General features: G+C 31.5%; 3 protein-coding genes and 1 non-coding gene across 4 annotated transcripts; 1 reads left to right on the forward strand and 3 right to left on the reverse strand.

Annotated features, from left to right (window-relative positions):
* Positions 1-1,129: 1,129 nt before the first annotated feature.
* On the reverse strand, positions 1,130-14,541 carry LOC114751706 (uncharacterized). The gene is made up of 5 exons (XM_028940381.1): positions 14,071-14,541; positions 13,567-13,725; positions 12,917-13,000; positions 11,989-12,087; positions 1,130-1,309 (listed from the first exon to the last, which is right to left on the reverse strand). The coding sequence occupies exons 1-5, from the start codon at positions 14,410-14,412 to the stop codon at positions 1,130-1,132; spliced, it is 864 nt and encodes a 287-aa protein (XP_028796214.1). The 5' UTR covers positions 14,413-14,541.
* Positions 14,542-16,165: 1,624 nt separating this feature from the next.
* On the reverse strand, positions 16,166-49,584 carry LOC114751707 (uncharacterized). Its single transcript, XM_028940382.1, has 5 exons — positions 49,440-49,584; positions 26,981-27,048; positions 17,386-17,498; positions 16,335-16,637; positions 16,166-16,247 (listed from the first exon to the last, which is right to left on the reverse strand). The coding sequence occupies exons 1-5, from the start codon at positions 49,582-49,584 to the stop codon at positions 16,166-16,168; spliced, it is 711 nt and encodes a 236-aa protein (XP_028796215.1).
* A 2,546-nt stretch (positions 49,585-52,130) lies between these two features.
* LOC114751710 (uncharacterized) lies at positions 52,131-54,934 on the reverse strand. Its single transcript, XM_028940385.1, has 4 exons — positions 54,320-54,934; positions 53,698-53,902; positions 52,473-52,952; positions 52,131-52,385 (listed from the first exon to the last, which is right to left on the reverse strand). The coding sequence occupies exons 1-4, from the start codon at positions 54,882-54,884 to the stop codon at positions 52,301-52,303; spliced, it is 1,335 nt and encodes a 444-aa protein (XP_028796218.1). The 5' UTR covers positions 54,885-54,934; the 3' UTR covers positions 52,131-52,300.
* A 118-nt stretch (positions 54,935-55,052) lies between these two features.
* On the forward strand, positions 55,053-55,126 carry TRNAV-AAC (transfer RNA valine (anticodon AAC)). The gene has a single exon. It is a non-coding gene; the product is annotated as a tRNA-Val (tRNA).
* The last annotated feature ends 16,963 nt before the right edge of the window (positions 55,127-72,089 follow it).

Genomic DNA, 72,089 nt, shown 5'->3' on the forward strand with positions numbered 1-72,089 from the left:
ACAAAAAAGAAAAAAACAACAACAACATCAAGAAAACGAAGTATAATATCAAGCAAAGACTGCCCTTCACTAATTCAACTAAGCATAATATATAATAAGTAATGAATTAAATGTCATCAGAGTTGTTTTTTTTTACCCAGCATTAGAGTTTTTTCTCCGTGTATTATAAGAAATCTTATAAAATAATCACATTATTCACAACTTATGAAGAAATTATTATGAAATTTGTATATGAAATAATTTATTACAATTTTATTATAACTGTATTACTATATACGCTTTTGCATGTAAACAAATTGAATTATTTGCAATTATGCATTGGAAGAAAATGTGACTGTTTATGAACTTTACATGTATATTAACTTTTATAAATATAAAAAAAAAAAAAACAAGGAAAAGTATAAGCAAACTAGTCCTGTCAGGTTGGTATTTAACATGATTATATGCTAGTTTGGAATAGCTTATAAATAACTTTTCAATCGTGATTTACGAAATACGAGATAAATATATGATAGGAGTTTTGTTTTGACTTATGTGAAACGTGTTTATAAATAATTTCAATCACGATGACAAACATGGGCTATATTTTCGAGATCTGGACCCACACTATTAATTGAGAGGTTACAAACTCCTATTAATTAAACAAAGTGCTCAATGATGAGCTGGACAGTTACATATAATACGCGCACATTTTAGTATTGTACCCAATAGGATTTGTAATCAAATCTTAAATATATGAGTAATTTTTGATGAAGGTATATGAAAGCTAGGTTTAAGTTATTAATTTAGGTTTTTATAATTTATAAAATTATACACTTAAATTGTATACAGAGCACAACAACACCATTTAATAATTTATATATATTTAAATTTATCAATATTCAATTCTTATAAGCTCATAACTCATTTGCTCAAAAAAACAAAAGTTCACAACTCGGCTTTCATAATTTCAGATCTCATTACTTAAGTAAAAGCCCAACCCCACCCAAAGAAGCTAATCCATAAGCCCAAAGCCCAATTGACCAATTTTCATTTTCCCCTTTCAGATTTTGAAAAAGTACAATTTTCCCATAGGCCCCTCAATTTATTTAATTTTTTAAACTTAAATTTTTATTTTTGGCGCCAAAACTCATCCCATTTTCCAGTCTCTTTTCAGCGGCACACGCACAGACGGCACAGTCCATTTCCCACACTCTCTTCTCTTCTTCCCGCCCCACCCTCCACCTTGACCCCAAGCCCCGCCCATCGTTCCCACTCCTGCCTTCATCCCTACCCCTTTCTTGAGCTCCCTACTCTTTCCGTCGTCTTCCTGCCGTCAGCAACGATTGGGAGGTTTTGAGTCTCCATGCCGTCGCCTTCCACTTGAAGAAGATCAAATCCTAAGGTTTGCGAGGTTAGTGCAGTTTCTCAAATCCAAAACCCTAACAATTTTCTTATTGTCCATCGATCATTCTAGTAAGATTCCTTATGCTTTTCTGGTAATGATTTTTGGTGGTGAAAATGAACAGGTTTTGGATTTCTACTTTGGATCTCGGTATGTGGCAAAACAGGATAGACAAGCAAAATATTATTAGGTGAGAATCAGATCTTGAAACCTATCATTCCTTTGTTAATTATTTTTTTTCTCGTTGGGGTTTAGTTGTGGAATGCATTTGTTTTTGTTGCAACCTAACAGGAAAAATCCCCTATTGAATTCAGTCTCAGGTATCACCGTTGGTCTCACATCTCTCACCATTGTCAATCGCGAGGTTCTTCTTCAATGTTGCGATGCTGCCACTGAGAAAATGCAAACATGTTGCTCATTTTTTCCCTTTCCTCTTCTGTCCCATTTTTACGTTTATATTGTTTATAACGCTTGATGTATTTTGCAGAGATATTTGCAACTGAAATAGTTATTGGCACTCAATTTGCTCTAGATGCTGTTCTGTGTTGTTGGACTTTACTAGACATTCCTAATCATTAGTTGTTGTTTTTGTTAATAAGTTTGGCTTTCTCTTGATCTGAGAAGGCTCACAAAAAGGTAATCCGTCTGCATCCTTTTTTCATTGAATCCTTGGTGCACTGTGCAAAGATGTGGACATCACCTTCAAACAAATCGGTATTTCATGGTTAATAGTGAGAGGAGTTTATGCTGCAGCCACAAAGGCAACAAATTGGTTTTTTCTGGCTGCCTGTTGATACATTCATCTTATCATCATCTTATTTTAATGTGTCACAGTCTGTTAATTCATGTTTATAATTATAAAAAATAGATAGTGATCATTATAAATGCATTTAAATGTTCATAGACGAATATTTATACCTTGTTGGAGAAGCTTCCCTTGCAACTCACACAGGGAGGCACCATCTTGTTACTCTTACATTAGTTATTTTCTTTTCTCTAAAACTAAGCCTGCATCTCCAAGCAGCTTGAGAAGAAAAGTTTCTGCCTCCTTTGCTTAGCATCATAGGCCTATCAAACCAAATCGTTGTGTCACGCAGCCTGTACCCTTGAATAATCACAGTAACTTAGCTGAGTTAAAGCTTGCTTTGTTGCCCAATTTGAATCTTCGGGAATTCTATGTTCCTTTGTGCTGCTTTGTATGTGTGGGTGTATGTATAGTACATTAACTTAAAACATGATGGGGTTGGATGATGGGCTTCCACGTAAAGACACATTCAACAATATCTCTTTGTTTCACGGGAGACAAATGAACCACTATTGATTGTTTTTTGTTGAAATTGAATTGACTCTCATCATTGACCCATCATTTCTAATGCATATTTTTAACAAATTTGTATATAGGAGAGTTTAAGTGTAATTTTACCTTAAGCGAATAATCGATTAGGAGTTGAGATTGCAGACTGCTATCTCTCTCTTTTGCATCTCCAAGAGAAATTCTTAGTTCATGGAATGCTAGAGGCTCATCGGCAACTTCCACGAATCCACATGTTTTCTAGATAACAAAGTTGTTTTTAAGGCTAGCTAAATGTTTTCCACATAGATGTTTAGTTGTCAAAATAATCCAATTTTTCACCATGTCAGCACCCTCTCAGAATTAAAAATGTTACATCTCGCTTTGAATTAAAAAAATGTTTGAGGATGTAAAATTATAAAATATTTAAAATATTTAAATATTTAAAATAACTGTCATTAAAATATTTGTTATTATTTAATTTTTTAAAATATTTCAACGTATATGTAATAAAAAAATTAATATATTCAATTTTGGTTTCTCCCATATATTATGGATATTTTATTTTAATGATTTAGCATTATCATTGAAAATATTGAAAATATTAATATAGTATAATTTTTTCATTATAATATTTAATTTAATTTTAACCATAATACATTTTGATACAAGTGTAATATTCCTCCGGTCCTAAATATAAGACCCTTATACTAGTGTGTATAAGGGTATTATATTTAGGACCGGAGGAGTAGCATTTTAGTCATTCATATAGTTGCTTATTTCCTTTCCTTTTTGTTTTCTTTTATTCATCTAGACACTAAAGATGATAATATTCTCTCTTCAGTTTTATCTTTTCTCTATTTTCTCTTCTCCAATTTTCTTTCCTCCCAATTTTTCTTTAGTAGAGACCCATTTAAAAGAAATTCTTACATATTGTTTTTTATTTTTAGAAAATCGATTAAAAAGTTTTCTACTAGAAAATTAATTGTATATAGTGTCTAGGATTCAGTTTTTTGGGTGGATGTAATTCTTTTTTAATTGTGTACAAATTATTTTTTGAATATGTGAAAATGTCTATAATTAAAGATAAGTTTACTCTTAAATTTGAATTTTATAGATAAAAAATTATGTTAAAATATTTTTCCTCAGGTGGGCACCCAAATTAGTTTAAACTTAAATTTAAAGTAGCTCTTTTTTTTTTCTAAATTAAATAAACGGCAAACATAGCATTCTGTAGCTTATTAGTATCATTATTGAGCGGCTTTTGTTTTCTAACTAATAACTGTTGTGAAAAAGACTCACATGAAACAACAGATTGAAGAGAGAATGACGTTTCAGCATTCTTTTTTAAAACTTTAATTACATCAAAACATGGTAAATTCTTTAAAAAAAGGGGGGGGGGGGGTTTAGGTCCTTAGCAGGAAATAAATTGTTCGAGTGTACAAAATTGCCTCTCTACACTAGTATCAACACTTTCAAAATCGTCATCCCTAGCGTCAGCCCTCATTAATTTTTTGGTCAAATTGTTAGTTTTCATAGAATTTTTAATTTTAGTGTCTGTGATTTAAAATCATATTTTTTTAGTCACTATAACTTTATAAGGATATGGTCTGAGTTTACGCAGCTAAATATAAAGATCACAACATAAATTTATTAAAAATATAAGAACCAAAATCAAAACTTATTAAAAGTATAGGAATCATATGAATTTTGATTTTATTTCCTTTAAGTACATAGTTTGAGATTTGATTCCTATACTTTATGATATTAACTCAAACCAAGTATTTATGAAACTATGGGAATGAAAAACCATGACTTAAAACTATAGAAAATAAAGTCAAAATTCAATCAAATAGCAAGGACCAACAATAATATTAACTTTTAATTTTTCTAGTATTTATTTATTTTTATAATACTTCACTTTGATTTTAGTGTCAATCATATAGTTCATTTCTTCAAAACTCATTCTTAATTTTTTTAATACTCACCTTTAATTGTCTTAATATTTATTTTTATGCACTCCAATGAAAATAGATTTTGTTATGTCGATCATAAAAATATTGGTTGTCACCATTAACATAAAGCATCATACGAGGGCGAAGTAATATAGAATATATGGAAGTTTGGGTTTTGTTGATGACGATGACTTTAATTTCTAAAGCTTATATTACCTCCAATCCTTAATATAAGAGCTTATTGAACTTTTAATTTAGTCTTAAATATAAGACGTCAATCCACTTTGTCTCGCTCATATTTATCCTTTTTTCCCCCCAAAATAGTCATTATAGTAGTTGTACATGTTAAATACGGCATCAAATGATAGTTTTAGCTAATATACATGATTAGGAAGAGTATTTTAAAAAAGACAACACATATTTAATACAAATAACTAATTTAACAAACTTCTTTAATCTAATCAAATTAGTCAACTAGCTCTTATATTAAGGATCAGGATAGTATATAATAATTTATCTATTATTATTATCATTATAGGAGGAATGAGCATATATGAAGTAATTATATTGACAAAATCAGCAAGCTAAATCTGCAATTAACATGTCCCTCCACGTAGCCATGAGAAAATGACATCTGAGGGGGACCTACTGGAGCTATTTGTAAGAATGCAAGCTGTCAATATGCATGACCACACAATGCTAATGCCATGGTTTCTACAAACAGGTCAGGTTAGACGGACCCGTCAGACCCGAAAAATATTTTCCCCATAACTCCACTGTCCAATGTCCAAATTTCACGTACTTTATATTATTTTCTTTGTTTTTTCATCCTCTACACAATGGGATAGGTTTTGGGCCTAAAAACTTGATTTGAAGGAACCCAAAAACTATCTTTAAACATATTGAGTTCATGGAGGCAGAGAATAACCCATCATGTCTAATCACAAATATCAGACACAGAGAACAATCATATTGAAAGTAAAAGAGAGGATTTGCATAATATATTGTGAAGCAAATCTCAAAACCGTTACTTAGCAATAGAAGAATGAACACAAGAGCAGTAAAAAAAATGTAGGCCACAGATAAATAATGCTCTGATACCAATATAGGATTTCGGGCATATATGCTAAATCACCCAATGCAGTCATAGGAGAGTAAAGAAAAGCAATTCTTCTCCACAGTGATAGCAAATCAACAAAGAAGTGCCTACACGATGAAGAACGCTACTTGAGCTAGTATGTATAATTATCAGGATTTTCATTCTTTTTTTCAAATTCTAGCTTCTATTTGTTCAAGTTGCTTTCCTTGTGCAGAATTTCACTAACATTGTGTGTACAACCATAAATATAGGATTTCTGGCATACCTGGAGAGTGGATCAAATTCAAATAGCCACATAGAAGTCCAGTTACTTTGGTGAACTCAGACCTGTTGTCTCACAGCAAATGCACACTAGGAGGAAGAACAGAGAGGAGAGGAAAGAGTAGTTCTCAGGCAGTTTGTTATTGTGTCTTTAAAAAATGAGAAAACCACTTCCATATACCTATCCACTTTACAATAACCGTTCCCTTCCCTTTTCAATTTAAATAAAAAAAAAATGAAATTCACAATTGAAGACCTAAATGTCCTATTATTAGTATCAGAGTCCCAATATTAATGGGGTTGGGTCCAATCTACCAAGGGTGGACAGAGCCATTTTCCTACAATAAACCTATAACAACACTTATGTGGAAGATTTGTTTTTTGTCAGAATCACCTTTGTTAGCAAGCCTTTGGATTTGGTACTCTCTAGCCCGATGCTTTCCACATTAACGTCAGAGTAGCCAAGCAGAATTACCCTATCCATTTGAGGTGTCATACATATATAAGCAAATCAATAAGAAAATACATGACAATCTAGGTTTCTTGGTGGAAATTTCCGTTTTGAAGGAGGGAGACAGAGAAGGAGATAAAAGTAAAGCCAGAGAAGGAAGCTAGCTTTCTTACCTGTTGTCCATCCTGAGTGTCAATGAAGCTAGGGAAAAAGAATGGGGCAAGAAATGAACACGGATTGTGGAGTAAAAGACGATTGGCAAACCCTCTCCCAACCTCGTGCTACGTTTGCGTTCCTGTTTTCTTCGAAGTCTTTCTTCTTTCTTTTTTTCTCAAAACGATGTATTGATGTCTTGGTGAGGAAGAAAGATAAAGAATAAAAATAATTTTACTTTAAAAAAAAAAGAACAGAGAAGAAATGGGATCTTTGTAGTGTTCCTTGTGATTCTTTTAGGGTGAGAATTTGATTTTTTGGTTCGATTATCGGTGATAACCGAATTAACCGAATAGAACAAATTTTAAACACTGAATCGAAACCGATTAATCGAACTAATCGAAACTAAATTAACTGAAATATTTTGGTTTGGTTAACTGATTAACCGAAATATATAAATATGAAAGTGATTTTAAATTATTAATAATAATAAAACACAATTACAACCATTAATTAATAAATATTACATCATTCAATGTAATTTATTATAATAATATTTATTATAATGATATTTATTGAATATAAATATATTTAAAGTGTTTACATAAACCCACATATATATTTATTATAATAATATTTATTAAATATAAATATATAATATATTTATTTTGGCTTTTCGGTTATAACCGAAATTTTTTTCTACTAATCAAACCGAACACCAAAACCGAATTATTAGAAAAATAAAAACCGAATATGTAACAAAAAACCGAAATAACCGAACTCAAAAGCCGAAATTGAATTCGTTTCGATTAGGTTTTTAGTTATGATTCACCCACCCCTACTTTTAGTAACAGTGTCAATGGGGGCTGTCTTTTGAAGAGGGGTTTTACAACCAAATGACACAGATCTCACCAAAGTTGAAGTTAAATCATATTAAAAAATTTAATTACTTTAAATGAGCAAAGTTTCAATGGCACGCGATTTATTATTATTTCATATAATTAATACTCTGTTTTAATAAAGTATATTTTAAGAAGCTTCGAATAACATTATTGAATTTTTGGCCAAAAAAAAAAGAAATAACATTATTGAATGAATTATAGAAAAATTTTGGTGGTGCCTTCCACTTTATGTATATTAAAGAAGTGTCAGTTTTTGGGATCTATTTTCAATATTAGATATTTAAGGGTTAAGGTCTAATTTCGCGCGGGAAATTTTCAGATAGGAGTCGCAAGTATTTGAAATTTTTTTGGTATCGATATTATTCAGAAAGTGTTCAAAAAGGAGCCGTGTCCAAGTATAGAAAAAGGAGTAATGTCGCCCTTGACCGTTAAAAAATGCTAAGGGTTAATATTTATTTTTCTAACCACTAATATTAGTTTTTTAAACAGCCAGACGAGTGAAAGTAAGCATCCGCTGTTGACCTTCACAGTAATTTTATTTATTTTGAGTTTATATGTTGAGTTCTATAATTGAAACTTGTTATATATATATATATATATATATATATATATAAAGACATACACAAGGATCCAAACAGAAGAAAAGGGGCTAAGCTTAGTTAGCACAATCCTGTAACTGAAAATTTACCAAACATGGGGGAGAATTGTATATTGAAGGACTAAATTTATAAATCATTATTTTAAAAAGTCCTCAAAGTCACTACTCACATAAAAATCATTACCTAAATAATTAATGGGAATGAATCTAAAATCATATTAATTGGAAAATTACATGTGTACTTTTTTTTGTGGATACAAAAATTACATGCAAACTAGTACTGTGACTATAGATAACATTTAAATGTTGGCAAAATTGACAAATACTACCTCTAGTCCTTAATATAAAAGCTCATTTCACTTTTATTTTGGTCCTAAATATAAGACTCTAATCTACTTTATCTCTTATATTTATTCTTTTTTTTAAAAGATAGTCCTTGTAATAATGCTAGTTCTAACCAATATACTTGATTAGTAAGAATATTTTAAAAAACACCACTCCTATTTATTGCAAATAACTAATTTAGCTAATTTTTTTTATCTACTCAAATTAATCAATTAGCTCTTATAAGGATAGCAAGTAGTACATATACATGAGTAAAAGGGCCAATGACAATCAAATAATTAGCTAACTGCTTCTTTGCAATACCATATTTATGCCACTCCAGTAAAACAAGAAAATTTTAAATTAAACAAAGAAGAAGGTAAAGAAGGTAAACATTTATCATTCTCTCCACTTAAGCGTGGATATGCATATGGAGGGAATTTTCAATTCATCAATTGCAAAAGTTAAAGAAAAGGCCACACGACTACTTTGAAAAAGGCGAATCATTTATTAGAGGGATGAGGGCGTCAGGGAAAGGTACGTGCGCCAATTCTGATAACTTTTTTTTGGGGGGGGGGGGGGTGGTGCTTGGCCAATGGAAACGATGAAACACTATCGACTTGGTGCACTCCGGGGCTTGTGACCTTATTGGAGAGGTGTTTGTTTTATACCTAGGACAGGAAAGAATCTGGAGAAGGTCTATCTTCAGGCTCGTCGGGTATGGTTAATTCTTTTGGCAGAAGATATTAAAATCATCATATGACCATGGAAAACCTAAACCTTATCATGCCGCAAAATTGAAATATATTAATCTTGTCTGTACATTAACATGTCTTCACATTTTCTTTTTTTGGACTGAAACATGTCTTCATATATGATGCAACCCATTCAGCACCGGGGTAATCAAATAGACTTCGCGGATGAGATGAAGGCGTTTTGCCCACATTGATCCCATCGGTTTGGCACCTCTCCTCTTTCTTTCTCTTTCTTTTTCAAGCGTTAGATTAATATTTTAACGGTTCAAATTTAAATCTTTTTAAAATTATTATTAAAATATTAAATTATAAAAATAAATAAATTATAAACCATAAACTATATTAAATTTTAATTTTAATGATTTGTAAGTGTACTACATATTTTTAAATTTTTTTTATAAATAGTTCATAAAAAATTAAAATCTAAACCATTGAAATATGTTAATCTAATGGTTAAAAAAAGAGAGGAAAGAAGATGAAAAAAAGAAAAAAGAGGAGAGATTCTGAACTGATTTAATTAAGAAGACAAAGTTGTGATAGAGTACCATTCGTCAGTAAGAAGATATCTCCGAGGTCAACAATTCTTGTCCCAGGCAAAGGCATCATCCTGCGTGTATTCAACAAAACAAACCCCTATGGAGAGGGTTACTCACCTTAAACAAAAAATATCTGACCTGAACCACATTGACCGTTTGACGTCTTTTGTAGTGAAGCCTGCATGTGTTGTCATTTTCCCTGCTAAGATTTGTCCTATCCTCACATGATGACAAAATACGAGGTACCTTTAACCAGATTGCGTTATGAGTTCCCAGCGGATTGCACGAATTAATATTAGTAGTTTGTTCATACGGACACTAATGGTTGCTCTTCCATGTCGGCTTATTTTTGACCCATGACCATTCTGAAGCTCCCAGTGAACTCCTCTGCGCCTAACCTTCTCATGTGACCACTTATTACATTTGGACTAAATGATGGTTCAGGCTGAGGGATAATTGATAGAATAAATTAATTGCCCCATTTTCCATAACATCTTAATATTTCAAACTAATGCAATTAATATTAATAATTACATAATACACAACACATTTGTGCATCGTCCTACTTGAAGATTAACATGAACAAAAAGCAAAAAATTTAATCTCCTGTCTCCATTTGCAAGCGTTCACCTCTGTGCAGCATTATGGGTTCGCTTTCTGAAATTTACGACTCCACTGTTACTGCAAAGCATTCCTCACCGTATTGGCTATTTCTCCCGGCTAAAAAAAAAAGGCATACAACTTACTATGATCTCTTACTATTTCAATATTAGTCTATGCATATTATTTTTTTTGGGTCAAAAAGTCTATGCTTATTACTACTCGTACAAATATTTCGTCTTAATACATCTTACCTATCAACACATAATAGTCAACTATCCTAATTCTTATTATAGTCAATATATATCATTTTGGTGGCAATATGTTTGGAAAGAGGAAGCGTTTGAAGCCATAGAAAAATTCCCCGGCCCAAGCATGACCTGATATAAGACAAAATTTATATCACATTTGACAGTGAAAGAATAAATAATATTTTTGTAGTACAATGGGAGAATTACTCTTTTGGTTCTAAATATAAAACCTATTTTGTAATGTAATTTATACTACAAAAAGGGTCTTATGTTTGTGTTTGTGCAGTAATGCTTCATCTTTGACTTGTCAGCATGAAATTAAAAAAATCCCATTAACATATCTTATAGCACATTGGGCAAGAAAAGCATGCATGAATTTCCTCTTTAGGCAATTTTGATTAAAACTCAAAAACTAAAGTGCGACAAGTTTCCTTTCAAGTGTATTGTGTGAAAAAGCACCCACATGAAATCAGAATACAAGTTCCCTTTCAAGTGTATTGGGTGAAAAAGCACCCACATGAAATCACAATACAAACACATTTTTGAGCGAAGTAAAATGGGAGGTAACCAATTACTTTAACATCGTGGAGCCATTATACCGAAAAAAGTTCTCCCTGAACTTGTCATATTTCGGATGCATGAACTCAATATCAATAAAGCCGTGCTATTTAATTATAAGTAACGAGCAATATAACATATTTTCTTTATCTAATTTGATATCTAATCTAAATATAATAAAAAATTATAATACGTTGCATTAGTAAAAAACAATAAATAGTGCTTCACTATGATTTGTTCGACTTCGTCTAATATTATATACGCCTCATACTAATTTTAAACGAAAGCATGTAAAATTTGCAAGTATTAGATTAATTCGTTTCTTTCAAAAATGAATTAGTATGGGGTTTTGTTGATTTTTCAAAATATTCATCATTTTAGAAATTTCACAGACATATTACTTATTTTTGCATTGTTTTATTATTTCTTTCTCTAGGGCCAAGAACTATATGTGTTTTCCACCAACAAAAATTTCATGAGTTTTAGAAATAAAAATATTTAATATATATAGGAATATATTAATCAAATATGTTTCATGTGACGATAATTTAAATTTTTAATAATTTATTGTTACATCCAATAATCGGATTCAAGTGATGTTAGACTCAAACAAGCAAGCTCTCCTACCGTGATTTTTTTTGCTTCCGTAAGATTCGAACAATCAATATTATTTAAGAAATATTGAGCTTCGAACAACTTAATCCTACTGCTATAATTTATTATTATTTAATAGTAACTTTACACTTAAAGTACTCAAGGTGACATGACAACATCGCCTGTGGTGAAGGTGCAGCAGTAACTGATTGAAATAAAGGTTCATCAAGTAAACATTATTTAGCAGCTACAAGCATGTACATTGTTTCTACTCACCAATTCAGATGATGGTACTTGAGCCAAAGCAGAATGATCTAACTTCACTTGTTTTTTCAATGGGTCTTCAGAGAGGAATGTCACACCAATTCCTTCCTCCTAAGCAGTATAAGATATATATCAAATATATTACGATTACACAATAAGGGAGACAGGAATTTAGATAGCGGCAACTTAAGTATGGTATAAAGTTGCTTCATTGAAGAAAACCTGACACGGAAATGCAAAGGGAAAAAAGGCTAAAAAGGATTTACAGATTTAGATCCAAAACATTTTCTGTACGAAAATAAAAATGAGACATCATCCAATAATCAACAAAGTCATCTTTTTAATCAGATTATTTTAGCAAATAAATCACCCAAACATCTAGTGACAGCACAAAGTGGAGTGAGGAAAATCAGGCTTTGTCACATAACCCACATAGCTAAGCAAAATATATTGCAAAAGCCATGCCAACAATATCAACATCGGCTGACTATGCAGGTACTAGTAACACTTGATGAGGCTGAAAATCCCAAAACTGTCACAGCATTTTATAACCAAGCATTCGGACTATTTAAGAAGTTACACAGATCAATATCAAAACTTATTATCACGTTTAACTAAAGCGTATTTGTATATAATTAAAAATGTATTTTGATAATATATCTATATATCCAAAGGTAATATATTATATGGTTCCATGCTAAGCACGAACTCTCTGCACTCAAATCTAAAACTGTTACATTTACTGTTGGAAGAATACAAGGTAGAGAGGTATAATAAGGATATCACATCATAATTCAAATTCAAATTTGATAATGGTGATGCAATTACTTAAGGGATTAAAGATGAAAACCAACTTTGGAGGGATACAGCTTTATACAAAATCCACATAACATTGCTTTATAGATAAGCAAGTTGCAGTTCCTAAAATTGCAGAACTCACCACGTTTTCTTGTCCAAGCACACCCAAAGATCTCTTTTTAGATGCGGCATTGCTTGATGTGCCTGCCTCCAAAGAAGCTGGATCCTAAGGATACATGAACATCAATTTTCATTCTCGAGAATAATGAATCTCAAGCTTCTAAAGTGAATCAGCAACAGAACAAACATGAACTTTTATCAAAGAAACACGAATCTGCTGGATATTACAATAGAAGACTGCCACCTAGCTATTCAAAGGTAAAGCAAAATGGTTCTGTGGATTTGTGATTAAGGATAAACCAAAAAGAAAAAGTAATATAAAATGGAAAAAGTTAAACATGTTTGAAGGCTTCTATGTTTAACATTTACCCCAGAACAGACCAAAAATGAAAAAGGAATAAGTTCCATCACTACGTGATGCCTAATGAGCATCTCAATTAACCGCCGTATTAGATATTTGACAATTCATTAAAGGAAATTTTAATATGGATCAAAATTTCCCTAAAATGAGTAGGATCGACAGTAAGAACCAACGAAGTTTCTTCAAGCTCATATCGGGTATGCAGAAAGGCAATTTCTTCAATTCACAATCAATGAAAACTTTTCTCGATTTTCTAATTTGAAGCATACATGTGATGGGGATGATTACATAAAAGGCAATAATTCTCTTACCTGGAAGGGACAAGGAACAAGAGTACCAAATATATCCTCGTTCAAATCAGCAGCTCTTACAGTGTACAAGGCATTCTTTAGTCCCCGTGAGACAAGATAGTCCTCAGCGTCCTTAGGCAGGGAGTATCCCTTGTACACACTAACAGGAGGATTGCATATCTACCAGGTGACATAGAATCATCCATTAAACGAACTATATAGTACGGAAATAAAAAATTTAATGCATCACCTTGTAAAGCCTTCTAATAACTATGGAAGATAATAGTCGAATTAGAATAACAAATTATCAGTTGTGATCCTTTTCTCAGACAATAGGAAAAGCTCATTGCCTCATTCAGTTGAAGTCTGAAAGAAGTGTAACCGTGAGATAAACAATAGAAGTCATTCCACAGTCTTAATAGAACATTCTGTCACAGATGCATGAGAAACTATGCATAACCTAGCTGACAACATATCATAGATGCAAACCGTAAACGGTGGAGAATTGGGTGCCAAGAGAATTACGGAAGATCCAACTTGAGCCTGACATTCAATGAGACTGTTGTAGATACCAACGATATCCCCTTTACGTACGACAAAAAAAGCATCCTTTTCTTGCTCCATCACTGGTTCAGGTTCTAGCTTCTGCAATTTAGAAGCAGATTTGCGGCCTTTTCTAGATGAATAGCACTGAACACGAAACCTTGTAAGCACAAATTCTAAATGGGCAGACCTAATAGCAGGATACTCTAACTTCCTCTTCCATGAAAAGACAGAACATCCATACAGAGAACGTGTGCTAACGAAGTAAGTGGTCCTCGTAATCAAAGCAGCAGTGTACGATGATAGTTGCGACAAGCAGCTCATGACAAAGTAAACTTCGCCAGGCTGCCTAGATTTCTGCACGAAAACTAATACAATCAAAATGAAGCCATCGAAATGATAATATGACCAAAAATTCTAGCCCCATCACGGCGATTCTGTTGGTTGCCGAGAAAATGGAGTAGAACATAAACCATAGCCTAGGCGCATTGAAAATTAGCAGCGCAAGCCAGTTGCTTGCTTCCAATGAAGCTAGCAGGAGCAAGCGTAAATGGAGCTTCTGCGATGGTGGACTTTCAGCAACACGTACATATGTTTGGTCGAAAACATGGGCCTGTTCGGCTTCCGTAGGTAAGATCCGTAAGCCCAAAATTATCACATCAATATTTCTTTATTTTTTTGCCAACATCAATATTTATATCAACCATATAATATTTTTACCCAGAAAAAAAAATCCAATGAGAACTTTATTGTCAAGTACTATCTCTCGTCCTTAATATAAAAATTAGTGGAATAATTTGAGTAAATTAAAGAAATTAGTTAAGTGAGTTATTTGTAATAAACAGATGTTGTCTTCCTTAAAGTATCATTATTACAAGGACCATCTTAGAAAAAAAAATAATAAATATAAGAGATAAAATAGATTGAGATATTATATTTAGAATCAAAATAAAAATTAAATGAGTTCTTATATTAAAGATTGGAAGTAGTATCATATATGAATACAAATATTATGGCTCATGATTGATTATCCTGTCCTTTTTTTTTTTGGCCAGCAATTGCATTTTATCAACGTAAACTAAATATCAACATTAGAAAGGTCAAGAAAAAAACCGCCAACAAAACAAAAGAGCCAAAACTTAAATAGTACAAATTTAGACCCAACAACACCATCATCACAAACACTAACCCTAAATCAAAGCTACAAAACACACGAGTAGCGAACTAATGCAACTGGGAAAAATGGATGGGGGTTGAAGGAACTAACCTAATAATCTCATCACATATGAAAAAACATGCGCAACCATGAGAGCAGATTCACCATGACTACACCACAGCCATCACGCAGAGAGAGCATGTGAGGAAAAAAGATAAAAAAAAAAAAAAAAGAATTAACGTTGCATTCTACTTAAGAATAAAGGCACTATTAATAGCCTGTGAATAGTTTAACTTTCAAAAAAATTTACATTGTATATTAATCATATTGATATATTAGTTAATTTAGTATAAAATAAATTCGTCTAATTGTTCTTAAAATCACTTTATGCAAGTTTGGTTGAAATCAAACAAACTTGACCTGATTTCACTTTAATTTAGAATCAAGTTATGAATGAGATCAGAAAAATAAATATTGGCATATTTTTTATTATATTATAGTATATTTAGAAACTAATTTAGGTGAATAGGCAAAATTATTTTTATATTGGGTCTTCTTTGCCCCTCAATATGAGAGATTAGTCTTTGCTGTAAGAGAGATTAGTCCATGCTCTGGGACTTTGGGTGATGTTACTAATTGTGCCTCACCAAAAAGATATAATAATCTTATGAAATGGCAACAACCTCGTAAAATTTCAGAATAAATGGAATTGAGCTTAAATTTGCTTTTCTTTTTCTTTTTTTCTTGCCATGATATTTAGTAAATTTTGATTGAAATAAGATCTAATACATAGAATTACAGCGTGGAATTAAGGAGACCATCCCATCCCTCATTCACCATTCAAGTCTGTTTCTTTAGACAGTCCACACCTCAGGTGATGATCTAGTCCCAGCAGTATTTGGCCATGGCAATTAATTCCCCTTAACTATCCTTTGAAAAAGCAGCTTTTGTTCCGTATTTGGAGAAAACATCACTTAAAACTGCCATCTCCTTTATCCTGGACCTGAAATCAGATTAACAGGATGAACATGATCAGTAAACATAAAAATCATGTCACATGCGTTCTACAATTCACAGGGGTGTTCGTTACTCTTTGTAGATCCCAAAGTCTTCATTCTCTTCAACCTGTTCTGTTCTATATTTGGCATCCAATTCATCGGAGCAAGAAGCAGTCTCATCCCGAGAACTGAATGCAGAATTATCCATATTGGAATCCTCATTTGAGCTTTCTTCTATGGCTGGGACTATGAGCTGTGGCGTAGCTGCATTAGTATCATCTTGGCTTGATTCCAGACTAGCAGACACTGGAGACATTTCATTCAGAAGCTCACACTTTATCCGCTTTTGAATTTTACCAAAGGGAACAGTTTGCCCAGAGTATAGTTGCACAAACCTGTGAAGAGGAGGAGGATTGAATTTTGTACGATACAGGTGCAGCGAGAACACGTTGAGTCATTTTGAACAATAACAGTGGTATGCAATAATTAAATGCCAGATAGATCCCAATGTAAATACAACTCTTAGTCACTCTAGCGATGTAAAATGACACGGAGAAGATTGAATTAATTATCCAGTGTAAGAGAACCATCTTTGACAAAATTTCACATATTTTCATAGAGAGAAGAATGCCTTCCTGAGAACATTTTAAGCAGGAGGATCCCGAACCCTGTGTTTTGAAGAGGGTTCAGGACAAAAGCTAGATCAACACATTCAAATATTCGTCTCCCAGAAATTATTGTAATGGTCTGTATGAGACATATCAAGTTGCAATATAATCAATTAAAAATAAAAATAAAAAAGAACCCTGTTCAACAAAAGTTCAGAAAGAGGCCGCTATCATGTTTACTTATTCAAGGGGAAGATGTAATGCTCTACATCTATCAGATTTGGAAGAGGGGGAACAAAACTTACGATGCATTTTTTTTTAGAAGTGTCTCTATTGAATTAATTAATCAAATTATAACATATGAAAAGTATTTTTGAAACAAAGTATGACATGCTGCTGACTTGAAAAAAGCATGCATATGTAGTGACTTTATTGAAAAACCCAACAACATTGAGGGGTTAGAACACTTGAACGAACTAGATGCAAGTCACTATTTAGAAAGGGATTGAGATTGTGGCTTGAAGTTAGAACACACCTGGCAGCATCTCTCTCACACTTGTAATAAACAAATGCAAAGCCCTTGCAAACAAGGTCCCTGGTCTTCTTGTTACCAGAAAGAGCTGGGACTATATCAACTATGCCGGGAATCTGTTGGGAAGCAAATTTAAGATCCCTATGGATGTTCTTCTTCTTTGGCAAGTTCACCAAGCGCACTTAAACTCCACTTTTAAACTCCTGGGCTGCGAAAATTCCATCCCAATGAATACAGGCAGACACGTTGGATGTTTAACATATTGAGAAAATATAAACAGTAAGCCTTCACAATCAACAACCTAGCAAATTAGCGTTGTTGTAAGGTAAGATAGACCAAGGAAATGATGACAAAGATACGAGGAAGAAAATCCTATCATTTCTAAAATTTGGGATGCTCCCAATCTCCACAAGACATAGTGCTATCCTCATATATATCCAGCTTAAAAACTACATAAAACGACCAACTACTGCCAAATGGATACCATTTGCTTACTCAAGCAACCATGAAAAGAAGCATAATCTGAAGATTATCATATTGAAAGACCCATTAGGCATAACATGGTGAGTATAATCTCTGAGTGACACAGGGGCAATTCAAATAAAACCAAGTGGTATTCTCCAGCTGATAACTAGAGACTAATCCTCTTGAGGCGTAGAGATCATCGAAATGGGTTTTGCCTCTCCCAACAAAGCCTTTTCCATGCACACGGTCTGGTTTGAATCTAGGACATCATGTTTAAGGGACCTAGTCATCTACTAACTATGCTAGGTTTTGTTGGTAGAGAGCTTTTATCTTTTTAATATAACAGAGGGCTATTTTTCTAAGCTTTGTTTGGGCTTTGCCGAATAGCCCATTAAACCAAGTCCATGTATGTTTTTAGTGGGCTTAGCCTGAGGTCCACATCAGATCAATTCATCTTGTTCTCTTGCTTCTTGTTGGTCTCTTGAAAGGAGGATTTTTTCGAGTAGGGCCTTGCCCAAAGTCACAATTTCAAACTTGCATAGGAATACCTTCAAACATTTGTCAGATATTTGGGCTTTATCCTATAGCCCATTAAAAGTGGATGAATGTGGCAACCATGGGCTTGGTACACTAAATTAAAGAATATGGTAAGAAACTCAGTACTATGAAAATTTAAAAAATTCCCACATTTAATTTGAGGCGTGACTCAACTTAGAAGTTAAAACTAAATTAATAACCGGTGCTAGATATCAGATTCTGAAATCAAGAAAGAGAAAGGGATGGAAGAAAAACCATCAAGAGTGGTTTAAGTACTTCCAACCCCCTTTTCCCTCATTTAGCTTAGCTTTACATCTGTACCAATAACATTTGTTACCTCTCTCCCTCTCTTACACACATCTTTCTATGTCCACTTATTGGTGCATGCCCTACACCAGCTACCATTTTTCTTCTTCCTCCTCATCACTCGACAGCAATGTGAACTAATTGTCCATGGCAAACAATAACCTTCAAGTCTAGTGGTATAAATACTCTTCTGTAGATAAGAGATCATGAATTTGATTTTGCTTATAACCTTAGACTGTTAATGATAAAATTATGTCACAACAAGATGTCTCAATTACAATATAACTTGTCATGCTTGAACAAGATTTTGAGTTTAAATCTGATATTAATATGTCCGTGTGTGTATGTTTAAATTGATTGCATTAAATTTCTGGTCAAAAAAAAATTGATTGCATTAAAGAAAACAATGTAAACTAATTTCACTCTCATTTAATGTTTTGCTCCCTATGAAACAGTACTTTGATAACCCGCCATCCTCAGCAATTTGGTCTCTTCTTGCCTACCCAGCTTGCTAGCAGCTTCTCTTTTGCTTTCTTTTTTCTTGATTTGACACTTAACATGACACTAATAGTATTATTTAATTTACACTGTCTTGTCATCATCTTAGGGGACCTAAAAATAATTAATACAATCTTGGGGGTGTTAAAAGATTCAAAAGCATAGATGGCACACTATCCTCAAAGCATGCTGCCTTGTGGTTCATTGCTATTATTCATGTAATATTTATATATATATATATATATATTAAAGTTAGGTAGTGTTTTCCATCAAAAAGTATAGATTAATTGATATATCACTCCATTCTTACTATATATAAGTCAATGGAAGAAGTTAAGAGATCAGCAATTCTTGTGCCCACTTGGGTTTTGTTTGATCGTCCTATCCTCCTATAGCAGACAATTTCAAACATATATTTATTTATTTATTTGTAATTTATTTATTATTTTAATTTATTGTCAATCAATATATAAAACCTTTCTTGTACCTTGCCAAAATAGAATTCTATTTAAGCTTTAGACGTTGATAACTTTCGAATTTCTTTTCTAGGAATCTGCTTTGTTCATCAAGCTTGTATATATCATCAATTTTTAATGTTTTATTGGAAAACCATTTTAGAAAAAAATTATTTTAGAAAACGAAGATGTCCAATTAGGTGGTGGCAACATGAAATTAAATAATTTGGAGAAATTAAGGAAAAGTGTTGTGACCATGGACAAATACCGATTTGTCAGTGTAGGTAGGTCATCATATGGTGTGATGTTTTTCAATATTTTATTCATTTTATTTTATTTTTATGTATTAATTATTGAATTTTCTTTCATTGCTATGTGTTGAAAATTTTTTAAGGAATGGGGTCAGTGCTTTGATTTATATGAACATTAACAAAGAAAGAAGATGTTGAAGGGGACATTGACAATATCATCACCAAAAAATTAATTTCTTGCATATAATAATAGAAATAATTTATGTTCTTTTTTTAATCTTATTCTATCCTCAACATTAAAAATAAGATTTGTTTTATTGTTTTAAATCTTTTACTAGATCAAGTGAAGGTAGGCTTTTAATTTGAGCTCAAATATTACTTGTCATTGACAATACAACACAATTTAAGTTAATGAATAATGTTAGATAGTGAGTGAATCTTAAAAAAATAAAATCCTTTTTAAAGGTTGGTGCATAATGAATCATGCATCCATGTTTGTGGTTGAATCAATCAAATAAATGGTAAAATACAAAATAAAAAAATGCTCAATTAATTAAAAGACCTGGATATATTATTCGTGCATTAAAAAAAAACCTAGATTCTCTCTTGTTTTGATGTAAGAATCCCTAAACCTTTACGAGAAGCATGCTACTTTAAATTTGTTTGTCATATTGTTTTATATGAATTTGTTATTTCTCCTATAATTAAAAAAAGGTGATATAAATATTAAAATAGATTGCATGCTGATGTGATTCTCCTTTATGGGTAGGGGCTATGAGTGGATCAGTCTTTTTTTCCCCCCACAACTCATGTATCCATCATACTCTCTAGTCTTTACAAGGGTTCGAAATGATCATAACCCAATATTTAAAACAGCTTTAAGAAAAGTGTTTAGTATATTTCAGCGGGAAAACTATATTGGAGGTACTTATACTTTCTCTCAATTTTTAATTTGGTACCTATGTGTTTTTTTCCCTTTGATTAAACATTTAAGTTTATCTTTTTAGCAACATTAGCTCTTATAAATTTGTTCTATTGATATTTTTAGTCTCTACATAAGGATTAATGATGTTAATAGAGCAAAATTAAAGATTTAGTTAAGAACAAAAAATACATAGGTACCAAATTGAAAAATAAGAGAAAGTATAGGTACCTCCAATATGGTTTTCCCTACTTCAGCCATACAGCAAATTCAGAAGACTGAAAAAAAAAAAGGGGTCTTTAGTGAAACCTATGACTCTACCTAACTATATAGCCACTTTGGAATGTGAGAAAGGCTTATACAAAATAATGACAAGAAGTTACAAGTGTTCTTCATACCACCCCATTCAATTTAAGTGGGCAAACCCCATATCACCTAAAGATTCGAGCTACCATGGTATTTAAACTTGATATTTTCTTTCTGCGTGTGTGTAACACTTCAGAATAAGACTTTTTTGTCTTTTTTTTTTTTTAATAATAGTTTGGGTGTTATTAGGACCTCAATATATACAATGACACAAATGTTATCATTGATGTTAGTATCAAGGGAAATTGCAATTATAATTTCAAATTTTAACAGACTATTTTTAAACTTCTACTCATAATATTAGTACCTTTGTCAAAAGACTGATGTCACTGAGAGATTCTTCATAAAGGACTTACGGGCAAGAAGAATAGGTTTATTAGTTCAAATAGCTCTTCTATTCCCTCCAATAGGCTAGTTTTTTGAAATAGGTCATTTCTTTTAGACTTATACTCACAATAATCTCAGTTGAGCATTTAGTGTTGTGATTATTTTTTTATAATTTATCAAAGTAATATTTGACATAAGAGATTGTGTTTATCATAATTAAGCATTACAAGTGGAAATATTAAACCCCAATAGTCTTTAAAAAGGGGGGAAAGGCACCGGTCGAATATATAAAATCAACAGGTGAATGACCACACAAGATCACTATTAAATTAAAAAAAATGAGACCCTACAAAAAAAACCCCAAATTATTGACGGAATCAGTGACAGAATTTGAAATTACCGACAAAAATTTCGATGGATTAGCGACAAAAAAAATTGCCGACAATGTCTATTCCGTCGCTAATTTTTTCGTCACAAAAAAATTAAGTGATGGAATTAAAAATTAAGTTGCTAATTATTGACGGATTTCTGACAAAAATTCTATGGGTAATTAGTAATGGAATTTTGACAAAATTTTTTTGTCACAAGTTTTCGACAGAATATTCTATTAGTAATTAGCCACGGATTACTAACAGAAAATTCTGTGAGTGACTTCCAACATAACTTTTCCTCGGTAATCTATGGCCAATTACCCACAGAATTTAAAAATTCTGTGGCTAAATTTTATAACAAAAAATTAGCAATGGAATAGATTCCATTAGTAATTCTGTCAGTAATTTTTTTTAAACAATTTCAAATTTTGTCACTAATTTGTCACCAATTTTTGACGAAAATTTTTGTCAATAATCATTTTTTGGGGAATTTCTAACTTTTCTTAAATAATTATATTGATTTATTCATGTTTTGTTTTTAGAGGGAGCAAACAATTAAAAACCAACACAGACAATTAAATTTCTTGAAAACCAAACATGCTATAATTTTAAAAAAAATAATACAAACATAGGTTCTTAATTAAATACATAAAATGTCATTAGTGTAACAATAAAGCTGCAACTACTAAAAACTCTCAACTCTGTAATAACCCTCAGGTGCTATTTTTCTACATTTCTACTATTAGCGGGCTCAAATAATATAATTCCCATTAATGCCAATGTACATATGTTCTTGTTTTCTTGTCGCATCATTAATTCTTGTGTGCAAGCTGTGTTATCCCAATACAAGACTGCTCGTATTATTAATGGAAGGAATAGATACCTGTGCAGAACCAATACTACGTTAGAATTGGAACAAACAGACAGTATATATTGTAAGCAATATATATAACAATTTATTGATAAAATAAATATTTGCATTGTATAAGAATTAGTGAATTGATTTAAAAAATAAGAAAAAGGTATAATGTGAAAAACTAAAAAAAGTGGTCTAATATGAAAAACTAAGATCAAACACCATATTTTTTATTTCAAAGATATAAAATACAGAGAACATAGCATATACAAATATATACAGAAGAGAGTAGTTTTAGGAAGCTTTTCATGCCCATAGAAGATGGTCAAGCCCAAAAGATACCTATCACAATGAAATAACCATATATTAATTAATTACTATATAACATGGCTTAAGGGATATAAATCTAACAGGCAGTTTGTATGCACCAATGCTACCTCCGAGTATAAATAGGCCCAAAGGTAAAATTATGGTGATCAAATATGAGATTCGGCTGTCAGACTGAAATAGTCCCTTTTGCTTATACAATTATGCTCCGAAGATTACCAAAAGATACAAACCATAACAACACATATTAGGCTAAAGGAAAAATAGCCATACACATGGTATTCTTAATTCAATGTGGTGAGTTGATCAAAATTAAACAACTATTATCGAAATAGGTGTTCCAACTTCAATCTTGAGATTTAGCCAGTAACTTGTTTTTATGCTTATTCAGGCTATAGGATAATATTGGCATACTTTACCATAGATTCATTCAATCATCTCCATGGCCAGGATGTGCTGGATTTCTATTCAGCAGCAACATATATATCTCACTACTTTCATTTTGATCACTAGATTCTTAATAACTCAAAGAAATAATAGCAAATGACAAACCTTTTCTAAGTTTAATGGCAAACCTAGATGAGTTAGGCAACTTTAATGACATATTAGTTGTACTTTATCAACCAAATGGCAAGACCTATTTTTACTCAGTGATTGATGATCGCAGAAAGTAGAGTCCAAACACGCAAGTTTCAAATGCAAATAATTTGGTCTGTCAATGTTTAGAAAGCGTTCATTCCATAGTCCTGAACAGGCTAAACTCAAGATGAAACAAATAAACATAGAAGTCAGCTACTGGCAAAAAAACAAATACAAGCAGATGGGTGTCTTATTTAATTTTATGCCTGTACCATCCTGATTTCCCACGTCAATTCTCCAATTTTACAAGGTAATATCCTGAGATCCCACTTCAATATCCAAATCATTACAACGGTAAAAAGATCAAATCTGCAATCTATTAAAAAAAAAAATTGAAGATCACCAGGGTTATTCCCAAATTAGATACAGCAATCAAGATTGACAAATGTTACACCTCTCTTTATAACCCATTATATGCCAATTAGAGCCAATATAAGTCATTTTGTAACACGTCGGGGCGAAAAATTTAAAATTCAACATTTCACTGTTCATCCTGTCTTTACACTGTTCATCCGAAAATGGGCAAATTTTGATAATTCATAACTACTTCTAGAAAAATCAAAACGATGTGATTTCAATTTTCACGGGAAGCTTGCTAAAAGTTCTATGGGGAAAAAAATACTCCTTAGGTCCAATTCCATTCAAAATAATTCCAAGAAATTCATCAAGGTGCATTGTTCATTTGGTAAATTTTCAAATTTTTAGTATTTTTATCTAATTTTGGAAGGGCATAACTCTTAACACAAAACTCCAATTTTAATGGTTTACATTTGTTTTAAAGCTAAAAAATGAGATCTATAAGCCTGTAGAATTTCATGTCCAAATTCCAACAATTACTCATTATTTTATGTGCCACAAGTTTGGCCTCTTTTAGGGAAATTTTATCCCCTAATGCTACTTTCTTTAATTTATCTCCCTTTTTTTTTCTATACTCTTTTGACATTATACCATTCAATATTCCAATATTTAGGCATGTCATACAAACATAATTTACATCACATATCATTCATAATCCATTACATTCTCAACATAGAGTTCATTAATACATTACACAATATAACATAATAGCATCAATTCCATAATGCTCCTCTATCCCAAAATCATTTCCTTATCCTTGCTATCAAATGAATCATTCCCTATTTGAGGTATAATTTAACATAGGAGGAATGAGATTTCCATGAAATCTCAGTAACATTTGAATTACAATTATCATGCAAATCAAGCAAGTTATAATGTGACATGTTATTCTACCTCAAGGCATAATCAACCATATAAAATCATGCTTAATGCCATGCTAAAAAAGGAACATCAACACTTCCACAATGACATAACCCAATGCATTTGACCAAAACATAAACCAATGTTATTCAACCAATCCATACCACAACACAAATTCTTCTATCTAAACAAATAACAAATCACACTAAACAAGCAAGATTAACAATCAAATTATAATTCGAAGCTACCCTTTTAACATTTGTCCACTAGATTACTTCAAGGGACAAAGCTTCTCCTTGGTTCCTCATCACAATGCCTATCAAATCAAGCATAAATATAAGCTATATTAATCACTAAACAACTTGATTCCAACACTTTAACATTAACTTAACAATTTTCCTTTTATCTTTGCTTTTTAACAAAATGATTCCTTCCTTAGAATCAATCATCTCATGGCTCATCCCTATACAACTTTTCATGAGGAATCCAATGGTGCAATCAGATTTTTGAAATTCATACTCCTTACCCATGAAGTTCACTTGGCCGAATGGGGGGTTTTTAACTTCTAAAAATTTCATTTTTGATTTTAATGATTTTAAACACTTTCCAACAACATATTTCTACACAAAAACATGTTTTAAAGCCATTGAAATCATCAAATCAAGCAAAATCAAATTGCTTCTACATGAATAGTGCTGACCGAATTGCTTCCCCTTAAATCCCAACTTCGATTCATCCAAAAATCAATCCATACACCACTTAATCTTTCTTATTCCACTTGATTATTAAGATTTCTATCGTTCCCTAGACATCACAAGATCCAGCAGAATTTTGGCAGAATTTTTCCTAATTTTCCAAGCTAAAAACTTCAACTAACCAAGCTTGAAACTTAGGAATAGAAAGGCATAAGCATACCTTAATGTTTTTTGGTATATGTTGAATGATTCCTTGTCCAAAACACTTAGAATTTTCGGTTGAAGGGTGCTGGAAGCAAAATGGTAGAACCTGCCCTTGTTTTTCTATTTTTTCAACATTTTTTGTATTTTCAAAGGGGTATCCCTCTTCAATTGGACAAAATTGGACACCTAATAAGGTGTATGTGGCAGCCATCAAGTGTTCAAAATATTCAAATCACTCCATGTGGCTTTTCTCTAGATTCTTCCACACAAATATCCCTTAATTTTTGCATTTTTCTTTAATTAGTTGAAGCCTCCAGATTCTGCATGAAATTGGACCCTTATTAGGCTCAATGTGGGCCTCACAAATGATTTGGGCTGGTCCAAAAAGATGACCAAAAAACCAAATCACTATCTCAAACTAATTTAAAATTTTATCGATTACTATTCACTAGTAACCTTCTATAATTTTTTCAGACCTCCAAAAATTTATTTCTCTTCATGATAATTTACCTTTTAATATGGGAATATGATCTGAAAATTTTCAAAATTTTTTGCCACCTCTAAATATTTATTTTGAATTTTCTCTGATTAGGCCTCTATCGGTAGTTCTGAGGGAAAATAAATTCCCTAAAATTAATTTTTGAGCTTCCAAGGCTTAAAACTAATTTTATAAATTTGAATAAATATTTAAATAAATTTTCCATCAATCTCCTAAATGTATTGAAGCCTCCAACTAATTAAAATAATTATTTTTCTCGGATTTTTTAATATTTTTCTAAAAAACTTCCATTTACAGAAATTCCGTAATAAATCATTTTCACCGGAATTCTATCTTTTGGGCCTCAACTGAATTTTCAAAATCTTTACTCTACACTTTTTCCATTTTTCAAAGATTTTTTGGAATTTTTCTTAAAATTTTCCATTTTGTCCTTCCTAGACTGATAATTATGAAAATATCAGCCCAGACCTTATCAGAGTTTCACATAAAAAATTGTTTCATTTTTCTATCTAGTTTCTACGTTGACCGTCATCTCAATTTTTGATTCCTTACAACTAGGTAAGAATGTTTGGAATGTCACAACAAAGTGCTGAATGGTAAATTGTACCAAAGCAGACATAAGAGAATATTTTTAGCTTTATTATCTGACAAAAGAATCAAACCTCTGCAGTCTCCGCCTTAGCAGTATAATAATGGTGATGAACTGCCTTCGTCAGTGCTCTCCTAAAACCTTAAATATTCACAAAAAACAGCGTCACACTCGCAGAAAGGAATTGATGAAATGAATGAAGATAGTTATAAAAAGTGAAAAAAAGAGTGAGAAGTGAGAAGATACGAAGGTATATGAGAGAGAAAGAGCAATGGTGTGACCAACGAGGCGTGAGAAAATGTGAGGGGCTCATCATTTTTCTTGGAAAGTTTTTGGAAGACAGAGGCGAATGTAAACTTAAAGAGGGGAGAATCTGAGGAAAGAAGTATTGAGGGCGGATCGGCAAAACCAATAGTTAAACCAGATCTACTGTTTATTGCCAGCTTCTACTGTGACCTGAATGTTTGCCGTGGAAGAAGACGGGACCCTCCTGGAGTTGTCTCATTGGTTGTAATCATACTCCTTTGGTATTACTCTGATCTGAGGAGGACGAATGGAGAAGGAGGAATGGAGGCATCTACTCCTCTAGCGGTAGACAATGTGTGCGGAAGAGGTTTCATAGCCGTAAGATGTTAAAGCAATTTTTTAAATGAAGCAAAATTGGGGAAAATAAAAAGTAAGAGAGGGAATGTGTGAAATTTGTGGCGGGAAAATAAGTTGTGACTTTATAAACAGAGGGAACGGGTGAATATTGTGGAAGGATATGATTTTTTTTCACAGACATCTAGATATAAAATCTAATTAACTTTTGGCAAAAAAAAATCTAATTAAACAATTTCTTTCATAAAAAAATCAGAATTTTAATGATATAACTTCACCAGAATTCAAAATCAAATTGATTAGATAGGATTCTAATTCTTATTTCTTAACTCTTTAAATATATATATTTTATCTTTTAAAAATTATAGTGAGACCTCAAATTATATAGCATGAATATTGAGATTAATATTAATTTAAAAATTTACAAATTAATATATGATGATACTGTTATGCCCTGAAAAATGAGAATAAAAACTTCAATTAAGAATTAAATAATTATTTTATTTTATTTGCAGAGTCATTATAGATATACTCAATTTAGTATTATGAATTTTACCTTTTATGCATAATTCAAGATAATTTGATAATCTTTTTTTGAACAATGAGTATATCTTTTTCGTTTTTAGACGAGATACACACACATATATATACATAATATAACATTTATGGGGACTCAAAGGAGATGAAGATGTGAAATGAGAAGGAAGGAAAAGTGTTGTGGACTGTGGTGAAAGAAATTTTATTATTTATTTGATAATTTTTTTATTAATTAAAATTATTTTGATTTTTTAAATTAATATATAAATTACAATTATTTAACGATATTATTGGATTTAAGAAAAATAATGTGATCCACACGATGATGAACTACCACTATAATATTTTTGAAATAAGAAAGGATAATGTTATCATGAAAAAATTATAAGATATAGTAATAGTGATTTATGCATCTCCGAAACATTCGAATGAGGATTTCTATACAAAGTAAGCACCACTTGTTGTGAAAGTTTTAATTTTAATTTAGTTTTAAATCTAAAGTGATTTTGTATATCTGAATGACAAAAATAGTGTTGAGTTCAAATCTTGAGAATATAATTATATTAAATATTGTTTTGAGCAAATAATTATGTTAAATGTTGGATAGGACAATTTTGTTGTTCTTTATGATACCACCCAACTTGATCTTGATTAGTTAGCTACATTGGTTTAACCTATTTTTTTGTTCTTTGCTTCACACTCATCCAATAATCTTCTTTTATCTTTTATTTTGAAATGAAGAGGATTCAATTTTACCCCATTGATTATTACCATTATATATCTTCATTCATTATATATCCAATTGATTAGATTTAATATAAAATGAAAATCATATTTCTTCTTTTGAAATGATTTTTCATTTGTTTTTCAAATTATTTTAGGTGCAAATCATATCACAGTCTTAAATAAATAATAAGAAATCAAGTTTGAATTTGTTCCTTTGAAAGGTGGACTTCATTTTTCTTTGTTTATGATTTTATTGTTTTTATTTGTATGATACTACTTCTAATCCTTAATATAAAATTTAGTTGACTAATTTGGAAAGATTAAAAAAGTTACTAAATAAATTAGTATAGCATATGTCACTTGAGCTCTCTAAAATACTTATGTGTATCATTAGATTATATATCAATTTATAAGCAAGACAAATTACTTTGGATAAAAAATAATAAATATGAGTACTTTAAAGTAATTTATAATAATTTTCTTAATATCTCCAAATTAATCAACTGGGTTTTATATTAAGGATCAGAGGTAGTATCAATAAATATAATATTATATATATTAAAGTGAAAAAAACCTTTAATCAAATGACAATGACATTGCATTCATTTTCTTTTAAATCTCCATTGAATGTTAGCTATGATGAATCCACTTAATGATACAAAAAGAAAGGAAAACATATGCATAAACATATCAAATTCTTATCATATTTATCCATATTTTTTAATTTTAGTTGTAAGCTAAAATCTAATTTGAAGAATAAACCTATATAAATCACTATCTTATTATATAATACAAATTATTATCATATTATAATAAAAAAATAAAATTTCAAAAATTTTAAATTACTGATGGATTAGCCACGGAAAACATTCTGTTAGTAATTTTTGTTAGAAATCTGTCAGAAGTTTCATTAGAATTTTTGACAGAATTTGCCACAGATTTTCAAAGGAAATTACTGATGAAATTATTCTATGGCTAATTCCGTTGCAAAATAAAATTTTGGACGGAATTTTTCTGTTGGTAATTTCCATCGGAAGTTTCGTCGGTAAATTTACCAATCAGAACTTCTGACAGATTTCTGACAAAAATTATTGAGGGAATTTTTCGTCAGTGATTCTATCCGTAATTAAGTGTCTTTTTTTTGTAGTGAAACCTAACAGCACACATTCATTTTATAAATTGTGTGAACTCTTATCAACAACTCAAACCTTCAAAACAAACTCAGCTAAAAAAAAAAACTTCAAAACAAACATGATTACCATCACTGTTGTCAAACTCGCGAGTTGACCTTCCAAGTTTAATATTTTTACGTTTTCAGCTAACAAAATCGTGTTGACTCGTTCTTAAACTCATGATAACTGTAAACTCGGTTAAACTTACGAGTTCATTTACTGAGTTTACCGTTTTTATGTTTTTAGCTTATAAAATCGTGTCAACTCGCTCTTAAACTCGTGCTAAATTTTTGAATTTGATTATGTTTAGTGACTTTATATATGATTTTTATAGAAATTTCTTTGTTGAATTTGATAAATTATGAACATTGATAGATATAATTTCAATTATTTAAATTTAAAATATATTTAAATAAAATTGTTCTCATTTTTTATATATTAATTATTTGATTATATACTTTTAATATCAGTTTATTAATAAAAGTAAACTCTTATGAGTTCATGATTCGAGTTTACGATCCGAGTTTACATCATTATCATGAGTTTGTTTAAACTCGTGAGTTTGATAACCTTGATTACCATAATTCAAACTTTTTAATTATTTTTATTTAAAAATTATATTAACAAAAAAAACTAATCCTGAGAGATTAGCTAGCTAGCTAGTCACGATAATCTTCATTAATTTCAAAGCAATAAAGGGTAAAATAATAATGCTTAGGATTATATTGAGAATTATTGTAAAGAATCATGTCACAATCTAAACCTCACCGACCAAAGTATAAAAAGTAAGATAATGGGTCTTCATGTATGTACACAATAACTCTCACGGTTAGATAGGAACTAATACCAGAACTTGAAGGCTTTTTAATGACGCAAATAAAAGAACTGAATGATCTGATTTGAATTTCATGGTCGAAATGGTCAATTGTAGAGTTTTAACAAGTGGAAAGATATGATGATTTTTAAGGTCCTCCGTGCTGTGTGTGTGTGAAGCAATATGTATAATGAATGATATATTACTGATATAGAAAAATGAAGAAAAATAAAAACGGTGTACTGAAAGTGACGTGCCCCCTTTGCATTTTCAAGTAATTATGATGTTCTTGTACGTATGGGAAAGCTAAGATAGACTCAACTATCATCTATGGAGAATCGATCATCAATGTAAAAAGAAAAAAGTAAAAAATCCTTCACAAAAAAAGAAATAATTTCATATGAATTCATATATACATATATATATAGACTTCACTAATTAATTTATTCTAACATCTTGAGGTACAAAATTTAGACTGTTCAAATGTAAAATATCCAATTATGGCATTTGGAGCGTCTTTAGGAGTTGGGTTAATACCCTTTTTTCATAAAAATATTTTTATTTCTCTAATTTTATATAAGGTTTAGTTTAGTTTTTTAATTTCATAAAGTATTTTTTGAATCCTATAACTTTAATACTGTTAGCTCAAATAATAATTTTTTCATACTACTTGTATTATTGTTAAAAATCAAATTTAATATATTAAAATTTGTGAATTTTTTTTTGTCAATATTTAAAATTTTAAATGCGGGCATTTTTTGTTAATAAAACTAATATAATAAAACAAATCTTTGTGTGATAATTAAGAAAACAAATGTGTATTTTTACTTACAGTTTTTAGGGGCGGATTATAATTTAGTACTTTTCTTGAGAAAAGTAGTACTCCTCCGCTTCTTAATATATGATCTAATTGTTGAGTTAATTTTGATCCTAAATATAAGACCTATTTCTCACATTTATTAGTTTTTCCTAAATTATCCTTATGAATACTCCTTCAATCATAGTCAAGTAGAAGAAAGAGAGAAGATATTAAGGAAGATGATTATGGGGTTTTAGGAAAAACATGTTATATTTCTTATAATTAACTAATTTACTTAACTTTCTTACTCTAATCAAATTAGTTAAATAGGTCTTATATTAAGGACCGGAAGAGTATATACTTGACCATGATATTTGTAATTTCCATTGTTCATTAAAATGTAACCCTATAATTTCCATCACTCCTTGAAAAATGATCATATGCACACTTTTTCCCCTGTTATATTATAGACCCTTATTCATGATCTTTAAGGTAAAACTTGCTAATTTTAAACAATGCTCATATCTCTTTTATTTAAGCTTAAATAATATTCTTATTTTTTAACTTAATCAAGGGTAATTTAAAAAGTTATAAAATCTTTTTACACTAAGCTAATTTTATCTAGATTCTTTTATCGAAGCAAATGACAATCCCATATAAGAATCAGGGTAAGTATTTGATATTTTGGCCCAAAAAAAGGGAAGTATTTGATATATATTTGAGTTTATATAGAAAGTATTCCGCATCACTCCCATATGAAGATTTTAAAAGGTGTATTATTAAGTTTCTTATATTTTGACAAAAAAAAAGCTTCTTATTTGTTTAATAATGATTAGTTAGCTTGACTAACAATATTTATTTAATTATTTATTTTTAAAGCAAATGAGCAGGAGAATAGGCTGTAGTTCTTGAAGTGTCCAAGACCCTTTCAATTTTTATAGGTTGAGAATTAAAACTAAACGGTCATGACGTCATCTTGATGCAATAATATATTAAGGGGAGAACATCTTAAATTTTGAACCACACCCTTATAATAATAATTATTTAAATGACTGCAAGGATTTGCTGCCAAAAAGTAACTTCTCCCAAGCTATTTTCGTATGAATTACTTGCATAAAATAATTTTTGTAAAAAAATCTAAAGTTATTTTATTACTAACTAAATAAAATTATCTGCCAGAAAGTAACTTCTCCCGGTCATTATAACTGTTTTAACTGCAATAGAGCAACCTGACCAAATTCGCCAGTTGAATCACACCTCTATCATGGTCATTCCTAAGACTGAATACCCCTGGACCTTTACGTCACGTTTGGTACGAAGTATTAAAAATAAAGAATAAGACCTGTAATTGGGGTTAAAACAATATGTTAAAAAAATATTTAGCATGAGTGATTTCTTATCATATGGGATTAGACAATCCCATGTAAGTGGGATTGGAGAATACTATCTCCTCTCATGGTATTCCTCAATCCCACATATATGGGACTACTTAATCCCAAGTATCACATAATTACTCATGCTAGATACCTTTTAATATAGTTTTTTACTCTCAATCCAATTTGTATCCCTCATTTTTAATACTTCGTACCAAACACGACCTTAGGGATTTTCTACTCATTAGCCTCTGTATTGTTATATACAAGATCTATATCATCACCAAGGCCCTGACAAATAGATTGAAATCGATAATGCTGGAAGTGGTCTCGCCCAATCAAAACAGCTTTGTAGCTGGTCGACAAGGCACCGACAGTATCATCCTTGCACAAGAAATTTTGCATTCCCTGGGGTAGAAAAGGAAGGCAAGGGTTTAAGCCTAGAATAGGCTAAGATCGATGGAGATCCATCATGGAATGTCCACATGAACCAGAACTACCGGGATGGATGATAAACGTTATCTGGGGTTGTATATCGTGGGCATCCATGCAGCTCATGTGGAATGGGGCCAAGGCCGACTCTTTCGGTCCCATGAGAAGCATTTGGTAAAGGAGCTTTTTTATCTTGTTTGGCAGGAAGCATTGAAAATGAGAGATAAAAATTAGGATTAGGATTTAAAAAAATCCATTAAAAGAGTATTTAACAAGAGAGATTGCTTGTTATATGGGATTAAACAAGCCTATATATGTGGGATTGGAGAATACCATCTTTTTTAATGATCCCATATAATGAGTAATTACTTATGCTAAAAACTGTTTGAATGATTTTTCTCAATTACAATTATAGTGTCTATCCCTATTTTTAATATCTCGTACTAAACGGGACCTATATCTCCTTGTCTATTTGTTCTTGAGAAACGGGGCCACATGAACCAAGCAGAGGTTGATAGCAAGGTCTGGCGGCTGTTCCCGATTGAAGAAACATAGGACGCAAATATCGCACTTCTTCTCTTCACGGAAGCCAGTTTGGAACAAGCCGGGTTGATTAAAGCATACATGGATGACTTCTGTAGCATCTCGGGTCAGAAAGTCAATGCGGGCAACTATACCCGTGGCATCAAGTCATTGTTGGCTCCCCCATCATGAACCTTTGGCAAAAGGTAAGAGACTTGATGACAGAATCGGGGGGATGGAGATGTGATATTCTAAACTCCTGCTTACCTAATACAGTGTTGCATGACCTAAGCAAATATACCCCTGGGGGGCCATCGTAATGATAGTACCAAGATGGCGTTGGACAAAAACTGGAGAGTTTTCACTTTGGTCATCCCATCGTCATATGAGTACTGAGGAAAACACAATTCAGACAGGCTTGTGGAGGCGTATTTGGAAGTTACCGGTACCCCAAAGGTGTAGAATGGCACGCTGGCTTACTACGAAGGATTCATGCAATCTGCCAATGCCCCGACGCCCGGGCCCGGTGGGACGCTCTCTTAGCAAAACATGCTTTGAGTACCGCCCCAGGACTGTTGCAATTTTCTCACATTCTTGCACAGGAGGCTGAACGTTGCATGAGTAACTCTCGCTAGACACGACAAGGGCATTCCATATAGCTTCTCTTTCTCCTTGTACTTAACAACTAACCTACGAGAATAATCGACTTTGCGATCCAAGAACAGAAAGCAACAAATAAAAGGAAAGAGAAATAAAAAGCACAACGACAAAAAAGAAAACAACAACAACAACATCAAGAAAACGAAGTATAACATCAAGCAAAGACTGCCCTTCACTAATTCAGCTAAGCATAATATATAATAATTAATGAATTAAATGTCATTAGAGTTGTTTTGTTTTTTTCCAGCATTAGAGTTGTTTCTCTGTGTATCATAAGAAATCTTATAAAATAATCACATTATTCACAACTGATGAAGAAATTATTATGAAATTTTTATATGACATAATTTATTACAATTTTATTATAACTGTATTACTATCTACGCTTTTGCATGTATAGATTCCATTCAATCAAAAAATAAACAGATTGAATTATTTGCAATTATGCATTGGAGGAAAATGTGACTGTTTATGAACTTTACATGTATATTAACTTTTATAAATATAAGAAAACAAAAAAAAAGAAAAAAAAACAAGAAAAAGTATAAGCGAACTAGTCCTATCAGGTCGGTATTTAAGATGATTATATGCCAGTTTGGAATAGCTTATAAATAACTTTTCAATCATAATTACGAAATACGAGATAAATATATAAAGGAGTTTTGTCTCAACTTACGTGAAACGTGTTTATAAGTGATTTCAATCGCAATAATAAACAAGGGCTATATTTTCAGGATCTAGACCCACACTTTTAATTAAGAAGTTACAAAATCCTATTAATTAAACAAAGTGCTCAATGATGAGCTGGACAGTTACATATAATACGCACACATTTTAGTATTGTACCCAATAGGATTTGTAATCAAATCTTAAATATATGAGTAATTTTTGATGAAGGTATATGAAAGCTAGGTTTAAGTTATTAATTTAAGTTTTTATAATTTATAAAATTATACGCTTAAATTGTATACAGAGCACAACAACACCATTTAATAATTTATATATATTTATTTAAATTTATCAATATTCAATTCTTATAAGTTATGACTTTCATAATTTCAGATCTCATTATTTAAGTAAAAGCCCAACCCGACCCAAAGAAGCTAATGCATAAGCCCAAAGCCCAATTGACCAATTTTCACTTCCCCTTTCAGATTTTGAAAAAGTAAAATTTTCCCATAGGCCCCTCAATTTATTTAGTTTTTAAAATTAAAATTTTATTTTTAGTGCCAAAACTCTATCCCATTTTCCAATCTCTTTTCAGCAGCACACACACAGCCCATTTCCCACACTCTCTTCTCTTCTTCCCGCCCCACCCTCCACCTCGACCCCCTGCCCCACTCGTCGTTCCCACTCCTTCCTTCATCCTTATCCCTTTCTTGAGCTCCCCACTCTTTCCATCGTCTTCCTGCCGTCAGCAACGATTGGGAGGTTTCGAGGTCTCCATGTCATCGCCTTCCAGTCGAAGAAGATCAAATCCTAGGGTTTGCAAGGTTAGTGCAATTTCTCAAACCCAAAACCCTATCAATTTTCTTATTGTCCATCGATCATTCTGGCAAGATTCCTCATACCTTTATGGTAATGATTTTTGGAGGTGAAAATGAACAGGTTTTGGATTTCTACTTTGGATCTCAGTATGTGGCAAAACTGGAGAGACAAGCAAAATATTATTAGGTGAGAATTAGATCTTGAAACCTATCATTCCTTTGTTAATGATTTTTTTTCCTCGTTGGGGTTTAGTTGTAGAATGCATTTGTTTTTATTGCGCCCCAACATGAAAAATCCCCTATTGAATTCAGTTTCAAGTATCACTATTGGCCTCACGTCTCTCACCATTGTCAATCTCGAGGTTCTTCTTCAGTGTTGTGATATTCCCACTAAGAAAATGCAAACATGTTGCTCATTTTTTCCCTTTCCTCTTCTGTCCCCTTTTTATGTTTATATTGTTTATAATGCTTGATGTATTTTCTGGAGATATTTACAACTAAAATAGTTATTGGCACTCAATTTGCTTTAGATGTTGTTCTGTGTTGTTGGACTTTACTAGACATTCCTAATCGTTAGTTGTTGTTTTTGTTAGTAAGTTTGGCCTTCTCTTGATCTGAGAAGACTTACAAAAAGGTAATCCATTTGCATCCTCTTTTAATTGAATCCTTAGTGCACTGTGCAAAGATGTGGACATCACCTTCAAACAAATTGGTATTTCATGGTTAATAGTGAGAGGAATTCATGGTGCAGCCACAAAGGCAACAAATTAGTTTTTCTGGCTGCCTGTTGATACATCTTATCATCATCTTATTTTAATGTGTCACAGTCTGTTAATAATAAAAAATAGATAGTGATCATTATAAATGCATTTAAATGTTCATAGATGAATATTTATACCTTGTTGGAGAAGCTTCCCTTGCAACTCACACAGGGAGGCACTATCTTGTTACTCTTACATTAGTTATTTTCTTTTCTCTAAAACTATTCTAATATTGCAGCCTGCATCTCCAAGTAGCTTAAGAAGAAAAGTTTCTGCCTCCTTTGCTTAGCGTCGTAGGCCTATCGAACCAAATCGTTGTGCTACGCAGCCTGTACCCTTGAATAATCACAGTAACTTAGCTGAGTTAAAGCTTGCTTTTTTGCCCAATTTGAATCTTCGGGAATTCTATATTGCTTTGTCCTGCTTCGTATGTGTGGGTGTATGTATAGTACATTAACTTAAAACATGATGGGTTTGGATCATAGTTTTTAAAGCCGGATCGGACGGGACTAGATGGTCCAACTGCTTGGACTGTCAATCGGTCCGGGCAACAGCTATGACGGATTTCTATAAACAGGTCCGGTCCAACAGACCCGTCAGACTCGAAAAGTATTTTCCCCATAACTCCGCCGTCTGATGTCCAAATTTTGCGTACTTTATATTGTTTTCTTTGTTTTTTTTTTTTGTGCTCTACACAATGGGATATGCTTTGGGGCCTAAAAAATTGATTTTAAAGAAAACCAAAAATGAAAAGAAAGGGACTATCAAAAAACAATCTTTAAACATATTGAGTTCATGGAGGTAGAGAACAACCCAGTATGTCTAATCACAAATATAAGACAGAGAACAATCATACTGAAAGTAAAAGAGAAGATTTGCATAAATCGTTACTCAGTAATAGAAGAATGAACACAAGAGTAGTAAAAAAAACGCAAGCCACAGATAAATAGTGCTCTGATACCAATATAGGATTTTGGGCATACATGCTAAATCACCCAATGCAGTCATAGGAGGGCAAAGAAAGGCAATTCTCCTCCACAGTGATAGCAAATCAACAAAGAAGTGCCTCCATGATGAAGAACACTACTTGAGCTAGCATGTATAATTATCAGGATTTTCATTCTTGTTTCCAGATTCTAGCTTCTATTCGTTCAAGTTGCTTTTCTTGTGTGAAATTTCACTAACATTGTGTGTATAACCATAAATATAGGATTTCGGGCATACCTGGAGAGTAGATCAAATTTAGATAGCCACACAGAGGTCTGGTTACTTTAGTGAACTCAGACCTATTGTCTCATAGCAAATGCATACTGGGAGGAAGAACAAAGAGGGAAGGGAGGAGTAGTTCTCAAGCGATTTGTTATTAAGTCTTCAAAAAATGAGAAAACCACTTCCATGTACCTATCCACTTTACAATAATCGTTCCTTCCCTTTTCAATTTAAATGAAAAAGTGAAATTCATAATTGAAGACCCAAATGTCCTATTATTTATATCAGAGTCCCAATATTAATGGGTTTGCATCTAATCTACCAAGCATGGACTAGCCCATTTTTCTACAATAAACCTATAACAACACTTACATGGAAGATTTTTTTTGTGTTAGAATCGCCTTTATTAGCAAGCCTTTGGATTTGGTACTCTCTAGCCTGATGCTTTCCACATTAATATAGGAGTAGCCAAGCGGAATTACCCTATCCATTTGAGGTGTCATACATATATAAGCAAATCAATAAGAAAATACATAACAATCTAGGTTTCTCGGTGGAAATTTCGGCTTTGAAGGAGGGAGACAAAGAAGGAGAGAAAAGCGAAGCCAAAGAAGGAAGCTAGCTTTCTTACCTGTCGTCCATCCTAAGTATTAATGAAGCCAAGGAAAAAGAATGGGGCAAGAAATGAACACGGATTGTGGAGTAAAAGATTATTGGCAAACCCTCTCCCAACCTCATGCTGCGTTTGCATTCCTGTTTTCTTCGAAGTCTTTCTTCTTTCTTTTTTCTCAAAACAGCGTAGTGATGTCTTGATAAGGAAGAAAGATAAAGAATGAAATTAATAATTTTATTTAAAAAAAGAACAGAGAAGAAATGGGATCTTTGCAGGGTTCCTTGTGATTCTTTTAGGGTGAGCATTCGATTTTTTGGTTCAGTTATCACTAATAATCGAATTAACTGAATAGAACAAATTTTAAACACTAAGCTGAAACCGATTAATCAAAATAATCGAAACTAAATTAACTGAAATATTTTAGTTCGGTTAACCGATTAACTAAAGTATATAAATATGAAAGTGATTTTAAATTAATAATAATAAAACATAATTACAACCATTAATTAATAAATATTTTATCATTCAATGTGATTTATTATAATAATATTTATTAAATATAAATATATTTAAAGAGTTCACATAAACCCACATATATATTTATTATAATAATATTTATTAAATATAAATATATAATATATTTATTTTGGTTTTTCGGTTAGAACTGAAATTTTTTTCTACTAATTGAACCAAACACCGAAACCGAATTATTAAAAAAAAAAACTAAATATGTAACTAAAAACCGAAATAACCGAATCTAAAAACCAAAATTGAATTCGGTTTGGTTCAGTTTTTTGTTACGGTTCGGTTTTACTCACCCCTGTTTTTAGTAACAGTGTCAATGGGAGCTGTCTTTTGAAGGGGTGGTTTTACAACCAAATGACACAGATCTCACCAAAGTTGAAGTTAAGTCATATTAAAAATTTTAATTATTTTAAATGAGCAAAGTTTCAATGGCACGCGATTTATTATTATTTCATATAATTAATACTCTTTTTTAATAAATTATATTTTAAGAAGCTTGGAATAACATTATTGAATCTTTGGCCCAAAAAAAATAACATTATTGAATGAATTATAAAAAAAATTTGGTGGTGCCTCCTACTTTATGTATATTAAAGAAGAAGTGTCAGTTTTTGGGATCTATTTTCAATATTAGATATTTAAGGGTTAAGGTCTAATTTCACACGGGAAATTTTCCGATAGGAGTCACAAGTATTTGAAAGGTTTTTTGTATCAATATTATTCAGAAAGTGTTCAAAAAGGAGCCATGTCCAAGTATAGAAAAGCGAGTAATGTCACCCTTGACCGTTAAAAAATGCTAAGGGTTAATATTTATTTTTCTAACCACTAACATTAGTTTTTTAAACAGTAAGACGAGTGAAAGTAAACATCCGCTATTAACCTTCACAGTAATTTTATTTATTTTGAGTTTATATGTTGAGTTCTATAATTGAAAATTGGTTTTATTTTAATATATACAAGGATCCAAACAGAAGAAAAGGGGCTGAGCTTAGTTAGCACAATCCTGTAACTGAAAATTTACCAAACATGGGGGAGAATTGTATATTGAAGGACTAAATATATAAATCATTATTTTAAAAAGTCCTCAAAGTCACTACTCACATAAAAATCATTACCTACATAATTAATGGGAATGAATCTAAACTCATATTAATTGGAAAATTACATGTATACCTTTTTTTTTTGTGGATACAAAAATTACATGCAAACTAGTACTGTGGCTATAGATAACATTTAAGTGTTGGCAAAATTGACAAATACTACCTCTGATCCTTAATATAAAAACTCATTTGACTTTTATTTTAGTCCTAAATATAATATCACAATCCACTTTATCTTTTATATTTATTTATTTTTTAAAGATAATTCTTGTAATAATGCTAGTTCTAACCAATATACTTGATTAGTAAAGATATTTTAAAAAACACCACTCCTATTTATTGCAAATAACTAACTTAACTAATTTTCTTTATCTATTCAAATTAATCAATTAGCTCTTATATTAAAGATAGCAGGTAGTACATATACATGAGTAAAAGGGCCAATCACAATCAAATAATTAGCTAACTGCTTCTTTGCAATACCATATTTATGCCACTCCAGTAAAACAAGAAAATTTGCAATTAAACAAAGAAGAAGGTAAAGAAGGTAAACATTTATCATTCTCTCCACTTAAGCGTGGATATGCATATGGAAGGAATTTTCAATTCATCAATTGCAAAAGTTAAAGAAAAAGCCACACGACTAACAGGACCTGGAGGTTGAAGACAACCTCCAACCACATCATCCTGACCCGGTTTCTACAAATCAGGTTAAACGGACCCATCAGACCCGAAAAGTATTTTCCCCATAACTCCACCATCCAATGTCCAAATTTCACGTACTTTATATTGTTTTCGTTGTTTTTTGGTCCTCTACACAATAGGATAGGTTTTGGGTTTAAAAACTTGATTTTGAAGGAACCCAAAATTGAAAAGAAAGGGACTATAAAAAAAACTATCTTTAAATATATTGAGTTCATAGAGGCAGAGAACAACCCAGTATGTCTAATCATAAATATCAGACACAGAGAACAATCATATTGAAAGTAAAAGAGAGGATTTGTATAGTATATTATGAAGCAAATCTCAGAACCGTTACTTAGCAATAGAAGAATGAACACAGGAGCTGTAAAAAAAACGCAGGCCACAAATAAATAATGCTCTGATACCAATATAGGATTTTGGGCATATATGCTAAATCACCCAATGTAGTCATAGGAGGGCAAAGAAAAGCAATTCTTCTCCACAGTGATAGCAAATCAACAAAGAAGTGCCTACACGATGAAGAACGCTACTTGAGCTAGTATGTATAATTATCAGGATTTTCATTCTTTTTTTCAAATTCTAGTTTCTATTCGTTCAAGTTACTTTTCTTGTGGAGAATTTCACTAACATTATGTGTACAACTATAAATATAGGATTTCTGGCATACTTAGAGAGTGGATCAAATTCAAATAGCCATATAGAAGTTCAGTTACTTTGGTGAACTCAGACCTGTTGTCTTACAGCCAATACACACTGGGAGGAAGAACAGAGAGGGGAGGAAGGAGTAGTTCTCAGGTAGTTTGTTATTGTGTCTTCAAAAAATGAGAAAACCACTTCCATATACCTGTCCACTTTACAATAACCATTCCCTTTCCTTTTCAATTTAAACAAAAAAAATGAAATTCACAATTGAAGACCTAAATGTCCTATTATTAGTATCAGAGTCCCAATATTAATGGGGTTGGGTCCAATCTACCAAGGGTGGACTGACCTATTTTCTTACAATAAACCTATAACAACACTTATGTGGAAGATTTATTTTTTGTCAGAATCGCCTTTGTTAGCAAGCCTTTGGATTTGGTACTCTCTAGCCTGATGCTTTCCATATTAACATCAGAGCAGCCAAGCGGAATTACCCTATCCATTTGAGGTGTCTTACATATATAAGCAAATCAATAAGAAAATACATGACAATCTAGGTTTCTTAGTGGAAATTTTGGTTTTGAAGAAGGGAGACAGAGAAGGAGAGAAAAGCAAAGCCAAAGAAGGAAGCTAGCTTTCTTACCTGTCGTCCATCCTGAGTGTCAATGAAGCCAGGGAAAAAGAATGGGGCAAGAAATGAACACGGATTGTGAAGTAAAAGACAATTGGCAAACCCTCTCCCAACCTCGTGCTGCGTTTGCGTTCCTGTTTTCTTCGAAGTCTTTCTTCTTTCTTTTTTCTCAAAACGGCGTACGGATGTCTTAGTGAGGAAGAAAGATAAAGAATGAAATTAATAATTTTATTAAAAAAAAAAGAATAGAGAAGAAATGAGATCTTTGCAGGGTTCCTTGTGATTCTTTTAGGGTAAGTATTCGGTTTTTCGGTTCGGTTATCGGTGATAACCGAATAGAACAAATTTTAAACACCGAATCAAAACTGATTAATCGAACTAATCAAAACTAAATTAACTGAAATATTTCGGTTCAGTTAACCGATTAACCGAAATATATAAATATGAAAGTGATTTTAAATTAATAATAATAATAATAATAAAACACAATTACAACCATTAATTAATAAATATTTCATCATTCAATGTGATTTAATATAATAATATTTATTATAATGATATTCATTGAATATAAATATATTTAAAGCGTTCACATAAACCCACATATATATTTATTATAATAATATTTATTAAATATAAATATATAATATATTTATTTTGGTTTTTTGGTTATAACCGAAACTTTTTCTACTAATCAAACCGAACACCAAAACCGAATTATTAGAAAAATAAAAACCGAATATGTAACCAAAAACCGAAATAACCGAACTCAAAAACCGAAATTGAATTCATTTCGGTTCGGTTTTTGGTTATGGTTCAATTTTACTCACCCCTACTTTTAGTAACAGTGTCAATGGGAGCTGTCTTTTGAAGGGGGGTTTTACAACCAAATGACACAGATCTCACCAAAGTTGAAGTTAAATCATATTAAAAATTTTAATTACTTTAAATGAGAAAGTTTCAATGGCACGCGATTTATTATTATTTCATATAATTAATACTCTGTTTTAATAAAGTATATTTTAAGAAGCTTCGAATAACATTATTGAATTTTTGGCCAAAAAAAAAAGAAATAGCATTATTGAATGAATTATAGAAAAATTTTGGTGGTGCCTCCCACTTTTTGTATATTAAAGAAGTGTCAGTTTTTAGGATCTATTTTCAATATTAGATATTTAAGGGTTAAGGTCTAATTTCACACGGGAAATTTTCCGATAGGAGTTACAAGTATTTGAAAGTTTTTTTGTATCAATATTATTCAGAAAGTGTTCAAAAAGGAGCCATGTCCAAGTATAGAAAAAGGAGTAATGTCGCCCTTGACCGTTAAAAAATGCTAAGGGTTAATATTTATTTTTCTAACCACTAATATTAGTTTTTTAAACAGCCAGACATGTGAAAGTAAGCATCCGCTGTTAACCTTCACAGTAATTTTATTTATTTTGAGTTTATATGTTGAGTTCTATAATTGAAACTCTTTTTTTTATATATATATATATATATACAAGGATCCAAACAGAAGAAAAGGGGCTGAGCTTAGTTAGCACAATCCTGTAACTGAAAATTTACCAAACATGGGGGAGAATTGCATATTGAAGGACTAAATTTATAAATCATTATTTTAAAAAGTCCTTAAAGTCACTACTCACATAAAAATCATTACCTAAATAATTAATGGGAATGAATCTAAAATCATATTAATTGGAAGATTACATGTGTACTTTTTTTTGTGGATACAAAAATTACATGCAAACTGATACTGTGACTGTAGATAACATTTGAATGTTGGCAAAATTGACAAATACTACCTCTAGTCCTTAATATAAAAGCTTATTTGACTTTTATTTTGGTTCTAAATATAAGACCCTAGTCCACTTTATTTCTTATATTTATTCTTTTTTTTAAAGATAGTCCTTCTAATAATGCTAGTTCTAGTAAATATACTTGATTAGTAAGGATATTTTAAAAAACACAACTCCTATTTATTGCAAATAACTAACTTAATTATTTTTCTTTATTTACTCAAATTAATCAATTAGTTCTTATATTAAGGATATAAGATAGTACATATACATGAGTAAAAGGGCCAATGACAATCAAATGATTAGCTAACTGCTTCTTTGCAATACCATATTTAATGCCATTCCAGTAAAACAAGAAAATTTGCAATTAAACAAAGAAGAAGGTAAAGAAGGTAAACATTTATCATTCTCTCCACTTAAGCGTGGATATGCATATGGAGGGAATTTTCAATTCATCAATTGCAAAAGTTAAAGAAAAGGCCACACGACTACTTTGAAAAAGGCGAATCATTTATTAGAGGGAAGAGGTATTAGCCGAGGGTCAACGCTTTTTTGAGGAGATGAGGGGATCAGGGAAAGGTACGTGCGCCAATTCTGATAACTTTTTTTTGGGGGGGGGGGGGGTGGTGCTTGGCCAATGGAAACGATGAAACACTAACGACTTCGTGCACTCTGGGGCTTGTGACCTTATCGGAGAGGTGTTGGTTTTATACCTAGGACAGGAAAGAATCTGGAGAAGGTCTATCTTCAGGCTCCTCGGGTATGGTTAATTCTTTTGGCAGAAGACATTAAAATCATCATATGACCATGGAAAACCTAAACCTTATCATGCCGCAAAATTGAAATTAATTAATCTTGTCTGCACATTAACATGTCTTCACATTTTCTTTTTTTTTGGACTGAAACATGTCTTCATATATGATGCAACCCATTCAGCATAATCAATGAACGACTAAGATTACCCGAATGGTTCACATATTTTGTTTGCCTGCTGGTTTGGCATGCATCGAGTAGAGAGACGTGATGCTTATCATGCAACAAAATTAATAACACGCGTTTGGTCCGCATTGATCCCAGCGGTTATACACCTCTCCTCTTTCTTTCTCATCCTCTTTCTTTCTCTTTCTTTTTTAACCGTTAGACTAACATTTTAACGGTTCATATTTAAATCTTTTTAAAATTATTATTAAAATATTAAATTATAAAATAAATAAATTATAAATTATAAACTATATTAAAATTTAATTTTAATGATTTGCAAGTGTACTAAATATTTTTAAAATTTTTTATAAATAGTTTATAAAAAATTAAAATCTAAACCATTAAAATATGTTAATCTAACGGTTGAAAAAAAAAAGGAGGGGGAAAGAAGATGGGAAAGAAAGAGGAGTTTAATTAAGAAGACAAAGTTGTGATAGAGTACCATTCGTCAGTGAGAAGATATCTCCGAGGTCAACAATTCTTGTCCCAGGCAAAGGCATTATCCTGCGTGTATTCAACAAAACAAATCCCTATGGAGAGGGTTACTCACCTTAAACAAAAAAAATCTGACCTGAACCACATTGACTGTTTGACGTCTTTTGTAGTAAAGCCTGCATGGGTTGTCATTTTCCCTGCTAAGATTTGTCCTATCCTCACATGATGACAAAATATGAGGTACCTTTTGAGTTCCCAGGGGATTGCACGAATTAATATTAATAGTTTGTTCATACGCACGCTAATGGTTGCTCTTCCACGTCGGCTTATTTTTGACCCATGGCCATTCTGAAGCTCCCAATGAACTCCTCTGCGCCTAATCTTCTCATGTGACCACTTATTACATTTGGACTAAATGATGGTTCAGGCTGAGGGATAATTGATAGAATAAATTAATTGCCACATTTTCTATAACATCTTAATATTTCAAACTAATGCAATTAATATTAATAATCACATAATGCACAACACATTTATGCATCGTCCTACTTGAAGATTAACATGAACAAAAAGCAAAAAATTTAATCTCCTGTCTCCATTTGCAAGCATTCTCCTCTGTACAGCATTATGGGTTCGCTTTCTGAAGTTTACGACTCCACTGTTACTGCAAAGCATTCCTCACCGTATTGGCTATTTCTCCCGGCTAAAAAAAAAGGCATACAACTTACTATGATCTCTTACTATTTCAATATTAGTCTATGCATATTATTTTTTTTTGGGTCAAAAAGTCTATGCTTATTACTACTCGTACAAATATTTCGTCTTAATACATCTTACCTATCAACACATAATAGTCAACTATCCTAATTCTTATTATAGTCAATATATATCATTTTGGTGGCAATATGTTTGGAAAGAGGAAGCGTTTGAAGCCATAGAAAAATTCCCCGGCCCAAGCATGACCTGATATAAGACAAAATTTATATCACATTAGACAGTGAAAGAATAAATAATATTTTTGTAGTACAATGGGAGAATTACTCTTTTGGTTCTAAATATAAGACCTATTTTGTAATGTAATTTACACTACAAAAAGGGTCTTATGTTTGTGTTTGTGCAGTAATGCTTCATCTTTGACTTGTCAGCATGAAATTAAAAAAATCCCATTAACATATCTTATAGCACATTGGGCAAGAAAGAGCATGCATGAATTTCCTCTTTAGGCAATTTTGATTAAAACTCAAAAACTAAAGTGCGACAAGTTTCCTTTCAAGTGTATTGTGTGAAAAAGCACTCACATGAAATCAGAATACAAACACATTTTTGAGAGAAGTAAAATGGCAGGTAACCAATTACTTTAACATCGTGGAGCCATTATACCGAAAAAAGTTCTCCCTGAACTTGTCATATTTCGGATGCATTAACTCAATATCAATAAAGCCGTGCTATTTAATTATAAGTAACGAGCAATATAACATATTTTCTTAATCTAATTTGATATCTAATCTAAATATAATAAAAATTATAATACGTTGCATTAGTCAAAAGCAATAAATAGTGCTTCACTGTGATTTGTTCGACTTCGTCTAGTATTATATACACCTCATACTAATTTTAAACGAAAGCATGTAAAATTTGCAAGTATTAGATTAATTTTTTTCTTTTAAAAATGAGTTAGTATGGAGTTTTTTTGATTTTTCAAAATATTCATCATTTTAGAAATTTCACAGACATATTACTTATTTTTGCATTGTTTTATTATTTCTTTCTCTGGGGCCAAGAACTATATGTGCTTTCCACCAAGAAAAATTTCATGAGTTTCAGAAATAAAAATATTTAATATATATAGGAATATATTAATCAAATATGTTACATGTGACGATAATTTAAATTTTTAATAATTTATTGTTACATCCAATAATCGGATTCAAGTGATGTTAGACTCAAACAAACAAGCTCTCCTGCCGTGATTTTTTTTTTTTTGGCTTCCGTAAGATTCGAACAATCAATATTATTTAAGAAATATTGAGCTCCGAACAACTTAATCCTATTGCTATAATTTATTATTATTTAATAGTAACTTTTTATTTATATGGACTGCACAAAACGACAATAATCTCATAGCAAGATCATTTAAAAAAGATATGGACATTCTTTGAACTGAAAAGTATCAAATTATTTCAAAATAGTCACTTATACTTTTGGGAAAATTTCGTTTAAGGACCGCAGTAGATAATTAATCTCAAAGTGCCCCCAAAACTTTCTAAAACCTCACTGCAGGACCAAAGGGCCAATCTGATATTAATTCCGGAAATGAAATGACGCCACTGACCTTGGTAAATACTCATTTCCCTCTAAAAATGAGACATATTGTCTGCTGTGTAAAAGAGAGAAGAAAGATGAAAAAGGGGGAGTTGACGTCATTTCCTAAGTCTCCCATGCAGCGCACCAGTGATGAAGGGAGATAGCTGACAATCATGAGCTGAGAAAACACAATGGCAGAGCTTCACTTTTGAAGTCCGTCCTACTACTATCTGTCAAAGTTGAAGCTAGAGTTGGTGAAAGAGAGAGAAATCGCAAGTCTGCCCTATGGTGTTGCGTCTTCTCTGGAAGTGGCATCAGCTTAGTGTGGGAGGTAAGTTTTTGTTTTCAAAATTTTGATTTTGTTCATGTGATTTGGTGAGCACAGGTGCGTTGTGATGAGTGAATAAAGAAGAAATGAGTATTTTAGTGAATGGGTATGTAGGTTGGGAGTGACTTACAAATCTGACAATGTTTTTGGTTTTAAAAAATTTATGCTCATGATGTTTTAAGTTGTTAAAGATGTGGTGTTTGTGATTTTTGAAAAGTGGGTGCACATTGAGTATAATGCCCTGTTGAAAGAAGTTGGGTAGGCCGAAATGAAAAGTAAATTGGGTTGTGGGCTGGAATGGTTATTTACTAACTTTTCATGTAAATTGCCTAACTTGATAGGTTCTAGCAAACAGGAAACCGTTACACACCAGCTAAATGGATAATCCCCTAATTCCTCGTGTCAATTGCCTAATCGTCTTTTTGAGGCCATGATAGATCAGTTTCCAACAAACATGAATTTCTATAATGCACATGGTTAATTTACTTACTCTTCATGTAAATTGCCTAACTTAACATGGAGAAAACATGAAATCGTTACCTATCAGTTAAGTGGATAGTCCCCTAATTGTGCGTGTCAATTGCCTAAGTTTTCCTGTCAGGCCACTGCAGACCATATTCCCACAAACATAGTGGGTAATTTACTGACTCTTCATGTAAATTGCCTAACTTAACAGCTTCCACCAAACATGAAACCATTACACAACAACTAAGTAAATAACCCCCCTAATCCCTCTTGTCAATTGCCTAATTTCCCTTGTGAGACCACTACAGATCATATTCCAACAAATATGGTAGGTAATTTACTGATCCTTCATGTAAATTGCCTAACTTCACATATTCCAACAAATATGACGTTCTTACATGCAAGTGGTTATTCAACTAATTCTTCACGTCAATTGACTAACTATCATTGTTAACCCACTAAATGTCACATTCCAATAATAACCAGGATAAACCAAAGAAAACAAACTCATTTGCTTAATCCATACCACAACAATTGCCCCTCCCAATTCTTTTTTTAATTCCTGCAAAATGCCTACAAACACTATAGCAATACAGTTAACTACCAATACTAATTTTTTCCTTCATCGTCAATTTCATACTTAACCCCCAAACAAACTCTTAACGCTACACTCACAAGCCTTCTCTCACTAAATCAAGAGGATTTGATAAAGGGCAAAAAGGGTTACGGTCGAACACTATGTCACACATTGGTAACCATTCCTTAGTTAGAACCCAAATGTCATTACCAAACACACCTACCTTTTAGTGGGTCATTCTTCCTTAATCTACTATGAAAACAGAATCGAACATATCTACTGCATTTAATGTGGACCGCAAAGCTTACCAAAGGAAATTAGTGACTTCTTCTCACCTGCTTCTTCCTTCTTTGTCGATAGCCTTGCAGGTTTCCTCCTTTGTCCACCTCGTCTTGTTCTCCTTCTGGTTGTAGTGACTACCACCAAACCGTAGAATGAGGGTGACGCAATTTTTGGGGGCACATCCAACACTTTTGGCATATTGGAAAAGGCAAGAATCTTCCCACAGTGGTAGCACGTTTGCAAGCGGGAGACAGAAAATTTTTCACAGAGTGGTAGCACATTGGCATATCGGGAGAGGCAACAGTTTTTCCAGAGTGGTTGCACGTTCGCAGAGCAGGAGAGGGAAGAGTTTTCGCATAGTGGGATCACCTTCACATAGAGAGAGAGGGGGGGAGGACTATCTGACCATCATATTTTGGCCCTTATTTTCAAATTTCAGGGGAAGTTTACTGAGGGGCAACAACGTCATTTTATTTGTGGAATTAATATCAAATTGGCCCATTGGTCCTGCAGTGAGATTTCAGAAAGTTTTAGAGGTAGTTTGAGATTAATTGTGTGCTGTGGTCCTTAAACGATATTTTCCCTGTACTTTTTCTTGTTTTTCTTTCTTTCTTTTTTTTTCTTTTTGTTTTTTAAATTAGTCCAGCGTAGCCAGCGTTCAAAGCATATATTACCCTTTTGTCCTTACTCCTTAATGTGCGAACTAGTCCTGTCAGGTTGGTATTTAACATGATTATATTTTTGGGATCTGGACCCACACTTTTAATTAAGAAGTTACAAACTCCTATTAGTTAAACAAAGTGCTCAATGATGAGCTGGACAGTTACATAAAATACGCGCACATTTTAGTATTGCACCCAATAGGATTTGTAATCAAATCTTAAATATGAGTAATTTTTTATGAAGGTATATGAAAGCTAGGTTTAAGTTATTGATTTAAGTTTTATAATTTTTAAAATTATAAAAATTATACACTTAAACTGTATACAGAGCACAACAACACCATTTAATAATTTATATATACTTAAATTTATCAATATTCAATTCTTATAAGTTCATAACTCAGCTTTCATAATTTCATATCTCATTACTTAAGTTAAAGCCCAACCCCACCCGAAGAAGCTAATCCATAAGCCCAAAGCCCAATTGACCCCTCAATTAATTTAGTCTTTTAAAATTAAATTTTTATTTTCAGCGCCAAAACTCTATCCAGTCTCTTTTCGGCGGCTCACACACAGCCCATTTCCCACACCCTCTTCTCTTCTTCTCGCCCCACCCTCCACCTCGACCCCAAGTCCCGCCCGCTCCCACTCCTTGCTTCATCCCTGCCCCTTTCTTAAGCTCCCCACTCTTTCCGTCGTCTTCCTGCTGTCAGCAACGATTAGTTTCATACCAATTCCAGCCCCATCACGGGGATTCTGTTGGTTGCCGAGAAAATGGAGTAGAACATAAACCATAGCCTAGGCGCATTGAAAATTAGCAGCACGTGAAAAAATTAGTTTCATACCAATTGCTTGCTTCCAGTGAAGCTAGCAGCAGCAAGGGAGCTTCTCTAACGGTGGACTCTCGGCAATACATGCATTTGTTTGGTCGAAAACATGGGCCTGTTCGGTCTCCGTAGGCAAGATCCGTAAGCCCAAAATTACTACATCAATATTTATTTTTTTTCCCCAACATCAATATTTATACCAACCATATAATACTTTTGCCAAAAAAAAATGCAATATAAATTTTATTATCAATTATCACATATGAATTACAAATATTATGGCCCATAATTGATTATCCTATCTTTTTTCTGAGCAATTGCATTTTATTAAAGTAAACTAAATAGGATCCTCAAATATAATTGCCTCCAATAAAATGATATTTATTCTTTAGCTAAAAAAAAAAGTAAACTAAATATCAACATTAGAAAGGTCCAAAAAAAACCCAACAAAACCAAAAAAAAGTCAAAACTCTAGCAGTACCAACTTAGACCTAACTACACCACCATCACAAACCTTAACCGTAAATCAAAGCTACAAAACACATAAGTGACGGATGTCGCCGCGTGCCTGAAGAGTGAGGAAACCCGAGTAATGCAACAGGAGATAATGGATGGGGTTGAAGGAACCAACCTAATAATCCCATCCCATGTGAAAAAGCATGTGCAACCATAGGAGCAGATTCTCCATGACTACGCAACAGACATCGTGTAGAGAGAGCATGCGGAAAAAAGGAAAAAAAGAAAAGAACTAACGTTGTGTGCCAGTTAAGAACAAAGGAACTATTAATAGCTTGTGAATAATTTAACTTTCAAAAGATTTTACATTATATATTAAGCATATTGATATATTAGTCAGTTTAGTATAAAATAAATTTGTCTACTTGTTCTTCAAGCATCATTTTATGTAATTTGCGTTGAAATCAAACAAACTTGACCTGGTCTCACTTTAGTTCAGAATCAAGTTATGAATGGGATTAAAAAAAAAAAAATATTGGCATATTTTTCTATTATATTATATTATATTTAAAAATTAACGTAGGTGAGTAGACAAAGTTACTTTTGTATTGGGAGGAATCTACTCTTCGGCCCTCACGATGAGAGATTAGTCTTTACTGCCAGAGAGATTAGCTGTTGTTGCCGGTGAAATCACTTATTGTGCCTCACCAAAAAAATATAATAATCTTACGAAATGGCAACAAGCTCATAAAATTTCAGAATAAATGGAATTGAGCTTAAATTTACAATTTTTTGCCATGATATTTAGTAAATTTTGATTGAAATAAGATCTAATACATAGAGTTACAACGTGGAACTAAGGAGACTATTCCATCCCTCATTCATCATTCAAATTTGTTTCTTTATACAGTCCACACTTCAGGTGATGATCTAGTCCCAGCAGTATTTGGCCATGGCAATTAGTTCCCCTCAACCATCCTTTGAAGCAAAAGCAGCTTTTGATCCGTATTTGGAGAAAACGTCACTTAAAACTGCCTTCTCCTTTATCTTTAACCTGAAATCAGATTAACAGGATGAACATGATCAGTAAACATAAATATCATGTCACATGCATTCTATAATTCACAGGGGTGTTCATCACCTCTTTGCAGATCCCAAAACCTCTAACTTAGGAACCTTCTTAACTTTCTCCTTGGAAGGTGGCTTTTTCTTAGCAGCATTCGCTCGTTTAGGTTTGGCGGGTGACTTCTGCTCCAAGGACGGTGAATCAATTTCAGAGTCAATCTGTAGTTCCACACCATCATCAGCATCATCTGCATTCAGAGTTGCTGCATAGTCTTCATTCTCTTCAACCCGCTCTGTTTTGGATTTGGCATCCAATTCATCGGAGCTAGAAGCAGTCTCATCCCAAGAACTGGATGCAGAATTATCCATATTGGAATCCTCATTTGAGCTTTCTTCTATGGCTGGCACTATGAGCTGTGGTGTAGCTGCATTAGTATGATCTTGGCTTGATTCCAGACTAGCAGACACTGGAGACATTTCATTCAGAAGCTCACACTTTATCCGCTTTTGAATTTTACCAAAGCTAACAGTTTGCCCAGAGTACAGTTGCACAAACCTGTGAAGAGGACGAGGATTGGATTTTGTAAGATACAGGTGCAGCGAGAACAAATTGAGTCATTTTGAACAATAACAGTGGTGTGCAATAATTAAATGCCAGATAGATCCCCATGTAAATACAACTCTTAGTCACTCTAGCGATGTAAAATGACATGGAGAAGCTTGAATTAATTATCCAGTATAAGAGAACCATCTTTGACAAAATTCACATATTTTCAGAGAGAAGAATGCCTTTCTGGGAACATTGTAAGCAGAAGGGTCCCGAACCCTTTGTTTTGAAGAGGGTTCTAGACAAAAGCTAGATCAACACATTCAAATATTCATCTCCCAGAAATTATTGCAATGGTCTGTATGAGACATATCAAGTTGCAATATAATCAATTAAAAATAAAAATAAAAAAGAACCCTATTCAACAAAAATTCAGAAAGAGGCCGTTATCATGCTTTATTACTCCATAGGAAGATGTGATGCTGTACATCTATCAGATTTGGAAGACGGGAAAAAAATTTTACGATGCATTTTTTTCAGAAGCGTCTCTATTGAATTAATTAATCAAATTATGACGTACGAAAAGCATTTTTGAAACAATCTGTGACATGCTGCCGACTTGAAAAAAGCATGCATATGTAGTGACTTTATTGAAAAGCCCAACAACATCGAGGGGTTAGAGCACTTGGAACGAACCAGATGCAAGTCATGATTTAGAAAGGGATTGAGATTGGGGTTAGAAGTTAGAACACACCTAGCAGCATCCTCTTCGCACTTGAAATAAACAAATGCAAAGCCCTTGCAAACAGGGTCCCTGGTCTTCTTGTTACCAGAAACAGCTGGGACTATATCAACTATGCCAGGAATCCCTTGGAAAGCAAATTTAAGATCCCTATGGATGTTCCTCTTCTTTGGCAAGCTCACCAAGCGCACTTGAGCTCCACTTTTAACCTCCTGGGCTGCAAAAGTTCCATCCCATGAATATAGCACGGAGGATGTTTTAACATGTTGAGAAAATATAAACAGTAAATCTTCACAATCAACAACCTTGCAGATTAGCATTGCCCCAAGGTAAGATAGACCAAGGAGATGATGACAAAGATACAAGGAAGAAAATCCTATCGTTTCTAAAATTTGGGATGCTCTCAATCTCCACAAGACATGGCGCGATGCTCAATCAAGCATACATATCCAGCTTAAAAACTACACAAAACCACCAACTACTGCAAAATGGATACCATTTGCTTACTCAAGCAACCACTTAAAGAAGCATAATCTGAAGATAATCCCATCATAAATATCATACTGAAAGCCCCATTAGGCATAACTAGGTGAGTAAAATATCTGAGTTACGCAAGGGCAATTCAGAAGCTAACCTTTCTTCTCTTCATCTTTTTTGACGCCAGGCATGGTGGGATTGTTCTTAAGCTTATTCAGATTAGCGGCTTGTGCTTCTCTGCTCTTGCGTATTTCATCAAGCAGCTTATCCTCAATAGAAGTGTCATATTCCTTACCTACACCAAAACCCCGAGGCTTATTCTTCAGCCATTTCCTCATCTGTTCAAACGGCATAACCACTCCTTCATCGTCCACATCCTCATCCTCCTCATCACTAAAGTCCTCCAAATCATAATCACTGTCCCCACCATCCTCATCAAAATCGTCGGCCTCCGCAATGCCAACACCTCTAGCCTGTCCTCGCTTCTTCGAAGCGCACACCCGAAACCCATTACCATATACCGCATTCAGATTAACACAGAAATGCTGAAATTGTAGAGATTTGAAGCATGGCATGAAAGACGAGTCCGTTAGAGTCCTCCCAGAGAGGCAACATGACTGAGCTTTGGTCGTGAAAGCCAGAGAATAAACTGAGTTGGTTTGAGTAGCATTAAGGAGACTCATCGAATTGCAGAGTGGGGGAACCGTAGTCGCCGGAAGCATCCTTGTTTTGTATCGTTCAATTTAGCTTCCTTCGCTTCTGGCTACCACCCTCGGCCTCTTCATGAGCAGAGCCTAGCTAACCGACATTTGTTCGGGGCAAAAGGTGGAGGGGGGGGGGATTTATTTCTTTATGGTTTAATACTAATTTAAAAGGAAACCTAACATCATGGTGTCGTGGTGTAGTTGGTTATCACGTCAGTCTAACACACTGAAGGTCTCCGGTTCGAGTCCGGGCGACGCCAATGTTTTTTTATTTGATGCAACAGGGTGCTCTTTTTTGAGCTTTGTTTGGGCTTAGCCGAGTAGCCCATTAAATCAAGCCCATGTATGGTTTTTGTGGGCTTAGCCTGAGGTCCGCCTCAGATCAATTCTGGTCGCTATCCGGGTCTTGGGCTTTGCCAAAGTCACAATTCCAAACCTGCGTGCGAATTCCTTCAACCAGTTTTCGGAGATTTGGGCTTTATCCTACAGCCCATTAAAAGTGGCATCAATGTTCCAATCATGGCCTTGGTGCCCTAAATTAAGGAATATGGTAACGAACTCAGTACGATGGAAATTTAAAAAATTCCCACATTTAATTTGAGGCCTAACTCAACTTAGAACTGAATTAATAAGTGGTACTAGATATCGGATTCTGAAATCAAGAAAGAAAAAGGGATGGAAACAAAACAATAAAGAGTGGTTTTTTTTTTTGGACTGAAAACAATAAAGAGTGGTTTAAGTGATGGTGGGTCCGTTTGGATCAGCGATTGGAAAAGTAACTTATTAAAAAAGTAGCTTATAGAGAAGTGAAATTGGATAAAAGTTAAATTGGATAAGCTGAATTGTGTTTGGATTAGAGTTCAGAAAAGCTAGATTGCAAAAGTGAGATTGGTAAAAGGTTGTTTGGATTATAATTGAGTAAAAATAAGTTTGGTTGTAAAATGACCAAAATAGATATGAGTTTTAATAAATAATGAAACGTGATTAAAAAAATAATTTCACATAATACAATGAAATTAAAATAATTTAATATGAAGAAGTCATAAAAAATATTTTAAATATAAAGTGAAACATTAAAAAATAAAAGTATATTTTTAGGAGCATATTTAAAAATAAAAATATATTTCTAACTTATTCATTACTTTCAACTAATTTTAACTGATTTTTTATTATCTACAAATTAGTTATTTGAGGCTTATAATAAGAACCAAAAGAGGTAATAAATTTCTTAACTTTTTCTCTCTCCATATTTCAAAAGCTATAAGCCATAAGCTATAAGTCATAAGCTGTTAATTTTAGTTTATAGCTTATGTAGCTTTTCAGACAAAAGCCTGATTGCAAAAAAGCTGATCCAAACAGACCCAATTGTGTCAATCGAGCTTATAGAGCTTATAAAACTTATAAGTTACTTATAAGCTCAAAATAAATGGTGCCAAACCGGCACGGTAACACAATCATAGCGGTACCTCCTTGCTTTAATCAACCAGGAAATCATATAGATATTGATTTCACCCCATGTCTCAAGTACTTCCAACTTCCAAGCCCCTTTCCCTCATTTAGCTTAGCTTTACATCTGTACCAATAACATTTGCTACCTCTCTCCCTCTCTTACACACATCTTTCTATGTCCACTTATTGGTGCATGCCCTACGAAAGCTACCATTCTTCTTCTTCCTTCTCATCACTTGACAACAATGTGAACTAATTATGCCCATGGCAACCAATAACTTCAAGTCTAGTGGTACAAGTACTCTTCTACAAGTGAGAGATAGTGAGTTTGATCCCACTTATAACCTTAGACTATCGATGATAAAATTATGTCACAACAAGATGTCCCAATAACAATATAATCTGTCATGTTTGAACAAGATATTAATAGTTCGTGTGTGTATGTTTAAATTGATTGTGTTGAACAAAACAATGTAAACTCATTTCACTCTCATTTAATGTTCTGCTTCCTACCAAATAGGACTTTGATACCCACAATCCTTAACCATCTGGTCTCTTCTTGCCTATCCAGCTTGCCAGCAGCTTCTCTCTTGCTTCCTTTTTTCTTGATTTGATGCTTAACATGACACTAACAGTATTATTTAATTTACTCTATCTTGTCATCATCTTAGGGGACCTAAAAATAATTAATACAATCTTGGAGGTGTTAAAAGATTCAAAAGCATAGATGGCACACTATCCTCAAAGCATGCTGGCTTGTGGGTCATTGCTATCATTCACGTAAAATACACACACAGATATATATATATATATATATATATATATATATAAAATAAAGTTAGGTAGCGTTTTCCATCAAGTAGTGTAGACTAATTGATATATCACTCCATTCTTACTATATATAAGTCAATGGGAGAAGTTAAGAGCTCAGCAATTCTTGTGCCCGCTTGGGTTTTTTGATAGTGCTATAGTAGACAATTTCAAACAATTATTTATTTGTAATTTATATATTTATTTATTATTTTAATTTTTTATCATTCAATACATGTATAAAAACCTGTCTTGTACCTTGCTAAAATAGAAATCTATCTCCACCTATACCTAAAAAAGTTTCAGAAGTTGATAGCTTTTGAATTTCTTTTCTTGGAATCTGCTTTGTTCATCAAGCTTGGATCATCAAATTCAAATTTTAATGTTTTCTTGCAAAACAATTTTAGAAAACAAAAATGTCCAATTAGGTGGTGGCAACATGAAATTAAATAATTTGGTTAAATTGTTTAGTAATGGAGAAATTAAGGAAAAGTGTTGTGACCATGGACAAACACCGATTTGTCAGTGCGGGTAGGTCATCATATGGTGTGATGTTTTTCAAAATTTTATTCATTTTTTTTGTATTAATTATTTAATTTTCTTTCATCGCTATGCTTTGAAAATTTTTTAAGGAATGGGGTCAGTGCATTGATTTATATGAACATTAACAAAGAAAGAAAAGATTGAAGGGGACATTGACAATATCATCACCAAAACATTAATTTCTTGCATATAATAATAGTAATAATTTATGTTTCTTTTTTTAATCTTATTCTATCCTCAACATTGAAAATAAGATTTGCTTTCTTGTTTTAAATCTTTTACTAGATCCGGTGAAGGTAAGATTTTAATTTGAGCTCAAATATTCTAAACAGAGAAAGTTATGTTGAGAAGACTTGATTTATCTCGTCATTGACAATACAACACAATTTAAATTAATAGATAGTGTTAGATAGTGAATGAATCTTAAAAAAATAAAATCCTTTTTAAAGGTTGGTGCATAGTGAATCATGCATCCATGTTTGTGGCTGAATCAATAATAAATGGTAAGATACAAAATAAAAAATTTATCAATTAATTAAAATACCTACATATATATATTATTCATGCACACAAAAAATACCTATATTCTCTCTTGTTTGGATGTAAGAATGTCTTAACATTTAGAAGAAGCATGCTCCTTTAAATTTGTTTGTCATATTTTTTATATGAATTTTTTATTTCCCTTATAATTTCAAAAAAAAAAAAAGGTGATATAAATATTAAAATAGATTGCACGGTGATGTGATTCTCCTTGATAGGTAAGGGTTATAAGTGGATCAGTCCTTTCTTTTCTTTTTCATAACTCATGTATCCATCGTACTCTCTCTAGTCTTCACAAAGGGTTCGAAATGATCATAATCCCATATTTAAAAAAACTTTAAGAGAAGTGTTTAGTATATTTCAACCATATAAGATTTCAATAGACGTGCAAATTCAAAAGATTGATAAAAAAGGGTCTTTAGTGAAACCTATGAGTCTACCTAACTATGTAGCCACTTTGGAATGTGAGAAAGGCTTATATAAAACAATGAAAAGAGGCTACAAGTGTTCTTCATATCACCCCATTCAATTTAAGTGGGCAAACCCTATATCATCCTAAAGATTCTAGCTACCGTAGTCTTTAAACTTGATATTTTTTGTCTGCGTGTGTGCAACACTTCAGAATAAGACTTTTTTGTTTTTTGTTTTTTGTTTTGGTGTTATTAAGATCTCAATATATACAATGACACAAATGTTATCATTGATGTTAGTATCAAGTGAAATTGCAGTTATAATTTCAATAGACTATTTCTAGACTTCTACTCATAATGTTAGTACTTTTGTTGAAAAATTGATGTCACTAAGAGGATCACTCATGAAGGACTATAATCGGCAAGAGGCTAAATTGTCATGAAGTGAAACTGCTAGGGATGTTTGATTTGGAATATGGGTCAAGGAGCTTCACAAACGAAATAGGTTTATTAGTTCAAATAAATGGCTCTCCTATTCCCTTTAATAGGCTAGTTTTTTTGAAATAAGTCCTTCCTTTTAAACTTGTACTCACAATAATCTCAGTTGAGCATTTAGTGTTGTAATTTATTTTTGCAATATTTGACATAAGAGATTGTGTTTATCATAATTAAGCATTACAAGTGGAAATATTAAACACAAATAGTCTTTAAAAAGGGGAAAAAAGGCATTGGTCGAATATATAAAATCAACATGTGAATGACCACACAAGGTCACCCCTGAATTAATGAACTCAAACCTAACAACACAGTTCCATTTTATAAATGGTGTGAATTCTTATCAACAACTCAAATCTTCAAAACAAACATGATTACCACCATAATTCTAACCTTTTAATTATTTTTATTTAAAAATTAGATTAACCAAAAAAAAACCTAATCCTGAGAGATTAGCTAGCTAGCTAGGCCTTTCATGATAATCTCCATTAATTTCAAAGTAAAAAAGGGTAAAATAATAATGCTTAGGATTATATTGAGAATTATTGTAAAGGATGGTGTCACAATCTAAACCTCACCGACCAAAGTATAAAAAGTAAGATAATGGGTCCTATTTCATGTACATACAATTACTCTTAGGGTTAGATAGGAACTAATACCAGAATTCGAAGGCTTTTTAATTACGCAAGTAAATGAATTGAATGAGCTGATTTGAATTTCATTGTCGAAATGGTCAATTTTAGAGTTTTCTTCACTGTTGAATCTTAGTGGCATTATTTATTACAAAAAGGTGGAAAGAAGAAAACAAAACCAAACAAGAAAGGATGGGGAAAAAGAGAGAAAGAAAGATCAGAAAAATCAAAAGAAAAGTTGTGTGGTGGCTTATGATGATTTTGAGGCTCCTCCATGCTGAAGATATATATATATATATATATATATTTGTAAGGCAGTGTGTGTGTGTGTGTAATGAGTGGTACAGTGCTCTAATTGAAAAATGAAGGAAAAGAAAAACAGTGTACTGAAAATGATGTACCCACTTTGCATTTTTAAGTAATTGTTGGTATGGGGAAGCTAAGATAGACTTAACTATCATCTGTGGAGAATCTATCGTCAATGTAGAAAGAAATAAGTAAAAAATCTTCCAGCACAAAAAAAATTCATAGATGAAACATGTATAATTTTATTAATTAATTTCTTTTAATATCTTGATGTACTATGTAAATTTTTAGATTGTTCAAATTTAAATATCCATACACCCTTTTGGGATTGAGTTTAGTGTGTTTTGGAGTTGCATCAATACCTTTTTTATTCAAAAATGTATTTTTATTTCTCTAACTTTACATAAAGTTTTAGTTTAGTCTTTTAATTTTATAAAATGTCTTTTCAATGCTCTAATCTTAACGCTAATAGTCTCAAATAATAGTTTTTATCAATACTAACAAATTTTTAGTTGAAATGGTAAGCAAACTCACCTTCATAAGGAGAAAAACATAAATTTGAATCAAAGCAAAACACATAATATGCGTGATATAATAAATATAAAGAATTTAATTTGACCTAAATATTCTCCTTTAAAAAATTATAAAAAAATTTTTAACACTAAAATAAGTTTAACAAGTTTCTTTTATCAAAGCAATTAACAAGCCCATATAAGAATTAGAGAAAATATTTTATATATAATTCAAAAGTTTGATATATACGTGTGTACGCAAAGTATTCCATATCATTTCCATTAGAATATTTTAAATGGTGTATTATTAAGCTTCTTATTTGTTTAACAATGATTAGTTAGCCTGACTAACTATGTTCTATGCATTGATTGAACTGAATTTATTTAAATATTTATTTTTAAAGAAAATGCGTTTAGGGGGAGGAAGTTGGAGTAGCATATCCCTACTTCCCATCCTGAGAATACGCTGTAATGCTTGAAGTGTCCAAAACCCTTTCAATTTTTATGGGTTGAGAATTAAAACTAAAGGGTCATGACGTCATATTGATGCAATAACATATTAAGGGGGAGAAACACACCCTTATAATAATGAAAAATAATTATTTAAATGACTGCAAGGCTTGCTGCCAAAAAATGATTTCTCCCTAGCTATTTTCGTTTGAATTACTTGTGTAAAATAATTTTGTTTAAAAAAAAAGAAAATTTTACTTTTTGCTAGTGAATAAAATATAATTTTATTACTAATTAAATAAATGAATGCAGCCACCACTACTACCCTCCAATGAAGATGAAGTAGTATGATATTAAGCAAAGACTGCCCTTTACTAATTTAATTATGTATAATATAATAACTTATGCATTAAATGCCATTAGAGTTGTTTCTCCATATATTATAAGAAGTCTTATGAAATAATCATCACATTATTGCAAGTATGCATTGGAAGAAAATGTGACTATTTATGAAATTTACATGTAAATTCACTTTTATAAATATAAGAAAATCCAAATTAAAAACAAAAGGGTTAAATTATTTATCTATTTCTGAAGTTTTCTGCTTCTCAAAATTAGCGCAATAAAAAGTTTAAGACAATTCATTCATATCATTAACTCAATATTAAATGAACACGTATCATTAACATGAATAAATCAGTGTTATTTAATTATAAGTAATTAGGAGTGTAACACGATGGCAACAAAAGAAAAATAGCAGTATACTTTTTAATCTAATTTGATATGATATAAATATATAATCTAAATATAATAAAAAATTATAATAAGTTGCATTATTCAAAAGCAATAGTACATGACTCATTTGTTCGACTCCGTCTAATATAGATACACGTCATACTAAGTTTAAACAAAAGCATGTAAAATTTACAAGCATTAGAGTTTTCATGAAACTGAGCTAGTTTATAGTTTCTGCGATTTTTCAAAATATTCCTCACTTTAGAGTTTCATAGAAATATTACTTATTTTTTACTATTTCTTTGTCTACATGGGGCCAAGTTCTGTATATGTGCTTCACTAATAACAATTTCATGAAATTTCAGAAATAAAAATATTTAATATAGCAGTATAGATATATATATTAAACAAATATGTTACATATGACCATAATTTAAATTTTTAATAATTTATTGTTATATCCAATGGTATTCAAGAAATGTTAGACTTAAATAAGGGAAGCACTATTCCTATCGTGACTTTTTCCATGAGATTCGAACAATCATCAATATTATTTAAGAAATATTGAGTTTTTGTGCTATTAACCCTACCGCTATCAATTATTATTTAATAATTCTTTTATTTATATGGATTACACAAAATGACAATTATCTCATAACAAGATATCTTTTTTTTTGGACTGAAAAATCTCATAACAAGATCATTACGCATATGATGAGTCCTTATGGAACCAAGTGAAAGAAAATCCAATAAGATTATATGCAAAAGGATGATATGTCCAAGTGAAAGTCAAATTGGGGTGAAGTTTGGTTAGGAAGGAACTACCTACTAAAGTGCCTAGCAGTCAATTCCTTCCCGTCAAGAACAACGTTATTAATAAGGAAAAGACTAAGAAAATAAATTAATATATGTTTTAACATCAAATTCAATTATATGAGTTGTGTATTGAATTTAATGACTACGAGGTTGTATAAAATTTTAAATCGTAACGGCTTGTACTACTACAATAATTGACGTGGGGAATACATAATAGTCAGACTTTTAAGAGAAATTCTTACACGCTGTTTTTTTTAAAAAAATTAATTGTGTATGGCTAGAAAAAGTTGCACCCATCAAAAATGTGTTACATTATAATCCTTAAACAAATTACAAGTATTTTTGAACAATTACATTTTTAATCATGAACATTTGACTAGCTTTTTCCTTTTTTTTTTTAAAATTATTTATGACCAATAAAAGTTAGCTTAATTGGTAAAAATTTGACCTACAATTCATAAGATCATAAGTTTATGTATTTAAACTTCTCTACCAATATAAGTACTTTTTTTTTTTTTGATATAAACCATCCGGTATCCAACCGCGCCTTTTCTGGGCCCCAGCCTCTTTGGGCCAGTTGTACCCGAGCGATCGACTAGTCTGGATTCGGGCCGGGCGACAAGTAAAGCCCTCCCCGGTACCCTTTTTAACAAGTGAGGATTCGAACCCCGCCCTCAAAGAACAGAGACTCGCCTCACTTGTGGCCTAGCCAGTCACCACTAGGTCAGGAGTATTCGGGTACCAATATAAGTACTTTATTAGTAGTTAATTTGTAAGTATTTCTATAATCACCTTTTGAACCCAAAAACACACCCTGATGCCAATCAGTTTCATGATTCAGTCCACCTAAATTTTTATTTTCACCAAAAAATATTTACTTGCAAGATGAAAAATGGAATTTATCAAATTAAATTTTGTATAATTTACGATTGGACTAAGTGATTAGAGAATCATCACTTTTTAAGTTTGTTCTTAAGTTTGAATTTTATAGATAGGAAAAAAATTATGTAATTAAATTAGTTTTCTTTTTTGAAAAAATAAAAGACAAAGTATATATTTGGTCTTTTAACTTTACATAATGTTTTAATTTGGTTTCTCAATTTTAAAGAACATATATTTTCTCCTTTAATCCTAAAATTGTAAGACTTAAATGATGATTTTTTATAACAATTATAGTTATTTTAAAAATTAAATTTAATATATTAGCATTTAAGAATATTTTATTAAGATCTAGTATCTCAATGTCATCATTTTTTGTTAACAAGTTTAGAGAATGTTTTATTAAGATTGAGTATCTCAATAATTTTTTGTTAACAATTTTAGAACTAAATAATTAAAAGCATACTTTTTAAAGCTAAGGAATGAAATTGAAACTCTTTTTAGTGTTCATGAACTAAATGTACACCTTAAAAAAAATTACAATAAGGTCTCAAGAAAAAAAATAATCACAAAAAAATTGTAAAAGTTGTCATTTTCTATTCTAAAGCTTGTCATTACAGACTAATTAGGTTATTATTGGGACTTTTTAATTATTTTTTTCTTTGAAACTTCATTTTAATTCCCACTAAAAAAAACAGACAGAGAGACACAGCATTCGTTAGCTTAATAGTATTACTATATATTAAGCGGCTTTGGTTTTCTAGCTAATAATTGGGAGAAATTTACAAAAATAATTTTGAATTTTAAATTTTCAAATCAATCTTATTTATTATACAATACTTAAAAATTAAATAACAATACTTTTTTGTAGTCATTTTTTTTTGAGATTTTTATTCCTAATAATTTCATGACTATATTATTTTGCCAGCGAATTTCATGAATATATATATATATATATTGTTGGGAAAATGACCCACATGAAGCAAGAGGGAATGACATTTGAGATTTTTTTTTAAACATTTAATTACATTAAAAAATAGTATATTCTAGAAAAAAATTAAAAAGGATCCAAGTCCTAGGAAATAATTTTTTTTAGTGTAGAAAATTATCTTCATTTTTTAAATACTCATTCATAATTTTTTTAATACTCAATTTTAATTTGCTTAATATTTATTAATAGTTTTATTTAATTTATTTAACGACTCTATTGAAAATTGTAAGGTAACAAAAATAAGTATTAGAAAGGATTAAGATACATCCAGCACCCTATAGTATTTGGTGATGCATCTAACACTTTGAAGTATTTTTTCATGTACGTCCAGCATTGTAAATATTTTTTGATGCATTTAATACCCCGAAGTATTTTTTTAGGTGCATCTAACACCCTAAAATATTTTTTGATGCAACCAGTACCAAGACAACAAAAATACTTCTGGGTGCTAGATGCACATAAAAAATACTTCTAGGTGCTGAATATACCATAAAATATTTATAGTACTAGATCACTTTGAGAAAATATAGAAATGACTTGAATTTTTCTTGAATTTTCTCACAAGTTAGCTATTTGTTTATTCCAACAAATTAAATTATTCCAAGGGTTTTAAGTTATCTTGGATTTTTTAAAAAAATGTTTTTTTAATAAGAACCGGATAACTTGCTATTCAACAGATCAAAGCATTATAAGGATTAAACACTAACTTCCTTCGTCAAGATGCACCCCTTCAAGTCAAGTTGAAGATTGCTCAGGCATACAAAAATATCATTTTCAAATGTCGTATTTCGTTGAAACAAAACAGAGGTAGGTGGGGCGGGTGGTGCGTGGTGTGATACACAAGTCAAGATATGCACACACATATATTTATATCATTAATGAATGTCCTTACAAATAAAATTGCTCCTATGTTTTCTTTCCCAGCAGAGTTCCTGTGTTATAATAGTACTTTTTTGATAATTTGATTTTTATAAATAAATTATTTAATATTAATATTAATGTAAATAAAAAGAATTATGTTGAGTATTTGAAAAGCCTAACCAGGAACATCACCAATATGCACGGGAATGTTTAGATATAATGAGAAGTGTTTTTTTAAAAATATTTTTTCGTAAATCGAGATAAATTTTTTTATATATATTTTTGTATACCATAAAATCATTTCTAAAATTATAGTTTAGTTTTCATCCAAATACCCTCTTAACGTGGAAATGTAGGGGAAGCACAGTTATTAAATGAAATCGATAAAGACAATGATTTAAGTATTGATAATTCAACTGTGGTTGAATCAAAATCAACTCAATTATAATTAAAATAATATAATTAAATTTAAAATATATAAAAATATTTATAAACAATCTTGAAAAGAGTAATATTTAAATTAAAAAATATTAATTTACAAGTAAATGAAAAATTAATGTATAAATCACATATAATCCAACAAAACAACATCACTTAGGTATTGTTCGGTTCGAAGGTTTTTGAGGGGAGGAGAAGAGAGGAGAATAGGGGTGAGCAAAACCGAACCGTAACCGAAAACCGAACCGAACCGAATTCAATTTCGGTTTTTCGGTTCGGTTATTTCGGTTTTCGGTTATATATTCGGTTTTTATTTTTTAAACAATTCGGTTTCGGTGTTCGGTTCGGTTAGTAGAAAAAAATTTCGGTTATAACCGAATAACCGAAATAAATATATCATATAGTTATATTTAATAAATATTATCATAATAAATATATATGTGGGTATATATGAACTTTTTAAATATATTTATATTCAATAAATATGGTTATAATAAATATTATTATAATAATCATATTGAATCATGAAATATTTATTAATTAATAGTGTAATTGTGTTTTATTATTATTTTTAATTTAAAATCATTTTTCATATTTATATATTTGGTTAATCGGTTAACCGAACTGAAATTTTCGGTTAATTCGGTTTCGGTTAGTTCGGTTATTCGGTTTCGGTTCGGTTTTTAAATTTTACTATATTCGGTTATTCGGTTAGTTCGGTTACCTATAACCGAACTGAAAAACTGAATACTCACCCCTAGAGGAGAAATTGTGTTTGGTTCAGAAAACGGAGGGAAGGGAAGAAAAATTTTTTTGTCATTCTTCCCTCCCCTCCTTTTGCTTCCTTCCAAATTGGGATTTTTTGGAGGGGAGAGAACTATTATACTTCATCTTGACTAAATTACTCATACCATTTTTTTAATATTTCAAGTTTATCCTTTTTAGTAAAAAATTTTTTTTTCCTCTTTGCTTTTTTTTTTTACTCTTTTTTCTTTTTAACCTCTATTATTCTTTTACGGAATTTTTTTTAACTCTTCATAGGTTCTTTTTTTTCCTGCATATTTTCTTTCTCTAATTTCATCATTTCCCATGTTCTCTGCCATTAAACTCTCATATTTTTTCCTCTTATTTGATCCTTCATTTCATTCATCTCAATTTCATTTTTATACAAAATTCTGTGTATTATCTAATTAAGAATATAAGGTTGCGCACGTTATTTATGTAATTAAGGATGAAATAGTTCAAAACTTATAATATAAATTTATTTATAATGTATATAATATGTTAAGGATTATAATTTTTTTTAATTGACATTTGTTTTGATATAGGATTATTTATAATCTATTTGTTATGTCTCAGTGTATCTGGTTTTTTATATTCACAAATTAGAAAATAATAATTATGATATAAATATCATAATAAAATAAAAAAAAATTTTAAATAAAGGGTAAGGATATATTTGTCAACTTATAATTAACTCCCTCCCTTCTCCTCCTAAACCAAATAAGAAATCTCTCCCCCCTCTTCCCTTCAACCAAACAAAACTCATACCCTTTCCTCTCCTCCTCTCCCCTCTCCTTAATTCACCTCCCCCCCTTTCATTGAACCAAACAAACCCTAAAGCATAAATCTGATAAACCGTTAGCATTTTTTTTTTTACTTAAAACAACGCCATTTCAGTTTCAGGTTTAATAAGACAGGGAAAAAAAATACAATCAACTCAATTGATTTCATTCAAAACTTTTAAAGCAAACCAAAAGGAACAGGTTCATTGATCGAATTGAATTGGGTTTAATAGGAAGAGAATCCACATTCCCTGCTCCAAAGAGCAGATGAGATACCACCTTTCTTTGTTTTTGATTAATTTTTCTCTTTATTTGGATTCAGTTGTAGAGTGTTTAGCACCATAAGGTTTTTTAGTAATACCTAGTATCACAAATTAATAAATTTTTAATGCATTCAAAGTATTTTTTTCAATTAGCATTTTTCAGTAACATTTGTGAGCCTAAATTAATTATTTTTTAGTGCCCAGTAATCCCTATTAGTCCAATACCCACTAGAAATTTTTAGCCCATCTAGATGTACAAAAATTAATTGATTTAGGATAGAATATGTTACTGAAAAAAATATTTCGGCATGCTAAATACACTAAAAATTAATTAACTTAGAATATTGTATACAAGCAAAAACAGTATTTAAGATAGATGCCCTGAAAATCAATCATTTTATATTAATAAGTATTGCTAAAAACCTAACCTCGTAGATTGGATCAGATCAGCATCGCCTGGGATTAGGAAGTTTTCATTGGCACGTCACTAGCCAGGCCGCTGGGGAATAGGGATCTAACTAATAGGAGCAGTTAACGTGTAAACGTGTCGTGGGATGAAGGAGATTGATTTGATTATCATGGTCCCGCCACAAAGAAACGGATTCCGTAACCCGCTGCATTCCAAGTGCGGCGCCGTTCAACAGTCAAAGGCATCAGGGGGCAACGCCCAAAGAGCGTCTTGCTGTGTAGAAAAATTAGTTTAATTTTTAATTTCATTTTAAATATAAAATTTATTTTGAAAAAGACAATATATATTTAATACAAATAAATAATTTAATTAATTTTTTTAATATATTCAAATTAGTTAACTAATTTTTATATTAAGAATTAAAAATATTACAGAGTAATTCCTCAAGACTAAAGGATTTGGCCATTCTTTAACAAGGTAAAATTTTGAATTTTATGGATAAATTAAAAAATTATATTAAAAAAATTAACATTGAGTAGCATCTAGTGCCTTCAAATAATTTAATAAAAATCCTAAAATTTTCAAAGATAGATAAATAAATAACCGAACTGCAAATATCTATATATATAACTTTTTTTTTTGGGGGGTGTTTTGGGTGTATGAGATGGAGAGCTGCTTCCGGCTAGTTCGGTGGGAGTTGATTCCCTTCGGCCTTTGAAATTTGACCTTTGAAATTTTGAATCTGAATGGTAGGATAAAAAGTCCTTTGTCCTTTTGAACAAAAACTTGCACTTTGAATGATGCAAAGCAAAACTTACACATTCATTGAACCAAAATTTGTTACACAACTTATAAGAAATACCTATATTTAATATCTGATATCTGATTGTAATTTAAATAAGATTATTTCTAATATGAAGATACATATGCCTAGAAAAAATTTATTATATATTTTTATAGTGTCATTAAGGGCAAATAGTCTTCTACTCATACAATTCTTGCAGATTACACAATTAATTTAATGTTGAAGTTTTCCCAAAAATGTGTGTTCATATTCCCCTATCCCTTACGGAAGGCAATTAATTCTTTGTCCTCCTTCCATGTCAAATATAAGTGAGATCATTTTAATTTTCAACTTGGCACCTATTTAGTTAAGCAGTGAAAGCTCAAATAAGCCTGTTTGAATCTAAATAAGTGATTATGATGTCTATTTATTCTGTTTGGATAATTTCTATAAAATTTTAATAAATTGCTATTTCACTCTTCAACCACACTTTTAGAATAAATAGCTCTTGTCTTTGAAGAATCTAGATGAATTTTCATAACTAAATTTTTTTCAATCTATCTTCTTACATTCTTCTGAAAACCTCTCTCCAAATGGTTATACTTAATAATATTCATTAAATTTATATTTTTTCTGATAATTACATGTCCACAAGTGAGTTTAATAAATAAAGATTAAACATAGCATAATTCTTAAAGTCACTCATAAAAAAAATCTAAACAGAAATTATGATTAACCAATATCATTTATAGCTAGTGTCATTTATAAAATTTACAATCATCTAAAATCACGGTTATTTATTGCTAATCCAACCGGGTACTTAAAAATGTTGTCAAATGTGAATCAATTATCATTACTAAAAATATGGAATTATTGCAAGAGAAAAACTAATATGTAATAAAGCATCGATTTGATCTTTTTAAATACGTAATTAATGAAGATTTATGACGAATCCATATACATGTGTGTGTATCCATCCATTGTCTATAGTAATTGAGCTACTTTTTGGATTAATAACTAGCGATCACTTTAATATAAATATGGAGCAAGCTTCTTTAATTGAGTCGATTTTGATGCCAATAAATACGTGAATAAATAAAGGAATTATTAAAACACGGATCACATTAATTATAACAGTACTCCATATTAGATATGGGCATTGGGCACACATAGCTATAAGCCTATGAATCTTTATATACCCCATATAAATGATTGCTTAAAATTCAGTTAACTAATTTGATAAAATTAAAAAAAAAATAATCTTTTAATCCTTATAGTTTTTATTTATTTGTAACTCAATCTTTATATTTTGACTTGGTGCAACTCAATCCCTATAGTTTTGACTCAATTATAACTCAGTCTCTGAAATTTGACTCACTGCAACTTGGTCCCTGTGTTTTTAACTATTTTATAATTTAGCCCCTCTTTTTATTAGATATATAATTCTATTTTTCAAAAACACAAGGGCTAAATTATAAAATGGATAAAACTGTAGGAACCGAGTTGTAGTGAGTCAACCTTCAGAGACTGAGTTACAACTGAGTCAAAACTATAAGATTGAGTTGCACCGAGTCAAGGTACAGGGACTGAGTTACAAACGTGTCAAAACTACAAGAACCAAAGTTAATTTTCCCTTTTTTAAATTGTATTCCCTCCGTTCCTTATTATAAGAGACAAATAACCAAATTACGTTGATAAAAAAAACAGTTAAAATTAGTTTAGGACAATTAATGTGTAAAAAGTATAATGTTTTTTCCAATAATGCCCCTATTAATAAGGAGAAAGAGTATGAGAGAGAACAATTAAATTATTAAAAAAAAGAGAAGTGGGAGGGAGAGAGAATATGAGTTGGAGACAAAATAAATAGGGGTAAAATAGGAAATCAATACAAAAAAACAGAGGCAACTTTTAAGTGTCTCTTATATATGGGAACATACCATAAGCATCAAATGTCTCTTATAATAAGGAACGGAGGGAGTAACATTTTATATGATCTTTCTAAAATGTTTATATGCATTATTAAATTATAGAAAAATGATAAATATAATATTTTAAAATAATTTATTTAACTTTTTTAATTTTTGCAAATTAGTCAATTGGGTTTTATGTTAAGAATAACATGCATCATCATCATCATCATCTGATAAAAAAATCCATGGCATTTAATGATTCATGATGAATTTATGCCAAAATATATTTTTTATACTATTTTCTGTCTTTAATATAAAAATTAGTTTAACTTTCAATTTGGTTCAAATTCTACCTTCTTTTCTTAATATAAGACCTCATTTGAATTTTATTTTGGTCCTAATTATAAAATTTCAATTCACTTTATCTCTTATATTTATGTATTTTTTTCAATGTAGTCCCTCTAATAATGGTAGTTCTAGCCAATAAACTTGATTAACAAAGATATTTTAGAAAAGACAACATCTATTTATTATAAATAACTAACTTAACTTATTTTCTTAATTTTCTCAAATTAGTTAACTAGCTCTTATAATTAGGACCGGAGGTAGTATAAGATTCCAATTCACTTTGCCTGTTATATTTATCTATTTTTTGAAACGTAGTTTTTATAATAGTTACACATGTTAAATGTGATATCTAATGATACTTGATTAACAAAAATTATTTTTTTAAAAATAATATTTATTTATTATAAATAACTAATTTAATTAATTCTTTTAATATATTTAATTGGCTCTTGTGTTATGCTTATTCTTTTTCACCTAATTTGAGCCGCGTGGCACTACACGGAGCGGTGCCAAGGCTGTCCCACGGCTTATCAAATTTAAAATCTTCCCAACTTTTAATCCAATCTGTGTTTCTATTCTCATATCCTTTTTAGCAAAAACAAATAATTGAACACATATCCGGTAAAAAAAAATTGAACATATAGATAAAATTTAGAAAAAATTACCAATAAAGACCCCCAAATATATAGAATTGTGATTTGAAGCCCTTAATTGGAAAATAATAAATAAGGATTCGGTTTTACTTTTGCAAATATGAAATTGTTTTGAAATTTTTGAAATACATCTTAGCCAAATGACAAGTTAACTATAAAAAATAATAAGTTCACTTTAATGAATGACAATTTCCGTAGACCAAATTAGAACTTGGCTGAAAGTATGCTAAATAATGAGTTGACTATGAGAAATGACAAGTTCACTTTAGCAAATGACAATTTGAGTAGATCAAATCACAATTTGACTGAGGGGCATTTCAGACATTTCACTCATATTTTATATTTACAAAATTGGAACCCGGTTCTTATTTGCTATTTTTCAAATTTAGAGTCCCACATCATAATCTTACATATTTAAGGGGGT

Source organism: Neltuma alba, unplaced genomic scaffold, assembly GCF_004799145.2.
Source record: "Neltuma alba isolate B1F8T4 unplaced genomic scaffold, ASM479914v2 tig00007041_pilon, whole genome shotgun sequence".
NCBI classification, from domain to species: domain Eukaryota; kingdom Viridiplantae; phylum Streptophyta; class Magnoliopsida; order Fabales; family Fabaceae; genus Neltuma; species Neltuma alba.

Bases quoted from the DNA above. Each gene is read 5' to 3' on its own strand.
- LOC114751710 (XM_028940385.1), bottom strand. From the start codon at position 54,884: ATGCTTCCGGCGACTACGGTTCCCCCACTCTGCAATTCGATGAGTCTC. The intron at 52,953-53,697 runs GTGTGTTCTAAC...TCCTCTTCACAG, and splicing joins TGCGAAGAGGATGCTGCTAG to GTTTGTGCAACTGTACTCTG. The intron at 52,386-52,472 runs GTGATGAACACC...ATCTGATTTCAG, and splicing joins GTTTTGGGATCTGCAAAGAG to GTTAAAGATAAAGGAGAAGG.
- LOC114751707 (XM_028940382.1), bottom strand. From the start codon at position 49,584: ATGCCAAAAGTGTTGGATGTGCCCCCAAAAATTGCGTCACCCTCATTC. The intron at 27,049-49,439 runs GTGAGAAGAAGT...TGAATATTTAAG, and splicing joins GACAAAGAAGGAAGAAGCAG to GTTTTAGGAGAGCACTGACG. The intron at 16,248-16,334 runs GTAACGAACACC...ATCTGATTTCAG, and splicing joins GACTTTGGGATCTACAAAGA to GTCCAGGATAAAGGAGATGG.
- LOC114751706 (XM_028940381.1), bottom strand. From the start codon at position 14,412: ATGAGCTGCTTGTCGCAACTATCATCGTACACTGCTGCTTTGATTACG. The intron at 13,001-13,566 runs GTAAGAGAATTA...ATGTATCCTTAG, and splicing joins TTGTTCCTTGTCCCTTCCAG to GATCCAGCTTCTTTGGAGGC. The intron at 12,088-12,916 runs GTGAGTTCTGCA...TATACTGCTTAG, and splicing joins TGCTTGGACAAGAAAACGTG to GAGGAAGGAATTGGTGTGAC.